The sequence below is a fragment of the Lathyrus oleraceus genome, chromosome 3, assembly GCF_024323335.1.
Source record: "Lathyrus oleraceus cultivar Zhongwan6 chromosome 3, CAAS_Psat_ZW6_1.0, whole genome shotgun sequence".
Lineage (NCBI taxonomy): Eukaryota > Viridiplantae > Streptophyta > Magnoliopsida > Fabales > Fabaceae > Lathyrus > Lathyrus oleraceus.
Window position 1 is genome coordinate 456,098,516 of NC_066581.1, and position 72,089 is coordinate 456,170,604.

Below are 72,089 nucleotides of genomic sequence, written 5' to 3' on the forward strand. Positions count from 1 at the left end.
TTTATTGTTCTTCTTTTTGTCTCTTTTTTAATTTTTTTGATAATATTTGATTTTTTCTTTGCAAAATTAGAGTGAGAGATGAGAAAGAGACAAGTGATGGGATGGAAGTAGAGAAAGGGGAGAGAAAAAAACAATAGGATAGGCAACCTAGAGTAAAAAAAAATATTTATGTATTATTTAATATAAATTGATTTTGAGAGAGAGAAATTGATATTAATGAGAAAAATTATTGCATTACAAAGTTGCAAGTGCTAAAGTGCAATATACATATCAAAGTGGCTTTTTGGCTTCTTGCAACGGTGCACTAACAATTCAATGTAATAATTAGTTAACGGAATAACAACGGTATAATATATGTATAGGTAAAAAAATTGAGACTCTAGGCAAAGACCTCACTTGCCTAGCCTATGGGTCGGCCTTGCTCTCACACTCACCTAAAAATATTTTAAATCTCTTTGAACTTTTTAAAACACCTTAAAATCAATGGAAGAACTATCAAGGTGCATGTGAAATTGGCCAAAAGTATTCTTAATCATTTTAGAACTATTTGTACATTACCTAATTGATAAAGGATTTAATCCAATAGACTAGAGCAATGTAAAAGCTTCCATAATCAATTAGAAATACTCATAATCAATTAGATCACATAGTTATAGGATTTTTCATTTCGGAATTAAGGTTATCGTTATTTTGAAGTTTCTAATCGATTAACTATAGTATTTATTCAATTAGATCATTAAAAGGCTCATGAATATTTTTCCTTTTTGAGCCAAACTTTTCTCCTATAAATAGAGAGTTTTTCTCGTTTAAAAATACTCTATAAAATATATTTCAATCATGTTTTCTCACTTTCTACTCTCTCTACTTTATTCTTTTTTATTTTCTCACAAAGATTTTTTAGTGCTTTGAGAGTGAAAAATATCTTTGAGAACTTTTGTGTGTTGGTGTTGTGCTATTATTGTATTTTACTAGAGAGGGATTTTGTCTCTTGTGTAATATCCTCATAAGAAATCGTTGTTTGGTTCTTGGGCTAAACTAGTTAAAAGGTTTGTTGGGTTCTTAAAATTAGTTAGGTAAAATCTCAGTTTAGGTTTGTAAGCTAAGCATGTTAAAGCTCTAGTTAGGTTATTGAGTTTAGCCATATGAAACTCGGTTTGGTTCCTGAGGTCATCCTGGTGTAAAAGCTCTATTTGGTTCTTGAGCTCAGCATTGTGTAAAAGTTCTATTTGGTTCTTGAGCTCAGCATTGTGTAAAAGCTCTGTTTTATTATGAGATTAGTCTGGTGTTAAATATCTTGTTTGATTTGGGGATTAGACAGTGTAAAATCTCTTGTTTGGTTGACGAATAAATGGTTGATACAGACTCAACTACTATTGCTCATACCCCTATCACTCTCGAAGATATTCCAATTGAAAATCAAGGTATGTGTTTGAATCTTGATAATATTTCAAATCCTAATGATATTGTTGATGTAGGTGTTACGTAAGACGTTCTTGAAAATGAGGTTGATCAAGAGGTTGAAAGTGTTGAACAATTGGTTGCTTCAAATGAGTGGAGGTGGTCTACTCGTGATAAAAGGCCTTCCGCTCGATATCCCTCGAACGAGTATGTTTTTCTTACCATGGTGGAGAACCTAAAAGCTTTGAAAAAGTTTTGGAGGATGAGAAAAAAAGTAGTGGATGGATGACATGGAGGATGAAATGCAATCACTTCGTGAGAATAATACCTTTAAGTTAGTGAAGTTGTCAAATGGTAAGAGAGTATTGAAGGATAGCCGGGTTTATCGGATTAAGTAAGATGAGTGTACTTCTCAAAGAAGATACAAGACTCACTTTGTGGTAAAAGGTTTTAAACAACATGAAGGTGTTGACGTTGGCACAAAAAAATCTTCGGTTGTGAAGATGCAATATATTCGACTGGTTATTAGGCTAGCCGCTAGTCTTGATTTGGAAGTAGAGAAAATGGACGTGAAGACGTCTTTCCTTCATGGTGAGCTACATAAAGAAATTTACATCGAGCAACCGAATGGATTTCGAAAGAAGGGAAAAGAAGACCATGTTTGCAAATTGGTAAAGAATCTTTATGGTTTGAAACAAGCACCTCGCTAATGGTATCAAAAATTCAACTTGGTGATGATTGAATATGGGTACAAGAAGACCAAGATCGATCATTGTGTGTTTTTCCAGAATTTCTCCGAAGGTGATTTTATTATTCTCTTGCTTTATATGGATGATATGATAATTGTTGGAAAGAATATTTCAAGAATTAAAGAGTTGAAGAACACTTTGAGTGAATCTTTTTCTATGAAGGATTTAGGAGAGGCTCGGAAAATTCTTGGCATTGAAATTGTTCGAGATCAAAATGAGAAGAAGTTGTACTTGTCATAAGAAATGTATATGGAGAAAGTCCTTTGACATTTTAGTTGGATAAAGCTAAAGCGGTGAGTATTCCACTTGCTTCTCGTTTCAAGATTAATCATAACTATGTCCATCTATGGATGAAGAAAATTTGAGTATGAAGAAAATTACGTACTCGTCGGTCGTTGGTAGTTTGATGAATGTTATGGTTTGTACAAGTCCCGATATTGCTCATGTCGTGGGAATGGTGAGTCGTTATCTCTCAAATCCGGGAAAAGGTCATTGGGAGGCCGTGAAGTGGGTGATGAGATATTTGTGTGGCTCGTCGAATTTGAAGTTAACCTTGGGATGCAAGAAGCCTATGTTAGTTGGGTATACAAATTCGGATCTAGCCAGAAGCTTAGATGATCAAAAGTCTACATCGGGGTAAACGGTGACTTTTATCGGGGGAGTCGTGGCTTGACAATCAAAGTTGCAAAAGTGTGCTGCACTCTCTACTACTGAAGCTGAGTTTATAAAATTCGTGGAAGCGTCAAAAGAGTTGTTATGGTTGAGGGAATTTGCAAGGGAAGTTGGTGTTAAACAAGAAAAGTATGTCTTGTTTTGTTATAATCAAAGTTTCATTCACTTATCGAAGAATTCCTCCTTTCACTCGATGTCAAAGCATGTTGGTGCTTATTATCGTTGGATTCGTGATGCATTAGATTCCAAGTTGATGGAGCTTGAGAAGATTCACACCGATGAAAATGGTTCAGGTATGTTGATGAATGTGTTACCTAGAGGAAGTTTGAGTTTTATCGTACGGTAGCCGGATTGGTGTTGCCCTCTAACTAGTCGGTCGGGGGAGTTTGTTGGGTTATCCCTCATATTTGGAGTGACCCAAATGAATGTGGGTTACTAGCCCATGTGTGTGTAAAATTCAACAAATAGATTTAGGTCAACAATTCATAAGGTGAAAAACAACAAAAGATAAATTGAGAGAAGAGTGAAATTCTCGCAGCTCCAATTCTGCAAAGATTAGTCCCACGAGATCAGATTTTTTGCCCAATCCAACCGTCAGATCTTCTTAATTTATAGTGACAATGTACAACACTCATAGAGGTACATTATGTATGGTGGAAATTGGATTTTGAGTTTTCTAGGCCTGTCAACCGAGTGGTTTTCTGAGGTGCAGTTTTTTGTGGTTGTTCTGGTTGATTATCTCTCTTGATTCTTGTTGTATTCCAAGATTGATCGTAGATCTTGATGATGTTGATGTATGCATTTAACTAGTGTTATAGAGGATCTTGATTATACTCATTGTTTTATTGTAGTGGAGATTTAAGTGGCCTACGGGTCCCGTGGTTTTTTACTCTTAGTTAACATAAATTTTTCCACGCTAAAATTGTGTTGTGTTGTTTGGTGTGTTTTTGTTGATTGTCGTTGGATTGTGGATTTCCTTCCAACAAGGGTTTCGTCCCCAAACATGTAACACCCCATTTTTTTATTAGATACTTTATTATATTTTAATTATTTGAATTATGGATTTTGATGATTTATTTTATGGAGGGATATGTATCCTTGAGTTAGGGGTATAGAGAGATAATAGAAGTAAGTATAATAATTTAAATTGTTTTGATAATTAAAAATGATTATTATTTATTTTTTATTTTATTAATTAGTGAAGATAGAATAATTTGGCCAAATGTGAGAAATTGAGAAAGTTAGTGGGAGGAAGGAATATGAGATAATTAAGTTTGGGTCAAGTTGGTGATTTGGAAAAGTTTACCCTAAAATTAAAAAGTTAAGAGGAACTTAGGTTTAGGGAAATTTTCATAGTAAGTGACATTTGAGAAAAAAGAGAAAAAAGACAATAGGAAAGGTGATCAAGCGAAGAGAGTGAAGGTTTCAATTCAGAATTTTTGCAGGAATTCGGGTAAGGGTGATAACTTGTTCCAATAGTAATGAGTATGGTAGAAGGGTAGAATGAAGGAACCTTTAACCTCCTTAGGTTTGATGTTTTGATTTATAATTTTGAATTTGAATGCTATGATGGTTGTTATATGGTGATTATATGATGAATTTCATGTCCCTTATGTGTGTGTATTTTTCTGTTTTGATTATTGAACTTATATTCACCATTATTACAATTTTGAAAGTTTTATGCATAATCTTAAAATAATGATTAGATGATTTAATTGTGTTAAAACTGTAAGTTAACTTTAGATAATTAGAGTATTGTATGGGCTATAATTTTCTGAGCATTTGGCTTTTTACAGAATCGAAATCGGAGGTCCGGAAGGCCTCTAACGATGAAAAACGCCGAAAATTCTGCATTTTGTCCGTCACGATCGCGCTCAGCGCATGAGCCTTTTTTTGCGTTTTTCGATCGAGATCGTTTTGACCATAACGTTTGATCCGTAAGTCCAAATCGAGTGCCATTTGAGGCGTTGGATATCTGAAATAGAGGGCTATAACTTTGTTTCATGGATAAAATAATTTTGGTGATTATTTCATTGACGTTTTTTGGGTTGAAGAAGATGAAAATTATGTTGGAAACTTTAGAAAACAACAACTTTTTAGTAACGCAGTTGTGTACGGTTTTGATCATAACTTTCAACTCGTGAATCATTTTGGGTTGGGGTTTCAAGCATTAGAAAGCTGAGTCCAAGAGATATGATGTGATGCTGATAAGTGATTTGATTGAGTATTATTCCTATGCCTACTGTGTTGGTGAAGTTTTTGTTTATACTTTCGGTTAATGAATTGTTGACACATCCCGATGATTTTGGTCATAACTTTTATTTCGTAAGTCCGATTTTGATGTCGTTTGAAGTGTTAGAAAGCTAACAATAATACCTATAACATGGTAGTTATTGTTGAGATGTTTTGATACTATTCACATGCCTACTATGTTAATAAATGTATTGATTTATACGTTCGGTTGATGAATTATTGCATTGTTGTAATATCATGGTGTGTTAATTATGTTTTTATGTTGATAATGATAAGATGTTGACGAGTTACTGCTATTTTGTTGATATTATTCATGTGGTAACATGAAGTGGTTATCGCATGATGAATGGTGTGATGCATAAATGATGAGATATGTGTGGAGATCCTTTAGGTGAACCTTGTTGTGTTAATGCATGTTATTTGAGAGTCATGCATCTTGGTGTATGGGTTTCGGTCCAATTTTTGTGAGCCTCGATTCTATGGTGATGGATAAGGTGCGATTAGCTAATTCTTATTATGATGGATTAGTGAAGTGTTACCTATGTTGATGGTAACGAGTTTTGGTGAGCCTCGATCCCATTATGATGGATCGAGTGCGAGTATCTAATTCTTATTATGAGGGATTAGTGAAGTGTTACCTATGTTGATGGTAACGAGTTTTGGTGAGCCTCGATCCCATTGTGATGGATTGAGTGCGAGTAGCTAATTCCTATTATGGAGGATTAGTGAAGCGTTACCTATGGTGATGGTAGCGATTTTGGTGTGCTCTGGTTCCAAGAGGGAATCGATCCTATGGTGGGGATCAAGGAGTGAGATAAACCTGAGTGTTCATATTTGGTACCATGTGCATGTCGAGTCGGTGTTGAGTACATTGCATAAGTGTCTTGCATTTGTATTGATTGTTGTTGATGTGTTGTTGGATGAGATGTTGTTGCATATGATGTTAATGATAATTGAGATATGGTTTTGTATGATGTTGATGATAATTGAGATGTTGTCGTGTATGATGTTAATTATGATTGGAATGTAAGAATGTGATATATTGTTGTGCATGATTGTGTATATGTACTTTATTCTTCATTCTATATCGTTATTATTGAAATGAATTCTCATCCCTTCTGTTTGAATGTTGCCTTTACATGGGCATCGTGCAGATACTCAAGAGTAGTATTGCTGAAGTAAGTGGAAGGTAGCTCTTGGATTACTTCTTTATTTTGTCGATTTTACTAGTGGTACCTTGCTATGATCATGTAACATAGGGTTGGGTTAAACGCTTATTTTATTCCTTACGTCTGATTACGTTGAAGTCGTAAGACTAATTTTGATGTTGAGAATTCTTAAGATGTTGAGTTTATTGATTACAACTCTCTTATTTTGTTATTACAATTGAAGTTGAGACTATATGTTATTACTTGCTTTATCTTCCATAAATGTGATGATAATTCTGCTGCGATGATACTTTAAAATCGAAGTGAGCGTGCGATGACAAGTTATGAATATCTTATTATGTGAATATATAATGTTGATCAGATGAGATGGATGTCGTGTAAACATCCCAGGTATGATTCGGATAAGTTGGATGTCGTGTAAACATCCTTATTACAAAAGTGTGTATTGAAATTTACTATTGAAACTCGTGTTACTGAGTAGGTCATGTGTGTTATGAATGTGTGACACCCTACATGGTTTTATTTTATATTTAATTTACACGATAAATTATGTGTAGGGATTAGGGTGTTACATTAATGGTATCAGAGCAGGTCGGTTCGTCCGGCCAGGTTGTGTAATTATGTTTGTTCCCTAGTATGCGACATGTGTGTGAGAACACTGTCAATGCTTGTTTTGTTTTCCATTTGCAGGTTGGGAATGAAATCAGTGGAGGAGAATCATCTGCTTCTCTTGGATGTTCCAGCTATATAAAGCTTGGACATCATGTTGCTACATGCAAGAGTGAAGTGTTAGCTAGTTAACCTGTTTTGAGTATGTTGTGCTTTTCCTGAACCCAAAGAGAGGTCAGATTCGAGGATGGTGTTGGTTACCAAAATGGTGTGATCCTTGAGGGAATACGGTCAGGTGTTCTCGTTGGTCGCTTCCTTGTGAGGGGGAAGGCGATGTTTTGGCCAGAGATGAGCCAATGGTGTGTTGAGTATCCCGACATGTTCCCTGAGGATGTGTATGGTTTGTATTTTGTTGGAACAAGTTAACGTGATTCTTAGAATGAATTGGTTGGAGTTAAAGCAAATGTTTACCAATTGTTTTGATAAGTTGGTGCAATGTGTCGATGATTGCAAGAACTCGGGTGATGGCAAAGTTGTGTTGTTCCTAACACTGAAGATGGTGTGGAATTGAGATTCCTGTCTGTTGGTCAAGTTGGGAAGTCTTTAGGGAAAACGACCAGGTATTGTTAATGTTGTTTCTCAGATAGTAGAGAGAAATGTGATGACTAGTGTTATGCCAGTGGTGTGTGATTTCTGATGTTTTCTTGAAGATATCCGTGAACGCCTGAGACTCCGTCGAGTAGGGGAAAATTATTTTGATTGATCACAACAAGTTTCGAACGCCTAAGACTCCGTTGAGCAGCGACCAGTCACTTCATTTGATTATATCAAGAAGCAAAATATCCAAGATCTCCGTTGAGCAGAAGGGCAAGATGTTTCATATTTCAATCAATCCGAGGCAGTTACATCGATGGATTTCAACAAGATCCAGTTAGTCTGAGACAGTTATGTCGAGATTCGGCGAATCTCTCCAAAGATCAGATAATCAAGGAAGTAAATCACCCATGTCGATCGCATCAGAAGATCAAACGCATGAGAACTTCGTCGAGTAGGGCCAAATTATTTGGATTGATCCTAACAAATGTTGAGCGCCTGAGACTCCGTTGAGCAGCGACCAGTCACTTCATGTGGTTATATCTAATAAGCAGAATGTCTAAGAACTCCATTGAGAAGAAAAGACAAGACACTTCAATTTTCAGTCAATCTGAAGCAATCACGTCGATGAATCTCTATAAATCGATTGGTCTAAGGAAGTAATATCGAGATTCGACAAATCTCTACGAGACATTAGTCAGGGGCATTCCCTCAGAGATCTGCTAGCCAGAGGAAAAGTTATTCCAAGACCTATACTGGGGCAGGCTACCTCAGGAATCTAAGAAGTCAATCTCTCCGAGATAGTGAACAGTTCCAAGATACTGGGACAGGTCAGATCGAGATGGCTATCATGACAAAGTTGCTTTATAACTGGTCACTGGGGCAACACATGCAGAGTCCCAATTGGCATGGGCATGACTGACTAAAGAAGGAAGATCCTTTATGTACTTTTGAGGCTGTTCAGAGCAAGATCCATGGTGCATAAAAGACTTCTAAGTTCAAGATGAATATCGGGGAATCACACTAAACACCCCTTATGTAACACCCTTCTAAATACCCCAAATTATTTAATTAAAATAATAACATGTTAATCAGAGTAATTATGCCCCGAAGGGTGTCACACAATCATTTCACAAACATTTATCAAAACATCCTGTCATGCTCATTTATTTATCAAATAAAACAGTTGCATAATACGCAGCGGATACAAAACATCAACATTCAAAGCATGTACTACATTACATGTAAAGTTGATCAACAACTAAATTAAAACATAGTCAAACATCCCCCCCCCCCCCCCCCCCCCGATGTTACATCTACCAGAGCATGACCCACTAAGGACGACACTAGACTCCATAGCACTAGCTTCTACTCAACTCACTGCTCGTTACCTGAAAAAAATAGTTGTAAGGGTGAGTTCTTCAATCAATATAATAAGCATTATAGAACAACATGTAATGCTAAGTAAATAACACATTAATTCACCCTAATCAAACTACGCACTCAGCAACGGCAATATCCATCCAACCATCATATTCAACAGTAAAAATCTCAATCATATTCAACATTAACAACACAACACACAACACACATATGATACTGGAATGCATCCATTCATATCATATGCCATACATTCATTGTGCAATGAGACTCTTATGCATGCGGTACCGACTATGTTGTGAACATATAGTTCAACCTCACCGTCCAAATCCAGGCACGGCTACCAAGCTCACTAGTCCCACTCATTTGAGACATAGTGACTCACTCACTAATTCCTCACCATGGGAATTAGCTACCACCCCAAATGGGCCATGATATGCACGCTAATCACCTAGCATGCAAACAACAACAACAACAATCAACATGACTTACTCACTAATTCCTCACCATGGGAATTAGCTACCACCCGAAGGCCACAATACGCATGCTAATCACCTAGCAATGCAACATCAACGATAATCAAGAATAGACACATGCTCACACTCTAAGCCATAGAATAGTTTATTCACAAATGCATACATTCACAACATCATGTATACCATTCCACATTATCAACACAATTTATCACAAAAGCATATTATATCATGCCAAACAACAACCACAATATTAGTACACTCCACTAATATCTATACTGCTCAAAACAGCGGGAATTAATCTCTATTACATCATAGGCCAACCCTCAAATCGGCACACAACATTAAAATTAACATTTTTCCACTCTGCAACAGCGTTAACCGGTTAACGCCCTGGGTTAACCGGTTAACGCAGCACAACACGCCTTCTGTCTCAAAATTTAACAGTGTTAACCGGTTAACGCCCTGGGTTAACCGGTTAACGCAGCACAAACAGCCAAATATCAGAAATTACAACAGTGTTAACCGGTTAACACCCTGGGTTAACCGGTTAACGCAGACAAAACAGCACATATTCATAATCCAACACAGTGTTAACCGGTTAACACCCTGGGTTAACCGGTTAACGCAAGACAGAAGCTGTTCCTGCGCTAACTCAAGGCAAAATGCAGAATCCTCCGCATTTTCCGCCATTGGAGGACTTCCGGACCTCCGAATCCGATTCCGTAAAAAGCCATACGATCGGGAAATTACAACAGACTCAATTACCGACTAAATTTCAACTTCTAACACGGTTCATCCAACAAAATTTCAGCATTCACAATTCCCAATTAGGGTCAATCAACAGCTTATCACTACCCATGACATATTATCCCATAATACCCGTTAATTGACGATAAACCCCCCTTACCTTAACAATCCGGCAACTCTTCGAGCTTCAAGCTTTTCCGTTCTCCAACCTTTGCTCTACAGCTCTTTGCCCTTTTCCTCTTCTCTGCAGCTTCTCAGTTTTCACGTAAAAACCTTTTCCAAAATGAAAACCTTTTCTCTTATTCCACTTATATATTTTCCAATAATAATTATTATTCCAAAATAATAATAATAATCCAATAATTCAATTTATTTAATTAAATTATTAAATATATTATTAACTTAATTAAATAATTCTTTTACTTTATTTGGGGTGTTACAACTCTCCCCCACTAAAAGAGTTTTCGTCCTCGAAAACATACCTCAAGCAAATAACTCTGGATAGGACTCCTTCATCTGACTCTCCAGTTCCCAAGTCACATTGCCACCTGCTGGTCCTCCCCAAGCTACCTTCACTAAGGCAATCTCTTTACCCCGCAACTGCTTCAACTCTCGATCCTCGATCCTCATAGGCGATGTTTCAACAGTCAGGTTATCTCTCACCTGTACATCATCCACTTGGACTACATGCGACGGATCATGAATGTACCTCCTCAACTGAGACACATGAAAAACCTCATGCAAATTCGCAAGTGACGGCGGTAAAGCGATACGATAGGCTACCTCTCTTATCCTCTCTAAAATCTGATAAGGACCAATAAATCGAGGTGTCAACTTCTTCGACTTCAAAGCCCGACCAACACCTGTTATCGGAGTAACACGAAGAAACACATGATCTCCCTCTTGAAACTCAAGTGACTTCCTCCTCTTATCATGATAACTCTTCTGACGACTCTGAGCAATTCTCATCTTATCCTGAATCACCTTAATCTTTTCCGTAGTTTGTTGAACAATCTCCGGTCCAACCACCGCACTCTCACCGGACTCATACCAACATAAAGGTGTCCGACATCTCCTACCATACAAAGCTTCAAACGGTGCCATACCAATACTCGAATGAAAACTATTGTTGTAGGTAAACTCAATCAAAGGCAAATAACAATCCCAAGCACCTCCTTTTTCCAAAACACAAGCTCTCAAAAGATCCTCTAATGACTGAATCGTCCTCTCAGTCTGACCATCAGTCTGCGGATGATATGCAGAACTCAATCTCAGCTTAGTTCCCAAAGCCTTCTGCAAACCTTCCCAGAACTTCGATGTAAATCTAGGATCTCTGTCCGAAACAATACTAGACGGAATACCATGCAAACTTACAATCTTCTCAATATACAACTCAGCTAGTCTCTCTAACGGATAATCCATTCTGATCGGAATGAAATGAGCCGACTTTGTTAATCTGTCCATAATCACCCAAATAGCCTCAAAATTTTTATTTGTCCTTGGTAAACCAGAAACAAAATCCATACTGATACTATCCCACTTCCACTCTGGAATAGCCAACGGTTGCATTAGCCCAGACGGCTTCTGATGCTCAATCTTTGACTTCTGACAAGTCAAACAAGAATAAACAAAACTCGCAATTTCTCTTTTCATTCCCGGCCACCAAAATAACTTCTTCAAATCATGATACATCTTCGTAGCTCCAGGATGAATACTCAAGCCACTACGATGTCCTTCTTCCAGAATACTCTTCTTAAGTTCAGTAACATCCGGAATACACACCCGACTACCAAATTTCAAAATACCATTCTCATCAACTCTGAATTCACCACCTTGACCTTGATTCACTAACGTCAACTTATCAACCAAAAGCATATCGGATTTCTGACCCTCTCTGATCTCGTCCAGAATACCACTTGTTAACTTCAACATTCCCAATTTAACACTATTGTGAGTACTCTCACACACCAAACTCAAGTCTCTAAACTGCTCAATTAAATCCAATTCCTTAACCATTAACATAGACATATGCAATGATTTCCGACTCAATGCGTCAGCCACAACGTTTGCTTTACCCGGATGGTAATTCAAACCAAAATCATAATCCTTCAGAAATTCTAACCATCTCCTCTGTCTCATATTTAACTCTTTCTGATCAAACAAATACTTTAAACTCTTATGGTCACTGAAAACCTTAAATCTTGACCCGTACAAATAATGCCTCCATAACTTCAGAACAAATACCACAGCTGCCAACTCCAAATCATGCGTCGGATAGTTCCTCTCATGAACCCTTAGTTGTCTCGAAGCATAAGCTATAACCTGCTTATTCTGCATCAACACACCACCTAAACCCAACAATGAAGCATCACAGTAAACCTCAAATGGTTCCGACGAACTCGGTAATATCAGAATAGGAGCAGTAGTCAACCTTCTCTTTAACTCTTGGAAACCTTCTTCACATTTTGAGTCCCAAACAAACGCTTGCCCCTTTCTGGTCAACATTGTCAACGGTAACGCCAACTTAGAGAATCCCTCAATAAACTTCCTATAGTAACCTGCAAGTCCAAGAAAACTTCTTATCTCAGAAACTGACTTCGGAGCTTCCCACTTAGACACCGCTTCTATCTTAGAAGGATCAACAGCAACACCACCTCTTGAAATCACATGACCAAGAAAACTAACCTCTTCTAACCAAAATTCACATTTTGAGAGTTTAGCAAATAACTTCTTTTCTCGTAGAACTTCCAACACCACTCTCAAATGCTCAGCATGTTCTTCTTCAGATTTCGAATACACCAAAATGTCATCAATAAACACCACAACAAACTGATCTAGATACGGATGAAAAATCCTATTCATATACTCCATGAATACTCCAGGCGCATTAGTCACCCCAAAAGGCATTACAGAATACTCATAATGTCCATACCTTGTTCTGAAAGCAGTCTTCTGAATATCTTCAGTCTTCACACGTATCTGATGATACCCAGATCTCAAATCTATCTTGCTGAACACACTAGCACCAACCAATTGATCCATCAAATCATCAATCCTCGGTAAAGGATACCGATTCTTGATCGTCACTTTATTCAGTTGTCTGTAATCCACACACAACCTCATAGTACCTTCTTTCTTCTTAACCAACAACACTGGTGCACCCCACGGTGACACACTCGGACGAATAAATTTCTTATCCAACAGATCTTCCAACTGACTCTTCAATTCAGCTAGCTCAACAGCAGACATACGATAAGGAGCCATCGATATCGGTCTAGTACCAGGTACCAAATCAATCGTGAACTCAACTTCACGCTCTGGCGGTAATTCATTCACTTCTTCCGGAAACACATCAGGAAAATCACACACCACAGCTAGATCACCAATCACCAGTTTATCTTTAGCCTCCAAAGTCGCTAACAGCATAAACAACTCTGCCCCATCTGCTACTTCCTCATTCACCTGCCTCGCTGATAGAAACAAACTCTTGCCTTCCTCAATCCCAGGAAATATCACAGTCTTATCAAAACAATTGATAGAAACCCGGTTAAACACCAACCAGTTCATACCCAAGATAACATCAATCTGCACTAATGGAAGACACACAAGGTCTATCCCAAAGTTCCTACCAAAAATACTCAAAGGGCAACTTAAACAAATTGAAGTAGTAGTCACTGAACCCTTCGCAGGAGTGTCAATCACCATACTACCAAACATCTCAGATATTTCTAACTTAAGTTTCACAGCACAATCCAAAGATATAAAGGAATGAGTAGCACCGGTGTCAATAATAGCTACAAGAGGAAAGCCATTAATATAACACGTACCTCGGATCAACCGCTCATCTGCAAAAGTCTCAGAACCTGATAAAGCAAAAACCTTGCCTCCCGACTGATTCTCTTTCTTTGGCTTAGGACACTGTGGACTGATATGACCCACCTCTCCACAGTTGAAGCAAGTCACAGTCTTCAACCGGCAATCTGCAGCCAAATGACCACCTTTTCCACATTTGAAACACTTCTTCTCATTACTGGTACACTCATGGATACGATGTCCAGCCTGACCACATCTGTAACACTTAGCAGGAGCACTAGAATCTCCTCCACTAGGCCTCCTCATTCCACTCTGCCTCTGAAAACCTTTGCCAGCTGCATACGGTTTCCCACGATCAACCTGATTCTTACCCTTCCTATCAACCCTCTGCTGATAGCTCTCTGCTCTGGCTTTGGAATCCTGTTCAAAAATCCTGCAACAGTCAACCAAATCAGAAAACACCCTGATTCGCTGATATCCAATTGCCTGCTTGATCTCGGGACGCAACCCGTTCTCAAACTTCACACACTTCGAAAATTCTCCAGCAGCCTCACTATAAGGAGTATAGTACTTTGACAGCTCTGTGAACTTCGCAGCATACTCAGTAACAGACCTGTTACCCTGCTTCAATTCCAAGAATTCTATCTCTTTCTTCCCTCTGACATCCTCTGGAAAGTACTTCCTCAGGAATCTTTCCCTGAACACAGCCCAAGTAATCTCAGCATTTCCAGCAGTTTCCAACTCAGTGCGGGTAGCAACCCACCAATCATCAGCTTCTTCTGACAGCATATGTGTACCGAACCTGACCTTCTGGTTATCAGCACACTCAGTTACTCTGAAGATCCTCTCTATCTCTTTCAACCACTTCTGAGCACCATCTGGATCGTATGCTCCTTTGAACATCGGAGGATTGTTCTTCTGGAACTCACTCAACTGACGAGCAACTCCCATCCCCACAACATTCGGATTTCCTCCAAGTACTCCAGCTAGCATACCCAGAGCCTCAGCAATCGCAGCATCATCTCTACCTCTTCCAGCCATCTCTATTCTGAAACCCAACAACTAAAACAAATAAGTACTGATAGGGTTACACAACACCTATCCCGTACAGGGGAACAGAATAACTACGACTCAACACGACCGACTATGCTCTGATACCACTAATGTAACACCCTTCTAAATACCCCAAATTATTTAATTAAAATAATAACATGTTAATCAGAGTAATTATGCCCCGAAGGGTGTCACACAATCATTTCACAAACATTTATCAAAACATCCTGTCATGCTCATTTATTTATCAAATAAAACAGTTGCACAATACGCAGCGGATACAAAACATCAACATTCAAAGCATGTACTACATTACATGTAAAGTTGATCAACAACTAAATTAAAACATAGTCAAACATCCCCCCCCGATGTTACATCTACCAGAGCATGACCCACTAAGGACGACACTAGACTCCATAGCACTAGCTTCTACTCAACTCACTGCTCGTTACCTGAAAAAAATAGTTGTAAGGGTGAGTTCTTCAATCAATATAATAAGCATTATAGAACAACATGTAATGCTAAGTAAATAACACATTAATTCACCCTAATCAAACTACGCACTCAGCAACGGCAATATCCATCCAACCATCATATTCAACAGTAAAAATCTCAATCATATTCAACATTAACAACACAACACACAACACACATATGATACTGGAATGCATCCATTCATATCATATGCCATACATTCATTGTGCAATGAGACTCTTATGCATGCGGTACCGACTATGTTGTGAACATATAGTTCAACCTCACCGTCCAAATCCAGGCACGGCTACCAAGCTCACTAGTCCCACTCATTTGAGACATAGTGACTCACTCACTAATTCCTCACCATGGGAATTAGCTACCACCCCAAATGGGCCATGATATGCACGCTAATCACCTAGCATGCAAACAACAACAACAACAATCAACATGACTTACTCACTAATTCCTCACCATGGGAATTAGCTACCACCCGAAGGCCACAATACGCATGCTAATCACCTAGCAATGCAACATCAACGATAATCAAGAATAGACACATGCTCACACTCTAAGCCATAGAATAGTCTATTCACAAATGCATACATTCACAACATCATGTATACCATTCCACATTATCAACACAATTTATCACAAAAGCATATTATATCATGCCAAACAACAACCACAATATTAGTACACTCCACTAATATCTATACTGCTCAAAACAGCGGGAATTAATCTCTATTACATCATAGGCCAACCCTCAAATCGGCACACAACATTAAAATTAACATTTTTCCACTCTGCAACAGCGTTAACCGGTTAACGCCCTGGGTTAACCGGTTAACGCAGCACAACACGCCTTCTGTCTCAAAATTTAACAGTGTTAACCGGTTAACGCCCTGGGTTAACCGGTTAACGCAGCACAAACAGCCAAATATCAGAAATTACAACAGTGTTAACCGGTTAACACCCTGGGTTAACCGGTTAACGCAGACAAAACAGCACATATTCATAATCCAACACAGTGTTAACCGGTTAACACCCTGGGTTAACCGGTTAACGCAAGACAGAAGCTGTTCCTGCGCTAACTCAAGGCAAAATGCAGAATCCTCCGCATTTTCCGCCATTGGAGGACTTCCGGACCTCCGAATCCGATTCCGTAAAAAGCCATACGATCGGGAAATTACAACAGACTCAATTACCGACTAAATTTCAACTTCTAACACGGTTCATCCAACAAAATTTCAGCATTCACAATTCCCAATTAGGGTCAATCAACAGCTTATCACTACCCATGACATATTATCCCATAATACCCGTTAATTGACGATAAACCCCCCTTACCTTAACAATCCGGCAACTCTTCGAGCTTCAAGCTTTTCCGTTCTCCAACCTTTGCTCTACAGCTCTTTGCCCTTTTCCTCTTCTCTGCAGCTTCTCAGTTTTCACGTAAAAACCTTTTCCAAAATGAAAACCTTTTCTCTTATTCCACTTATATATTTTCCAATAATAATTATTATTCCAAAATAATAATAATAATCCAATAATTCAATTTATTTAATTAAATTATTAAATATATTATTAACTTAATTAAATAATTCTTTTACTTTATTTGGGGTGTTACACCTTACACCCTTAAGCAGAAAACACTGATCTCAATTGATAAATCCAATGGTTACTGGTACCCAATGTTCTCAATCTCCAGAAATTTCCTACCATACCGTCTAACCAAAAGCCTGACCATGCAATAGCATTGCATAATCAATCATTCATTACACTGTATTACATCATAAAGCACGTAGCATATTCCATTAAGGTGAAGCATTATGCCTTGCAAAATAAACATGCATAACTTCATAAAAGTATTTCTCGAAAGCGTAAAAGAATCCTCCATTGAGACATTCTTCCTCCCCAGTTGCGAACAATCTCCTGAAACCCTTTAGTGGTATTCCCCGCATGTTTTTCAAAACTCTCCCTTAGGTTACATTTTGCAAATACCTTTGGAATCTTCAACCAGTCACTTACCTTTCGTAAGCGGTCCATGGCCTTTTGCCTAGGAGGCCCCCGTTTCTTTTTCAATACTCGTCCGTGTTGATCCCTAGGGAAGTCGCCATTCTTGACACTCGTCTATGTTGATCCTTTCTTTTTTCAATAACGTTTGTATTGATCTCCAATGCCCGTCCGTATTGAATTGAAACACTCGTTTGTGTTCATCCTTTTTCTAAAACTCGTCCATGTTGACACTCTATTTTGATACTCTGTATTGATATCCAACACTCGTCTGTGTTAACTTTCTATTTCAAGACCCGTCAGTATTGATCCTTAACACTCGTCTGTGTTGATACTTCCTTTCGATACCCGTCCATATTGATCTTCAACACTCGGCCATGTTAATCATTACTTCTTCCAATACTCGTCTGTATTGATTTTCAACACTCGTCCGTGTTAATCATTTCTTTGTCAATACTCGTCCGTATTGATCTTCAACACTCGTCCGTGTTAATCATTTCTTTGTCAATACTCGTCCGTATTGATTTTCAACACTCGCCCGTGTTAATCATCTCTTTGTCAATACTCGTCCGTATTGATTTTCAACACTCGTCCGTGTTAATCATTTCTTTGTCAATACTCGTCCGTATTGATTTTCAACACTCGTCCGTGCTAATAATTTCTTTGTCAATACTCGTCTGTATTGATTTTCAACACTCGTCCGTGTTAATCATTTCTTGTTTCAATGCTCGTCCGTATTGATCTTCGACACCCGTCTGTGTTGATCATTATCTTTCAATACTCGTCCGTATTGATCTTCAACACTTGAATGTGTTAATCATTATCTTTCAATACTCATCCGTATTGATCTTCAACACTCGTCCGTGTTAATCATTTCTTTGTCAATACTCGTCCGTATTGATCTTCAACATTTGTCTGTGTTAATTATTTCTTTGTCAATACTCGTCCGTATTGATTTTCAACACTCGTCCGCGTTAATCATTTCTTTGTCAATACTCGTCCGTATTGATTTTCAACACTCGTCCGTGTTAATCATTTCTTTGTCAATACTCGTCCGTATTGATTTTCAACACTCTTCCGTGTTAATCATTTCTTTGTCAATACTCGTCCGTATTGATTTTCAACAATCGTCTGTGTTAATCATTTCTTTGTCAATACTCATCCGTATTGATTTTGTACACTCATCCATGTTAAGCATTTCTTTGTCAATGCTCGTCCGTATTGATCTCCAACACTCATCCGTGTTGTTAACTTGTTTCACTACTCGTCTGTATTGATCTTCTACACTCGTACGTGTTAACCTGTTTCAATACTGGTCTGTATTGGTCTTCAACATCTGTCTGTGTCAATAATTTCATTTTTCTGATACTCGTCTGTATCGACTCCCAACACTCGCATGTGTTGTTACCTTTCTCGTTTCAATACTCATCTGTATTGACCCAACACTCATCCGTGTTGGTACCTTTCTTTCTCAATGTTTGTCTGTATTGATCTTCAACACTCGTTCGTGTTAATCATTATCTTTCAATACTCGTGCGTATTGATCTTCAACACTCGTCTGTGTTAATCATTATCTTTCAATACTCGTCCGTATTGATCTTCAACACTCTTCCGTGTTAATCATTATCTTTCAATACTCGTCCGTATTGATCTCCGACGTTCATCCGTGTTATCACCGTATTTCAATACCCGTCCGTGTTGGTCTTCGACACTCATCCGTGTTAATCATTTCTTTTTCAATGCTTATTGACCCCCGACCCTCGTCCGTGCTAATCATTACTTCTTCCAATACTCCTCCGTATTTATTTTTAATGCTCGTCTGTATTGATTTTTGATACTCGTACGTATGGAATTGATTCACTCGTCCGTGTTGGTCCTCTTTTTAGTACCCGTTGTATTGATCGCAACGCTCGTCCGTGTTGTTAAATCCCTTTCGATATCTACTTGTATTGGTATCCATCACTCGTCTGTGTGGACCTCACCCTCCTTCTTAACCTTCTGTTCGGGAGACCTTTTCTAGTATATAGGAGATGTTGCTACCTGTTGTGCGAGAAGATCATATATCCCCAGCAAGACACCTCATTTTCCTTCGCAGAATCCTGCGGGAACTCCTCGGTCACCTATTACATGCCAAAACTTGATGGCGGAGGCAAGAAAAGAGAAAAGGAGAAAAGAATGAAAAATATGAAAAAGAAAAAAAAGAAAAGCTAAGAGAAGGACAAAAAAGAGATCAGCATACATAGCATATTACGTATAGCATGCATGACTTCATAAAGCATCTCACTGAATAACTTCCTACAATACCGTACATCTCACTCATTTCACTCATTCCCTACGAGAAAATTTTGTGGTTATTTTAAGTCTTTAATCCTCTTCTACCGTGAAAGTTTGAAAGTAGTTGTTATTCATGCCTTCAGGTCCGAGAAGATTAAATAAGGGCAACTGTCATACCCAAAAATTTGCCCTCCTTTTCGCTTATTCGTCTGACTGTTACTTGATATCCGTCTAACCTCATTCATATTTATTCATGTGTATTCATTCATTCATTCATGATTAACATCGGCTGACAGGTATTAGGGGTTTGGGGATTGTAGTTGATAAAGCCGGAGTTGGATTGAAGTTTGTGGCATTACACATCATATCGATTGAAACCTTGATTCACGACTTTGATAGTCGAAGGTCATGTGTACGAACGGTTGCATGGTCGATGTTCGCCTGAATTGATTCATGGCATTGACATAATTCGTTTGGTTCAGGATGTTGTGGTCCATATTCATTTGGCCAGGAGAAAATACGCATTTTTGATCAACTATTGACTTTTTGGTCAACCAGTTGACCAAAGTCAACTATTAATCTCCGAATCTTTAATCATGTGATCCATAATCGTCCCGTCATTTTCGAATTAATTCTAAAAGCTGTGGATGAATTCTAAAGATTCAAATTTGATTTAATTCAACATTTTATTTCTTGAGATTCAAATCGACTTTTGAGAATTATTTTGATTTCGTAATCATTCATCATTTTCTTTAACCGATTAATCTTAGAAGTGACGTTGTTTTTAAACACAAATTAATCGTGACATTTTATTTTAATTATTAGAATTTCATTTTTTTGATTTCACTAACATCCGATTAATGATTCATCCATATCCAATTCAAAATCCATTTATTAAACCATAATACTTTTTTTATTCATTTACCATTTTTTATATCCATTTTCATTTTTAACATTAATCCAAAGTTCATTTTAAACCAAATTCCATTTTTTAACCATAATCCATTTATCCAGCACATCCATTTATAACCCAAGCCCAATATTACAAACAAAAAAATAAAAAATAAAGTCCAGGAAGGGAAATGCATAATACTGCTCCCAACAAGATATGGAGAAGAGCTTCCGAAATAGCCAATCTACAGCTCAAACAAAAGTTGTAGTACAAGCTACCAAAGTGAAGCCCAAAGCCTGCTGCAACTTAAACAACATAGCATACGAAACGCGCAGCAGTGAACGACGCACAAGCCAAACAAAAGACGCAGGCTAAATGCAAAAAGCTGCAAGCCAAACGCAGCAAAAACAACTTGAAACACAGCAGGCCAAAAGTGAAAGCTGCAGAAACTCAACTCAAAAACGGTAAGCGACGGCATCCGAAACGCCAGTTGAAGTTGCAAGCCAAGCCAAACTGTAACAAGTAACACAGAGACAAACCAACAGCAGAACGGCAGAATGAAGCTACGCAGCACAAACGCAAGCGCTTGAAATGATGAGCCAGGACGAGCGTTGTATAGCAGCTCAAGGCAAAACGCAGGAACGTAGATTGAAAAAAAACTGCAAACAAAGTGCCAAACGAGCCATAAGCTGCAACGTAAAATCCAAACAGAAATGGGAAGCCACAACTAGTACAAAACGACGGAAAAAGAAAAACAGAAGTAGCATAAGCTACAATACAACCTAAGCCTAAGCAGCTGCAACAACGCACAGTAAGACCAAAGCTACAAGCTAGCACGCACAGCCGATGCAAGCCACACTGAAAACGACAACGAAGTCAATATCCAATCCAAACTGCAGCTCACGCACAAGCTAACGCTTCCAAATAAGAGCCACTTCCAACAACTCACAAACCATAAGCTACGGAACAGCGCACAATGCAAAAGCTATGCAAATGAAAGTATGATCACAGGGGAGGCTAGACCCATTGCCAAAAGTCCAGGAGACAAGGTTATCAGTGGAACAATCAATGAGAATGGATGCTTGTTGGTTAAAGCTACACATGTTGGATCAGACACTTCCCTTTCTCAAATTTTTCAACTCGTAACAGCTGCAAAACCACCTGCTACAAACCCACAGAAACACACACGCAGCAGCTAACATTCCAACCTGCAGAATGCAAACGCATAACCGAGTTGCAAGATGGCCTTGCCATAAACCTGTGCCAACGGGAGGAACTATCGCTGCATCCAGATATACACCAGATATTCCAGATTGCAACTATTCAATTTCTCTTCCGGTTTTGGAGCATCAAGAGTTTCTACTCACTGTGACCCTTATGCATCAACCTTTAAACAACTGCAAAATTCAAGGTCATAGCATACCCGCAACAGCATTGTTGGACGACTTATAGGACGGAGACATTGACTCATCAACCATTCCTTCCAAGTTGGTATTTGGTTCTACTGCATTCAAACAACCTAATAGCCAAGACCGTAAGCAAGGTAGGCAACAAAGAAGTGGAGTAAAGGGTGCAGCGCTATATGCATCGAGCCGGAGGACAGAATTACGAACTATTTTCTGCAAGAAATACGAGATGGACGAGTCAGAATCATATTACGACTGCCAAATGAATGCATAGAACACATGGCGGTCATGGAGCTAAACCCCACACAAATGAATGCAACGGCACCGAAACCGAAACTGCATTCGTCAGGTCTGCAGCAATATCTTCTGGATAACCGAAAATCACCCTGCAAAAGCAAGATTGGGGTTAACAAGCTGAAGAACTGAACCGAAATTCATCAGACACCATATGAACTGCAGACCTGCACCTGACCGCATAACCATCATCATGAGCCCCTTCGATACAGCAGCCATTGAATATCAAGCAAGTCTCAAAAGGCCTAATGCAAGTCAGTAAGCCATTTGCAGGAAATGTTCAATAAACCACAAAGGACCATGCATGTTAATTCATTCAGTGGCACACAAAATTGGACACAAATCAGATTGAATGCAACAACTAGCTAATTGAACCATTCAAAAAGAAAGCAAACCTAAGATGAGTGTCCTACAAGCTGAACTAATGGTCATGGAGTTGGTCCAAGATGAGCCATCTATGGCATCAGCATGTGTCCTGCAGAGTCCAAGTAATGCAGCAATTATTCAAGACAAGCATTCAGTTCATGATCAAAAGGCAAACAGTTCAGATAAGGAATGAAAGCCAATCCCAATGCAATTCAGTGCAGATATCCACAGTTGGATAGAAAATCAGACAGAGGAATTTAAGAATAAAGAACACGTGTTTTATTCACCCCAATCCCGTGTGACTCATTTTTCCTACCATCTCATTTGTTATCAGATTTTTGTAAATGCATTTTAATCACAACTGCCAGCTGGACAAGTAAAAACGTGACAACTCAGATGCCATTCCCCAAACTACCCTCTTGGATCACACTATAAATAGGGCAATCATTGCCAATCATTGCGTGCGAATTTTTATGATTAAAACGAGTTTTGCACTCTTTCCCTAACCCTTAGTACACGCTCACTCCATTGTTGTGAGAGCTTCATCATTCGAAGCTCTACACAGCAGAGCTGAACCGCCAATTAACACTCCACTCTCACCATTGCTTTCACGTGTGGACTCGCAAGAAGAAGACAGTTCCGGAAGTAAGAAGAAGAAGAAGAGAAGCGCGAAGAAGGAGAAGAAGTGTACCTGTGCTCGGTGTCGTCGCTGTCGCCGTCTCTATCGTCGTATCCGGAAGGTAACACACCTAATCCTTATGCTCTGGCTTTGATCCGCCTATCACGGCATTGTATCAGGTTAGGGAGACCGAAGCCCTAACCTGTTAATGTTTGATTGTGATTGTACCGAATTTAATTGTTGATGAGGTTGCTTAGGGTTCGTGCGTGCTTGCTCGCGATTCTGCCAGCGAGTTTAGAATTAAGAAGTTTGGTTTAGACATTCGATACCGTGAGGTAGAGACAACCGTTTTGTTGGTTAATTTTCACGTTTGGAGCTCCGCCGCTGCCAGCGATGAACTCCGGCGCGGCGGAAGCTTTGCTCGCCGGCCATGATTATGGAGGGAACATTTGAAGGAGCGGTGTATGGTTTGGCACGTGAGGGAGGTTCCGAATCTCTTGTGTTGGACCAGTTTGGGCTTAGGCCCATATAATTGACATTTGCACACTGTTTCCAGTCTAGCACCCCCCTGTCCGGGCTTAACATTGAACTTCAGGCCCATTCTGATCAGTTTGATTTAATTTTTTGCTAAATGGACTTAGTTTTTGCTAATGGAATTAATTGTTGGTAATTAAAAAGTTAATTGAATTGATCTCTTGGATTAATTTTTCTAATTAGAATTAATAATTAGGATGATTTTTAGGATTTAATTAGGATAATGGTTTAATATAATTGACTTGGTATTTACTTTAGAATTTAATTTTGTTAATTGTTTTGGAATTGATTGTTGATAACTCTTTAGAATTTAAATATTTTTAAATATTCTTTTATCGTCTCCTTTGATTTTATCTTAACATTTAACAATTAATGAGGTTAGACATGAATAAATATGAATGAGGTTAGACGGATATCAAGTAACAGTCAGATGAATAAGCGAAAAGGAGGGCAAATTTTTGGGTATGACAATTGCCCCTATTTAATCTTCTCGGACATGAAGGCATGAATAACAACTACTTTCAAACTTTCACGGTAGAAGAGGATTAAAGACTTAAAATAACCACAAAATTTTCTCGTAGGGAATGAGTGAAATGAGTGAGATGTACGGTATTGTAGGAAGTTATTCAGTGAGATGCTTTATGAAGTCATGCATGCTATACGTAATATGCTATGTATGCTGATCTCTTTTTTGTCCTTCTCTTAGCTTTTCTTTTTTTTTTCTTTTTCATATTTTTCATTCTTTTCTCCTTAAAATGGTATATGGGTCTGGACAGTGCAAGCATCTGTAATTTCAATGACTTAGGCGAGGCCTTTGTCAAGAAGTATAAGTATAATGTGGATATGGCGCCAGATAGAGACCGGTTGAGGTCGATGTCTTAGAAGGATAAGGAGACGTTCAAAGAATATGCACAGAGACGAAGAGAATTAGCTGCTCAGATAAGTCTGCCTCTTGAAGAGAAGGAGATGACTAAGATCTTCTTGAAAACGCTGAGTTCGTTTTATTACGAACGTATGATTGCAAGTGCCCCTAATGATTTTACCGAAATGGTAAACATGGGGATGAGGCTAGATTATCCAAAAGCGTACGGGAAGTGACTTCGTGTTTTCAATTTCATCCTCCTCCTCTTAAAGCCAAAAATTGGATATTGACAAAATAAAGTATGAGTGGCCACGAATGGGTTTATTCAAAACATGCATATTCATTTCAATGTCATTATTATTCAAAAACAAACGAGTTTATTACCAATGAATGTTACAAATGACAATCAAGAAAATCACACATGAACATGATTGAACCAAACTAATGACTACGAGCATAATTGGCCTTATTCAAATCCTCAGACTGGAATTTTTAGGCTGGCAGCAGATAACATGACTATCTTCAAGGATACCCTTCTCAAACTCTTCTCATAGGCGCAGACTCTTCAAACCTACCCTAGCTTCCATTTGTATTGATCACGACGTTCCAGATGCACCCTCTTGCGGAGGCATGGGAGTGTGCACTATGTTCAGGCCTTGTAGCGTGAACATAATAGCCCTTGAATCAATCAAGGCTTGTATCTTGTGCTTGAAGACATTGCAATTCTCGATCAAGTGCCCTGGCGTTCCAGAGTGGTACTCACAACTGACATTCATGTCATAATCTGGAGGAAGAGGTATTGGAGGGGCCTTAGCTTCCCTCAGCTGCACCAATGAGCTATTAAGCAACAGGGGTAGAAGTCGACCATACGACATGGGCACTGGATCAAACTGCTTTGGAGGCCTTCTTGGTCCCTGTTTTCTTTGTTGAGCGAAGTTTCGTTGCTGATTTGGATACTGGTTTTCCATAGGGTTCCTCTGCCTTGGCCGGGGAACAGGAAATGACCGCTGATATGGAGCCCTTTGAGGTATAGGATGTGGATGAAATCCACGAGGCTGCTCCCGAGGTGGAAGGGGGTCAGGCATGTTCATCGGAGTGGCCACTTCTGGTACAACAGTTGGCACGGGATTGCTTTCCTTCCTTAGCATCGACTGCAGGATCTCCATGATCAGACTCATCTGAGTCTTCAGCTGGTTGATTTCAACCTTCAATGCTTCTTGACCTCTTCGTAGTTCTTCCATGGTGGTCTGTGACATGCTTCTAGTTCAAGACAGATATCAGGAAATCAACTTTGTTGGAAGTGGTTTGTCTGATAGAAGGCCAAGTGATAGTGAGATTAGTCTCATGAAATGCAAGATGCTATGTGAATTATGCATGAGTATTATATCTTCTTGTATCATTTATGATGCATGAATGCATGGATGAACGGATAGCATATAAACCCATTCGTGGCCACTCATACTTTATTTTGTCAATATCCAATTGTTGGCTTTAAGAGGAGGAGGAGGATGAAATTGAAAACACGAAGTCACTTCCCGTACACTTTTGGATAAAACCCGACTGATGATGTAAGGCATTGTTTCAAGTCCCAAACACTGGAGATATAAGGAAGATAATCCCTAGTTAACCCCTTCGAGCCAAGGAGTGGGAGTTTCTTTCTATGCATTAAAACCCTCAATCTTAAACCAGGACAGGGTAGTCGTCAGTCAGTTTGACCAAGCGTTCAAACTTCAAAAGAGGAGCGTCTCAGTTGAGGATCAACCATACCATATCCCTCACAAGAGGTCGGAAACCATCAAATTCCAAACGGTTGTCCCTCACCCACAGAGGCACGAGCCGGTCACAACTTTCAAATCAAACGGATAGATACATAATTCGTTTCAAAATAAGAAACAAGAAGAAACAAAAACAAAGAAAAAGAAAGCCCGCTAAGTCGAAAGCTCAAAAACGAGTGACTTAGGCAAAAAATTAGGGCATCCCTGTGGATTGTAAATATGAACCAATCCAGCAAAAATAGGGAAATGAAAAAACAAATTTGCAAAAGAGGAATCAAAAGAAAACCCCCAGCAAGAACAAATTCGTGTGGTTACAAACCAAACAAGAGAAGGGTGACTGCCACACCAAAAACCTTGTGGGTTCATTAACCATCACTCCCAAATCCCTTTTGGAAGACGAGCGCTTGTGTCGAATTAGCTGAACGTAGAACTGGAGAACATCACGAAGAGCGGGTGGGTTAGGATAGGTTCGAGCCTTATATCCTTTCTTTCTGAAACCGTGAACCAGACCACGTTACAACCCTCAAAAGACCTAATTGAAGCAGGGTTTATTTCGAAAGCGTACTATGGTCAGAACAATCGTGTTAAAACTGACTCCTCAACAATTCGCTCATAATTTGTGTTGATATTGATATGACATTCTCAACCAGTGATGCATTAATTATATGTCATAATTCCGGTGAGCATGCTTGGATTTCAAAACTGCATAAACATGACATTGCTATTATCATTTCCAAATATGAACATGTGTTACCCGTGAGTAAGCATTTGACGTCAAAAGAGTTTTCATAATGAACGTGACTTGGAAAGCTTGGTGACCCCAGAAGAGAATGATGCCTAAAGACTTTGTTAAGCAGAGGCAAATTACTTCAACTGATTGGATCATAAGACAGAACACCTGAGAACTCCATTGAGCAGAGACAGGTCGCCTTGATTTGATCGTACTCATAGAGACAAACGCCTGAGACTCCGTCGAGCAGGGGAAAATTATTTTGATTGATAACAACAAGTTTTGAACTCCTAAGACTTTGTTGAGTAGCGACCAGTCACTTCATTTGATTATATCAAGAAGCAAAATGTCCAAGAACTTCGTTAAGCAGAAGGACAAGATGTTTCATATTTCAATCAATCCGAGACAGTTACATCGAGGGATTTCAACAAGATCCAGTTAGTTTGAGACAGTTATGTCGAGATTCGGCGAATCTCTCCAAAGATCAGATAATCAAGGAAGTAAATCACCCCTGTTGATCGCATCAGAAGACCAAACGCATGAGAACTCCGTCGAGCAGGGGAAAATTATTTGGATTGATCCTAACAAGTGTTGAACGCCTGAGACTCCGTTGAGAAGCGACCAGTCACTTCATGTGGTTATATCTAAGAAGCAGAATGTCTAAGAACTCCGTTAAGCAGAAAAGATAAGACACTTCAATTTTCAGTCAATCTGAAGCAATCACGTAAATGAATCTCTACAAATTGATTGGTCTAAGGAAGTTATGTCGAGATTCGATAAATCGCTACGAGACATTAGTCAGGGGCATTCCCTCGGAGATTTTCTAGCCAGAGGAAAATTTATTCCAAGACCTATATTGGGGCAGGCTACCTCAGGAATCCAAGAAGTCAATCTCTCAGAGATAGTGAATTAGAGGTGTACAGTTCCAAGATACTGAGGCAGGTCAGATCGAGATGGCTATCATGACAAAGTTGCTTCATAACTGGTGACTGGGGCAACACATGCAGAGTTCCAATTGACAGGGGCATGACTGACTAGAGAAGGAAGATCCTTTATGTACTTTTGAGGTTGTTCAGAGCAAGATCCATGGTGCATAAAAGACTTCTAAGTTCAAGATGAATATCGGGGAATCACGCTAAACACCCCCCCCCTAAACCCTTAAGCAGAAACCACTGATCTTAATTGATAAATCTAATGGTTACTGGTACCCAATGTTCTCAATCTCCTGGTATTTCCTACCATACCGTCTAACCAAAAGCTTGACCACGCATCATCATTGCATAATCAATCATTCATTACATTGTATTACATCATAAAGCGCATAACATATTCCATTAAGGTGGAGCATTATGCCTTGCAAAATAAACATGCATAACTTCATAAAAGTATTTCTCGAAAGCGTAAAAGAATCCTCCGTTAAGACATTCTTCCTCCCCGGTTGCGAACAATCTCCTAAAACCCTCGAGTGGTATTCCCCGCATGTTTTTCAAAACTTTCCCTTGGGTTGCCTTTAGCAAATACCTTGGGAATCTTCAACCAGTCACTTACCTTTCGTAAGCGGTCCACGGCCTTTTGCCTAGTGTAGCGGTGTATTCGTTACCATTGGAGATATTGACTAAATCCAAGGTAAATCATACAAAGTCGAGTCGCCACCGCACTTCTATTTATCCAAAGGAATGGTTAGAAAGCGAACAAAAACCTAAAAGTTTTACAAACAAAACTAGTAAAAGAAACAGAGATCTGGTTAAGGGGGTTGGTTATGCAATGGGAAGGTGTTAGGCACCCAAAACATCCTAGGTACTCCTAGGGAGCCCTTTTTACACTTGTTGCAAGGTTATTGTTTTTGTGAAAATTTTATTTGTGCAAACATGATTGAAGAGATGAGAAAAGAATGTACAAGTTATTTACATTTTGTGTTTGGATGGATAAACCCATTGCCTACGTACCCTGTTATAAAAAGATTAGGATCAAAACCTCGTAGTTCGGGGTAAAAATCTCAAAACAAATGGGTGGATTGATTGGTCCAAAAGCCTTAAAGTCTTTTGTTATCAAAGGGAGAAAACTCAACCTAAAACCACAAATCCACCATGTGAGGATAGCTTCAACATGCTGGTGAGGGGTTAACCCTATAATAAGCATGGAAGACTCATTGTCCATCACTAAGGATAAAGGTGAGTATTACATCTACCACAAAGATAACTCAAACCTAATAGCTAAAGGTTATGAAAAATCTTGATTAAGAAAGTGGACATTGAAACCACAAAAGAAATTTGAATGGGTTATATTTACCAATTAGAAGTATATACAAAAAATGGTCAAAGTTGACTTAAAGATTCAATTCAAAATGAGTGTTATGAAAAGAAAGTTTGAAAATCAAAAGCATAAGGCTTAGGTTTCTAATGTTGAAAACAATAGTCAAATGTTTGCACAAAAATGGTTTTGGCTTGAGTTAGGGTGGAGAGATGAAGAAAAAGGTTAAGTCCTAAAGAGAACAAAAAGTGAGGGATAAGAAATGAAACCATACTAGGAGTTCCTCTCTTGAGATCATATAGATGATCCAAGTGGTTCCCATCCTTTGGAATAAGCAAGCACAAAGCATAAGCAATCAAACAGGTCTCACAAGAGATCCTCAATGTATTTTGTAACTTCCACTGGGATGAACATGGTAATGATCTTCAAATTAAGCTCAAAGGGAAAAATCCTAGTTCAAGAGTATACACATCAAACATCACACACTATATCCATACAAAAAGGCTCAAACAAATGGGTGGGCTTTACTCAAGAGGGGTCATGTCAACCTCGCCAAACAAGCCAAACTGTACAAGGGTAATTTGTAGCTCTTAACGACTAACATTGAGAGTTAGGGTGAAGCTGATCAAACAGGTAATGAGGATGAGACCTCATGCTCTTAACCCTGGCCAGGGTGAGCTCGTGATAAAGAAAGCGTGGGGATCCAGAAAGTGAAATCCTATTCCACTTGACAGACACTGGACAAAGATCTTGGGCACATGTTCAAAAGCATCAGCACGTAGTGCGAGCATAAAGAACGACACACTGAATAACGGGGGATTGGCTACTAATCCCCTTTATCCGTCAATTGCCTCTACTCTTGGAGGTCTTAACAAAGAACACATGCCTCTCTTGGAGGTCTTTGGCACAATTGTAAACAAACACAAACAGAGCCTCTGAAGGAGGACTTGCCAGCAAAATGCCTGTAAAAAAGGTGACAGGACTTCCAGACTACATGAAGTAAGAAGATAACTACCTAAGTGGTGTGTCAACCATAATCCAAAGCTCAAGCAAGAGCTAAAAGCAAGCAACTAAGGTACCTGTACAAAGGCTAAACAGTTAATACTTCAGTTATAAAACCAACAGACAAACAGTGAATCCTTCCAACAATTACACAATCCAATGAACAATGCCCAAGCATTCAAATGAACTCATGAGCTCAAGCACATCACTTAAAATCCTACAAAACAAACAAAAGTTAGAACTCAAATCATTTGCATCTCACAAATTGAGAACAAATCAACCATCAATGCTAAATGTCCAAACCTGAAACACAAAGCACAGTTAGTTTATGCACAAAACACTAGTACAAAGACTAAGTTCAAAACCAAACCAAATGATCAAAACAGAACTCAATCTTCCATATAATGCACATTCAAACATTCCATTTAATGTCCTCAAAAGGACCATCATCAGTTCAATAAGCAAATATCTCAAATGGCCTATGCTATGCAATGATCACAAAATGTGCACAAAGTGAACTTCCAACTTAGAAAATCCAAATCAAAACAGAAATGAATGCAATGACCTTGATATTTTTTGTACAAGTTTCTCATGTCATGAACAAGCAATATGCAAAAGATCAGATCCAGAAAGATTCAAATGCTATGTGAACAAAAATGTGACAATTCAATGTCAAAAATGTGACACAAATTGTCACACTTTTCTCTATGTGTCAAAAACAATGATAGCATATGAGAAAAATTCCAAACCAGTGATCAAAAATTCACATCATGTATGAATATGAAGCATACAAAAAATTGGATCAAGAAGCTCAACATATAGAATTTCACAAAGCATTGAACACAATAGGTCAAAATGGCATCACATGGATTCAAAAATTCACACATCACAAACCAGACATCAACAATTCATGAAATTAATACCATAAAAAACTAGACATCAAAACAAAACTATGAAAAAAAATTGGAGTTCATTTGGATCATTTTTCTATTTTTTATGAATTTTACAAAATGAACAAAATAAATGGAATAACATGGAAATATGGAGGGAAATTCAAATATTTGAATAAAACCAGAATAAACATGAGCCATCAGATATGGCGCGCATGGCAAATCAACGTTCCAGGTTTAAACAAGCAAAACGCACCGTTTCATTTAAACGGTCAGCATGCACAATCATCAATTCAACGCTAGCGTGGCAAGGTCAAAGCAATCATGTCCAAACAAACGCACACACAAGCAGCCATATGGAACACACATCAGCACAAAACCCTAGCACGCAGACGCCGGAGCTACAGTCTTCGGTCGTCTTCTCCAGCCAACCACGCGGTGGCGCCGCCGTGAAAATTACCAGAAATGCAAAAGGCTTACATCATTCGAACCAGTTTTCCATGGAGATTCCAAATATGCAATCCAAATCTCCTAATTCCTCATGGATTTTCCAGATCGAAGCAAAACATTATCCAGATCTAAACTTAAAGTTCATCATACATGCTCAATTCTTAACCATTTTCAAATCTAAACATATCTACAAGCTCTACTAATCAAGATCTACACATCTATATCAAGAAAACAGCAAAAGGAGAGGATCGAATTTGCATCACCTGGAATTGAAGGTTGCTGAAATCGTGTTCTCAAGAGCTCCAATGCTCCAGATCTTCTTCTTTAATCTTCCTATGAAGCTTTAAGCAAAAAGAATCAGTTTAAACCACCTGGATCTACTTCAATTTTCAGATTCCATTGCCATGAGATTACACATGAACTGCTCGAAACCTAGCCGAATTGCTCAAAACAATGGTTGATTCTTGCTCAATGAATCATGATGATCAAGAATCTGCAAGAATTTTTGGTGTTTGTGTGGAGGAAAATGAAATTCGAAATGAGAGAAAATTGGAGGGAGTTTTGAATATTCAGATCTGAAATGGTTCTCTCCCTTAGTTAGGATTAGGGCTTGAGCTTTTATATCCCATGCTAATGATGCTGCTAATCACTTAAGCCAATGGTTAATCAAGATTAAGGAGATATGAAGCTGTAGCACCTCAAATTTGCACCCCCCATTCATGCATTCATTTCATTTTTTAGGTCATTTATCATTCCATATTGCATTGCATCTTGGCAGTCAGCATTGGCATCAAGAGATTCATCAGTACAAAAGAGCAAGTTTTTCCTTGAGATGAAGGCCACATGATTATTCTAAAAGAGCTTATATGAGCCAAGGTTCATTTTGAAGCAACTTTACCAAGTGGTAGAGGCCCAAATTCATCAGTGCATCTCCAGGTCATCTGAGGCCCATAAAAGTCAACTGTGCAGTCAACTGAGGGCTTTGAGGTGGAGAAATGGTTTGAGACACTTCATTCATGTCCAAAAGAGGCTTATTCATCATGTCAAACATCTACCTTGAAGATTTTGAAGTCAAATCAAAAGTTTCCAAAAATGGAAAGTGACCTGTAATTCAAGTTTCCAAAAATGGCAAGTTTTTGGACCACATTCAACTTGACTTTCCAACATCAAAGAAGCTTCAAATGAAATTTTTGTCAACATGAAAGTTGAAGATCTTTCTCTTCCATTTCCAAAAAGTTCAAGATCATGAGCATCTGATGAATGGTTGAGGAGTTATGAGCAAATGATTGCAAAGTATGCTTGGAACTTCAGAATGCCATAACTTTTGCTACAAAACTCCAAATTGAGCCACTCTTTTTGCAAAATGCTTGTCATGACCAATATTTTTCAAATCAAACATTGCATTGCATGAAATTAACTCACATGATCATTTGTCCATGCATGTATATTTTGGAGGGAAAATGGAGAATTCAAATTCTATTGATCATACATGAAAAATACCAATGCCATTGTGATCTTTGGATGATTTTAAGTGACTCTGAACCATGCATGTGCACTGTTCACGTGTGAAATCTCCATGCACCACACACTTGCCAAATTGGTCATACACCTCATTTCTCATTAAGTTTCCATTAGCCAAGCTTAATTTGGATTAGCATGGTAATTAACACAGGGTATAAATAGATAATCCTAACTGTTTTGCTCAGAATACACATTCTAGATCTAGAAATTTCACTTCCCTCCAAAAATTCTCTCAATTGAAACTTGAATTTTCTTCACATAACTCATTGATTTTACTGCATAATCGTGTTCATTGAGTGTCATTGAGTAGGAATCAAGCATTGATTTGAAGATTTGGATCAAGAATCGAGCTACACAAGCATATGAACATGAAGATGGAACTTGAAGTTTGAGCTAGATCTAAGAGGTTTTCATTGCCAATTCGTGCACAAAGCTTCATAACAAGGTTGGAGGAGAAGATCTGGACATTTTTGGAGCTTGAATCCACGATTTCAACTCACTGCTCTTCAAAGAGGTTGGAATTCGAATTTCTTGTTTCTTCATTTTCTTGCCATGATCTTGTAGAGTTTTTAATGCTGATGATTCTGATATCAATAGATTTTAAAATGATCGAGAATTGAGTGAGATATGCTGAGTTGAACTTTTGATGTGCATTATGTTTTCCTTCGATTCACTTTACTCAGTGAGAATTAGGCTTAATGATTGTCAGATCCGTGTTCTACGTGACGAGACGGTTCCAATGATGTATAATATGCTGATTTCTGGAAAAAAAATTGTGTCTTCTCCGCCCGGCTGGCCGGAGAAGACGGTGGAAAACACCTCCCTCCACCGTCTGCAATTAATGGCTTAGGGTTTACTGTACCGTGCATATAACCTTTGCCTCTCCAGTTCGAATCCGTGCCACGACCTTTTTATTTCCACTTATTTCCTTTCCCTGGCCAAACGCTGCGTTTTGTAGTGAAAACGCTTGCAACCTAACGTTCCTCAGTTCGATCCCAGCGTATGTTTGTTTGGATTTTCCATGTTATTTTGTGAAGCACTTCTTTTACCTTTGTGACTAGGGTTCGAACCTTGCGTTTGCCTTTTCCATTTTTATTTCTAAGCGCCTTTGACTGCATGAACCTGAGTTCAACTCCTGGCCTTTGCACTTTTAATTCCAATTCACATTTCATTTTTTTATATGATTCACATTATTTCATTTTGTTCATTAATTTCAAAAAATCACTAAAAATAGAAAACTAATCCAAATTAATTCAATTTTTTTTCACTTTCTTGTTTCAATGTCTATTATTTTGTGATGTTAATTTCATGATTTTTGCCTTGCTGGAATTTTAAATGTGCTTGATTGTTTGAACATGATACCAATATGACGTGTTGTGCTAATTGTTTTATGAAATGCTCATTGTTTGTCCAATTGCCTTGAAATTTGACATGCTCATTCATAACATGTAACATGATCTTTTGGCTTTTGTTTGGAATTTTTACCATTTAATCTCACTGTTTTAGACACATGGACATATGTTACAACATTTGGTGTCACATTCTTGACCTAGCTCTTATGCATTTTCATTCATATGCCATTTGTTGTCTTCTGGACTTAATTTTTGGTATGATGCTTGTTCATAACATGTCAAGTGCACATAAAAAATTTCATGATCATTGGATTCATTTCTGTTTTAATGTGGATTTCTATGTTTGATGTCCAATTGTGATCACTTTGTTTGCCTTTGCCTTATCTTGTTTAATAGATGGCTTTGCTTAATGATTTGGCTTTGGTCCTTTTGAGGCTTTCTTATTGTTTGATTGGACATGCTTCACATGAAATATTGGTTGTTTTCCTTGCCTTTGACCCTAGTCTTTGTACTAGTGGTTTGTACTCACCAATTGTGTTTGTGTTTCAGGTATTTAGTACTAATGATTGGTGTGGCCTCATCATTTGAGATGCCATTTGCTTTGTCTATTAACCTTTGTTGTGTTGCAGGTCCCTTGATGTGATGAACTCACTTGAGTGATTGCATTTGAGACTTACCTTGTGTATAACTGTTGGATGATTCCTCTATTGTCTGTCTTGGTTTTCTGAATGTGAATATTGACTGTTTGGCTTTTGTACAGGTACATTAGTCGTTTTTAGCTCTTTCTTGAGCTTTGCTTTGGTTTGTGGTTGGTTTACCACTTAGGTAACCTCTCTTTCTCCATGTAGTCTGGAAGTCCTGTCGCCTTTTTGGCAGGCGTTTGGCTGAAGTCCTCCTTAAGAGGCAATGATTGTGATTGTTTATATTTGTGCTAAAGACCTCCTTGTCGAGGCATGTTACTTGTTAAGTCCTCCTAAGTGAAGAGGCAATTGACAGATAGAAGGGATTTGCAATCAATCCCCTGTTAATCAGTTGAGTCTTTCATTATGCTCGCACTACGTGCTGATGCTTTTGAATAAACACCCAAGATCTTGTATAGAGTCAGTCATGTGGAATAGGGTCCCTCATTCTGGATCCCCACACCTTCTTTGATTCAAGCTCACCCAGGCCAGGGTTAAGAGCATGAGGTCTTATCCTCATTTCCTTTCATCAGCTTCACCCTAACTCTCAATGTTAGTGGTTAAAAGCTCAAAGACACCCCTACAGTTTTGGCTTGTTTGTCGAGGTTGATATGACCCCTTGACTAAAGCCCAACCAACTTGTCTGAGCCTCTTGTTTGTGTATAGAGTGTGATGATTGCATTTTGTGTGTTTGCATTTATTGCTTGTTCATTGTTGAGGAGTTAGATGTAAGACCATTGATTGGCTATATGTTTCCTGTTCTGTTTTGTGGAGTTAAATGTAAGACCATTGATTGGAATTCTGTTTCCAGTTCTTGTTGTTCTCTTTTGAGACTTGCTTATAGTCTCCCCATAGGATTGCTAGACTTCGTATAGTCTCTCGTTTGCATGTCGATTAAGGTAGCACGGTTCCTTCGTCTAGGATTTCCTTTCTTGCGTGAGCATTCCTAAAACACAAACAAACTCTACCTTCTCTTAACGACACGTTGACTCCTTCTACTACAGGTGAGTAAGTCTCCAAAGGTCGAGCATCCGGTAGATTGCGTAGTAACGTCGTTCACCTAAAAAACACAGAACAAACAGAAATAGCTTAGCCGAACTACGGCAACTCTGATTCTCATGTTCAGATGAGATACGTAGGCACGAGATGCGATGTCTTGTCGAGTTTGACTGACGACTAACATTTAATCCTTGCTGGTTTTCGCCCTCGTTGCGATTCTTTTCTCTCGCCCTCGTTGCGATCGAGACCTTTCTTTTCTCTCGCCCTCGTTGCGATCGAGACCTTCCTTTTCTCTTGCCCTCGTTGCAATCGATACCCTTTTTTCCCTGTTTGGGTTTGTTTGTTCGGAGTCGGATATAAGTCCATTTATTGGCATTCTGTTTCCTATTGGTGTTTGTTCGTTCGGAGTCGGATGTAAGTCCATTCATTGGCATTCTGTTTCCTGTTTGCGTTTGTTTGTTCGGAGTCGGATGTAAGTCCATCTATTGGCATTCTGTTTCCTTGGTGTGTTTGTTTCGACGTCTCAGCGTCTCTGTTCAGTGTTTTGTTTCGGCGTGCGTTAGCCGAGCTACGAGTGCTCTGATTCTTTCTCTAGTTAGAGAAGATACGTATGCATAGGATGCGATGTCCTAGCGAGCACGTTCCCCATTTCCCCGAACTACGTCGACTCTAATGTTTGTTTCTGACAAACTACGTAGGCCTAGGATGTGATATCCTTCCGAGTCCCCTTCCTCCATCTTCTTTCACCTGTTTCTTATTCTAGTGTGTGTGCATTCTTTGAGTAGTTTATTTAGCAACCTTATTCTATTCTTTTGAGCGTGGATCCCGTCGAGTACGACGGACGTGAGGGGTGCTAATACCTTCCCCTTGCGTAACCGACTCCCGTACCTTGCAATCTCTGGTCGTAAGACCATTCCTTTCCCTTTTTCAGGTTTACTTCGAGCGTTTCCTTTCCCTCCTTTGGGATAAATAACGCACGGTGGCGGCTCTGTGTCTTTTCCCGCCGGTTGTTTTTCACATTGCGACAGAAGCAAAATGCAAAAATGCAAATGAAGCTCATGTAGCCATACTCCACGTGTACAGTCCCATGCAAGGCTTGGAATTCACTCAAAATCATCCGATGGTCATGATTTGATGATTAATTTGCTTGCACCTTAAGCCAAAAATGAATTGTGAATATTTTCTTCCAAATGAACATGTGTGAAATAGTGAGAATACAAGCCATGATTCCTTTGCATAATTGAGCCAAATGAGGTCATTTTGAGATGTCTTGCACATAAGGAGCATTTTGAAAAACGAATGAGTCAATTTGAAGCATTGTATCAAAAGTTATGTCATTTTGAATTTCCATGTACACCTTGTGATCAAATGACCATAACTTCTCAACCATTCATCATATGGACATGAATTAGGACTTTTTGGAAAGGGGAGACAAAGATTTACAACTTTCATGTTCACCAAAAATCCATTTGAAACTTCTTTGACATTGACAAGTCAAGTTGAATGTGGACCAAAAACTTGCCAAATTTAGAAACTTTGAATTATAGGTCATTTTCCATTTTTAGTAACTTTTGCCCTGACCTTTGAATCTTCAAGATGGATGTTTAGAATGAAGAATAGACCCCATTTGAACATGATTGAGGTGTTTCAACTCATTTCCCCACCTCATAGCCCTCAGTTGACTGCACAGTTGACTTTTTGGTCCTCAGATGACCTTGAAATGGCTTGATTAAATTGAGCCTTTACCACTTGGTGAAATTGCTTCAAAATGAAACCCTAGCTCATGTAAACTCCTTGTAATGATCATGTGGTCCTCATCCCAAGAAAACTCCTCATCTCTTACACAAAGGATCTTCTTGAAGCTCTTGACCTGGTGATTGCTTAAGCTACAACAAAAAATGTTAGTGACATATTTTTGTGCTTTTGGTTAGTAAACAAAAAATGAGAAAAGCAATGATATACAATTCAAGCATGCTTGGTGATCTCAAACCACTCATAAGAGATCCCTACCCAAAGGGAAAGGGAGCCAAGATGCTCAATGATCCTTGAGGCTATGCAATGCAATGCTATGATGTCATAAGGGATCTTAGGGACAAAATTGGGGTCTTACACCTAGGAGGTCCCCGTTTATTTTTCAATACTCGTCCGTGTTGATCCCCAGCGAAGTCGCCATTCTTGACACTCGTCTGTGTTGATCCTTTCTTTTTTCAATAACGTCTGTATTGATCTCCAATGCTCGTCCGTATTGAATTGCAACACTCGTCTATGTTAACCCCTTTTTCTGCAATCTTTCTCCAACACTCGTTTGTGTTAATCCTTTTTCCAATAATTGTTCGTGTTGACACTCTATTTTGATACTCTGTATTGATATCCAACACTCGTCTGTGTTAACCTTTTGTTTCAATACCCGTCAGTATTGATCCTCAACACTCGTCTGTGTTGATACTTCCTTTCGATACTCGTCCATATTGATCTTCAACACTCGTCCATGTTAATCATTACTTCTTCCAATACTCACCCGTATTGATTTTCAACACTCGTCCGTGTTAATCATTTCTTTGTCAATACTCATACGTATTGATCTTCAACACTCGTCAGTGTTAATCATTTCTTTGTCAATACTCGTCTGTTTTGATTTTCAACACTCGTCCGTCTTAATCATTTCTTTGTCAATACTCGTCCGTATTGATTTTCAACACTCGTCCATGTTAATCATTTCTTTGTCAATACTCGTCCGTATTGATTTTCAACACTCGTCTGTGTTAATCATTTCTTTGTCAATACTCGTCCGTATTGATTTTGAGCACTCGTCGTGTTAATCATTTCTTTGTCAATACTCGTCCGTATTGATTTTCAACACTCGTCTGTGTTAATCATTTCTTTGTCAATACTCGTCCGTATTGATTTTCAACACTCGTTCGTGTTAATAATGTATTTGTCAATACTCGTCCGTATTGATTTTCAACACTCATCCGTGTTAATCATTTCTTGTTTCAATGCTCGTCAGTATTGATCTTCGACACCCGTCTATGTTGATCATTATCTTTCAATACTCGTCCGTATTGATCTTCGACACTCGTCCATGTTAATCATTATCTTTCAATACTCGTCCGTATTAATCTTCAACACTCGTCCGTGTTAATCATTTTTTTATCAATACTCGTCCGTATTGATTTTCAACACTCGTCCGTGTTAATCATTTCTTTGTCAATACTCGTCCGTATTGATTTTCAATACTCGTCCGTGTTAATCATTTCTTTGTCAATACTCGTCCGTATTGATTTTCAACGCTCGTCCGTGTTAATCATTTCTTTGTCAATACTCGTCCGTATTGATTTTCAACACTCGTCCATGTTAATCATTTCTTTGTCAATACTCATCCGTATGGATTTTCAACACTCGTCCATGTTAAGCATTTCTTTGTCAATGCTCGCCCGTATTGATCTCCAACACTCGTTCGTGTTGTTAACTTGTTTCACTACTCGTACGTATTGATCTCCAACACTCGTCCATGTTGTTAACTTGTTTCACTACTCGTCCATATTGATCTTCTACACTCGTCCGTGTTAACCTGTTTCAATACTCGTCTGTATTGGTCTTCAACATCCGTCTGTGTCAATAATTTCATTTTTTTGATACTCGTCTGTATTGACTCCCAACACTTGTCTGTGTTATTACCTTTCTCATTTCGATACTCGTCTGTATTGACCCAACACTCGTCCATGTTGGTACCTTTCTTTCTCAATGTTCGTCTGTATTGATCTTTAACACTCGTCTGTGTTAATCATTATCTTTCAATACTCGTCCGTATTGATCTTCAACGCTTGTCCGTGTTAATCATTATATTTTAATACTCGTCCATATTGATCTTTAACACTTGTCCGTGTTAATCATTATCTTTCAATACTCGTTCGTATTGATCTCCGACATTCATCCGTGTTGTCACCATATTCCAATACTCGTCCGTGTCGGTCTTCGACACTCGTCCGTGTTAATCATTTCTTTTTCAATGCTTATTGACCCCTGACACTTGTCCGTGTTAATCATTACTTCTTCCAATACTTGTCCGTATTGATTTTTAATGCTCGTCTGTATTGATTTTTGATACTCGTTCGTATGGAATTGATTCACTCGTCCGTATTGGTCCTCTTTTCAGTACCCATTGTATTGATCGCAACGCTCGTCCGTGTTGTTAAATCCCTTTCGATATCTACTTGTATTGGTATCCATCACTCGTCTGTGTGGACCTCACCCTCCTTCTTAAACTTATGTTCGGGAGACCTTTTCTAGTACATAGGATACGTTGCTACCTGTTGTGCGAGAAGATCATATATCCCTAGCAAGACACCTCATTTGCCTTCGCAGAATCTTGCGGGAACACCTCGATCACCTATTACATGGCAAAACTTGATGGCTGAGGCAAGAAAAGAGAAAAGGAGAAAAGAATGAAAAATATGAAAAAGAAAAAAAAAGCTAAGAGAAGGACAAAAAAGAGATCAACATACATAACATATTACGTATAGCATGCATGACTTCATAAAGCATCTCATTGAATAACTTCCTACAATACCTTACATCACACTCATTTCACTCATTCCCTGCGGGAAAATTTCGTGGTTATTTTAAGTATTTAATCCTCTCCTACCGTGAAAGTTTGAAAGCAGTTGTTATTCTTGCCTTCAGGTCCGAGAAGATTAAATAGGGGCAGCTGTCATATCCCAACATTTGCCCTCCTTTTCGCTTGTTCGTCTGGCTATAACTTGAGATTCGTCTAACCTCATTCATATTCATTCATGTGCATTCATTCATTCATGATTAACACCGACTGACAGGTATCAGGGGTTCGGGGATTGTAGTTGATAAAGTCGGAGTTGGATTGAAGGTTGTGGCATTACACATCATATCGATTGAAACCTTGATTCACGACTTTGATAGTCGAAGGTCTTGTGTACGAACAATTGCGTGGTCGATGTTCGCCTGAATTGATTCATGGCATTGACATAATTCGTTTGGTTCAGGATGTTGTGGTCCATATTCATTTGGCCAGGAGAAAATATGCATTTTTGATCAACTGTTGACTTTTTGGTCAACCAGTTGACCAAAGTTAACCATCAATCTCCGAAACTTTAATCATGTGATCCGTAATCGTCCCGTCATTTTCAGATTAATTCTAAAAGTTATGGATGAATTCTAAAGATTCAAATTTGATTTAATTCAACATTTGATTTCTTGAGATTTAAATCGACTTTTGAGAATTATTTCGATTTCGTAATCATTCATCGTTTTCTTTAACCGATTAATCTTAGAAGTGACGTTGTTTTTAAGCACAAATTAATCGTGACATTTTATTTTAGTTATTAGAATTTCATTTTTTGATTTCACTAACATCCAATTAATGATTCATCCATATCCAATTCAAAATCCATTTAATAAACCATAATACTTTTTTTATCCATTTACCATTTTTGATATCCAATTTCATTTTTAACAATAATCCAAAGTTCATTTTAAACCAAAATCCATTTTTTAACCATAATCCATTTATCCAACACATCCATTTATAACTCAAGCTCAATATTTACAAACAAAAAAGTAAAAAATAAAGTGCAGGAAGGGAAATGCATAATACTGCTGCCAACAAGCTACAGAAAAGAGCTTCCGAATGAACCAATCTACAACTCAAACAAAAGATGTAGTACAAGCTACCAAAGTGAAGCCCGAAGCCTGTTGCAACTTAAACAACACAGCATACGAAACGCACAGCAGTGAACGACGCACAAGACAAACAAAAGATGCAGGCTAAATGCAAAAAGATGCAAGCCAAACGCTGCAAAAATAACTTGAAACGCAGCAGGCCAAAAGTGAAAGCTGTAGAAACTCAACTCGAAAACGGTAAGTGACGCATCCGAAATGCCGGTTGAAGTTGCAAGCCAAGCCAAACTGCAACAAGTAACACAGAGACAAACCAATAACAGAACGGCAAAATGAAGCTACGCAGCACAAACGCAGGCGCCTGAAATGATGAGCCAGGTCGAGCACTATACAGCAGCTCAAGGCGAAACGCAAGAACGCAGATTGAAAAAAAACTGCAAACAAAGCGCCAAACGAGCCATAAGCTGCAATGAAAAATCCAAACAGAAATGGGAAGCCACAACTAGTACAAAACGACAGGGAAAAAAAAGAGAAGCTGCATAAGCTGCAGTACAACCAAAGCCTAAGCAACTGCAACAACGCACTGTGAGACCAAAGCTACAAGCTAGCACGCACAGCTGATGCAAGCCACACTGAAAACGGCAACGAAGTTAATATCCAATCCAAACTGCAGCTCACGCACAAGCTAACGCTTCTAAATAAGAGCAACTTCCAACAACTCACAAACCATAAGCTATGGAACAACACACAATACAAAAGCTATACAAATGAAAGTATGATCACAAGGGAGGCTAGACCAATTGCCAAAAGTCCAGGAGACAAGGTTATCAATGGAACAATCAATGAGAATGGTTGCTTGTTGGTTAAAGCTCCACATGTTGGATCAGGCACTTTCCTTTCTCAAATTGTTCAACTCGTAACAGCTGCAAAACAATCGGCTACAAACCAACAAAAACGCACACGTAGCAACTAACACTCCAACCTGCAGAATGCAAACGCATAACCGAGTTGCAAGATGGCCTTGCCATAAACCTGTGCCAACGGGAGGAACTTCCGCTGCATCCAGATATACACCATATATTCCTAATAGCAACCATTCAATTTCTCTTCCGATTTTGGAGCATCAAGAGTTTCTGCTCACTGTGACCCTTATGCATCAACCTTTAAACAACTGCAAAATTCAAGGTCACAGCATAACCGCAACAACATTGATGGATGACTTATAGGACGAAGACATTGATTCAACAACCATTCCTTCCAAGTTGGTATTCGGTTCTACTGCATTCAAACAACCTAACAGCCAAGACCGTAAGCAAGGTCAGAAGGAAAGAAGTGGAGTAAAGGGTGCAGCGCTATATGCATTGAGTTGGAGGAAAGAATTATGAACCGTTTGCTGCAAGACAGGCGAGATGGACGAGTCAGAATCATATTACGGTTGCCGAATGAATGCATAGAACAAGTTGCGGTCATGGAGCTAAACCCCACGCAAATGAATGCAACGGCACCGAAACCGAACCTGCATCCGTCAGGCCTGCAGCAATATCTTATGGATAACCGAAAATCACCCTGCAAAAGCAAGATTGGGGTTAACCAGCTGAAGAACTGAACCGAAATTCATCAGACACCATATGAACTGCAGACCAGTACCTGACCGCATAACCATCATCATGATCCCCTTCGATACAGTAGCCATTGAATATCAAGCAAGTCTCAAAAGGCCTAATGCAAGTCAGTAAGCCATTTGCAGGAAATGTTCAATAAACCACAAAGGACCGTGCATGTTAATTCATTCAGTGGCACACAAAATTGGACACAAATCAGATTGAATGCAACAGCTTACTAATTGAACCATTCAAAAAGAAAGCAAACCTAAGATGAGTGTCCTACAAGCTGAACTAATGGTCATGGAGTTGGGTCCAAGATGAGCCATCCATTGCATCAGCATGTGTCTTGCAGAGTCTAAGTAATGCAACAGTTATTCAAGACAAGCATTCAGTTCATGATCAAAAGGCAAACAGTTCAGATAAGGAATCAAAGCCAATCCCAATGCAATTCGGTGCAGATATCCACAGTTGGATAGAAAATCAGACAAAGGAATTAAAGAATAAAGAGCACGTGTTTTATTCACCCCAGTCCCGCGTGACTCATTTTTCCTACCATCTCATTTGTTATCAGATTTTTGTAAATGCATTTTAATCACAACTGCCAGCTAGACAAGTAAAAACGTGACAACTCAGATGCCATTCCCCAAACTACCCTCTTGGATCACACTATAAATAGGGCAATCATTGCCAATCATTGGATGCGAATTATTCTGATCAAAACGAGTTTTGCACTCTTTCCCTAACTCTCAGTACACGCTCACTCCATTATTGTGAGAGCTTCATCATTCGAAACTCTACACGGCAGAGCTGGACCGCCAATTAACACTCCACTCTCACCATTGCTTTCACGTGTGGACTCGCAAGAAGAAGACAGTTTCGGAAGTAAGAAGAAGAAGAAGAGAAGCGCGAAGAAGGAGAAGAAGTGCACCTGTGCTCGGTGTCGTCGCTGTCGCGTCTCCGTCGTCGTCTCCGGCAGGTAACACACCTAATCCTTATGCTCTGGCTTTGATCCGCCTATCACGGCATTGTATCGGGTTAGGGAGATCGAAGCCCTAACCTGTTAGTGTTTGATTGTGATTGTACCGAATTTAATTGTTGATGAGGTAGCTTAGGGTTCGTGCGTGTTTGCTCGCGAACTACGGGCTACGGAAGCTCTGATTTCTCACTTCAACAAGTGGCCATACGTAGGCACAAGGATCCATTCCTTGGCGAGCAAACTAATTTAAAATCTATCTCCACTCCGTATATCTTTTGCAAGCAAACATTCGATAAATAACATACACGTAAGCGCAAGCATCCTAGATGGTTCACATGGAGTACCATGGATGTGAGGGGTGCTAATACATTCCCCTTGCATAACCGACTTCCGAACCTGTTCGTGGTTGCGACGACCACTCTTTGGGATTTTCTCGATATTTTCCCTTTCCCTTGGAATAAATAAAAACCGATGGCGACTCTGTATTTTTCGCGTAACGACAACACCCTACGTGGTTTTATTTTATATTTAATTTACACGATAAATTATGTGTGGGGATTAGGGTGTTACAAAACCCACCGTTTAAAAAAATCTTCGTATCTGAGTCCATACCCGCGTGGGCACCACCTAAGTACCCATATTCATACTCATTTACTTGCATTTCTAATAGAAAAATGATTGGTCAATTATAATTTATCATTCATTTTAATTTTTTTAACATTTATAAAAATTTGAGAATGTTATTGATGAGTTAAAAAATAAACAAATATTTATATTAAAATGCGTAAAAATTTAATAGTGATATATTTAATAAATTTGTTAGATTAATATATATACATAATAATGAAAATAAATATATATAAATATATATAGTGCGGGTATGGAACGGACTGAGTACTAAAATACCTATACTAACACTCATACCCACTTATTTTAGTGGATAATTATCCGTGCTCATATCCATTTTATGGGATTTTACCCTATCCATTATAGGTAAATTTTACGGATACCGACGGCCAATTATAATTAAATTGACTGGATCTCAATTTTCATTAGAAGTGTTCTCTTTCTACTCTTTCGCATCATTCTTTTATCTCTTTGACAAATCAGTTACACATGATGGGATGATGATAACTGCTGATATCCTTGAAATATTATTTAGAGAACATTTCTTCACCCTCAACATTATCTCAGATGTATACATTTATTTAAAAGAAGAAAAAAAAAACATGTTAAAGTGAACTTTCAGATAAAATATGTCGTAAAAGTATATACTTCTAAAACATTTGTAATTTTTTTTAAGAGTTAGAATCATTCACATGAACTTGTATCCGATGCCATGAAGTGTTTAATATCCCTCTCAAGTTCCAAACGTCTTCAACTTTTTCGGGTTGAACATTTCCTGCTGAATCTACCTGCAAAACCAGTCCAAGGAATTCAATAGACATTATAGGAGATTGTTTCTTACTCTTATATGGTGTTTCTTACACTGATATTCAATGAAAATCTACTAACGGTTTTTTCAGCCATGATTTGAACCAAAGACAAAAAGTTAGAAACATGAAACTTAGCAGAAGAAACATCATATACCGCTTTTGCGATAATCTCCGTGCTTTGTTGAATTTCAGCTGTGACCTCAAATAGCACCCAAGCCCATTTGTCACAGTTTCCATCATCATCTGCTGTGTAAGGAATGTCACTTTTTTGAAACCTCGACGCTTCCATCCAAGTTTTCCCTCCATCAACGGACACATCCACTCTTTCAATGCCTCTGCCACCACCTGATGCTGCATATCCACTAATACTCACCTGAAGTTCAGGAATCATGTTAGAATTAGGATTTAAGTTCGTTTCTAATGGACTAAACATTAAGGCATAAACTAACCTTTCCCGGTGTTATCGTGGTCGTGTCTTCTAGAGAACATATAACACACTGCCAAAGTGAAATCAAAAGCATTAGTTACAAAAATATTTAGGTTAAAGACCTCATGAGGGAAATACCTGAACAGGGAAATCCATTTGAGGTCGCCTCGATGACCAATTGATATTTTCCCAATTTACAGACGGAGGAAACATTTTGTAGTCTTTTTGCACGAAAAAGCCCTGACACATGATAATGTTACGGTTGGTTCCGGTACATAGTGAAAATAAATTGTAAAAGATATTTCAGAACTATTTTACTTCATTACACATCATACCTGGCATTCTTCTGCTATGATATTGATAGCTTCCAGCCATTTAACAGACCGGGCTCCAATGACACCCGGAACAACCACGCGTAATGGAAAACCATGATCCCTGTTAAGAGGCTAAGGGAAAGGAACAAGATGTTAAACTGAAATTAGAAACTTTTTCTTATAATCAAGTCCAGACGGAGTATTCACTTACTTCTCCATTCATCTCATAAGCAAGTAAAACATCTGCTTCAGGATTTGTAGCCTGGCTGAGTGTAATTGATGCCTTGTATGGTCCTCCATTTTCCTCCTTACACTGATCAATGCTTACAAATTCAACATATTTTCCTCCATATTTAGTTGTATTCGTCAACTTCGGTATTCCAACAAGTTCAAGAACATCAGTCAATTTGGCACCACCCCAAACCGCTGGAGAAAAATTTAATCAAACACCAATTAAAGGTAAACGTGTTAGAAGTTAAATTTTCAGCTCTCAATTTTTTTCACATATTTGAACAGAAAAATACAAACAAGTAAACAATATAATTGTAATATATTGTATAAAACACAATAGAAATACTAATGCTGACAAAATTCAGATAGAAAAACTTCAAGAGTAATAGAGTTCTAAACTACAGTCCACAGTGCATCACAACGGCAATCGTGGCCATTTGACCGCAACATGTAGGTCTGCAGTTTAACTTTAACTGCAGCTGCAATTTTAAACCATGCCAAGAATAATGAAAATTTATGCAATCATTCACAATTTCACATGCTGTTGAAAGAATCAAACCCCAAAATGTATAAATACTAACCATTCCCAATAGCAGAAACACCCCATCCAACACCCTTAACTGTTTTAGTTTTGCTCATAGCAGTCCTTCTATTTCCTGCACACTGAAAACACCACAGAGAAAGAAAAATCAAATTCAATTTCTGGATGCAACACATATAAAACCAAAACCATGTGGTTCTTCCATGCAACCCTATATCATATCTGATAAATAATTAGTATATGGACTTATATTTAACCAACCTGTAGTGTGGAAGTGACATTGTACTTGGGAAGTTTCCTGTTATAATCAAATAACAATGTATAAACACTAGTTATTGGAGAACACATATAGGAATCAAATTGAAATATTAGTCTGGAGAACCAATGGTTGCCGATATTTATATTATTTTTAATAATCTGAGATTCCTAAACAAGCACCAACCTGATATCTTCCATAAAAAGCTGTTTGGGATTTTCTATCAAGCCAGATATGGATACACTATATCTGCTCTGCCAAACATGTCATGAAAAAAAAGAGGTTACAATTCATTCACAGTAAACAACTTTGACCAAAGAAGTATTATAATTTCACAAGATTAATATATCACTTTTCTATGTCATCGACTATCGGTATCGGGCCATGATTTCTCTTGTAGAACAAATCTGCAGGAGTCAAATAGGATGAAATCAAGGCAGAACGTTGTGGCTCAGCATTGAAAGGTTCCTGAGAAGCAACATAAATTAGAATGTATATATTCTATGGTAGAACAAATTTGGCAACAAAATAAAAAGGAAATAATGAAAAGGGAATTTGAGGTTACCTTGGAGTTAATTTGAAGAGAGTTGTGGCGAATAGGTTCTTTGGAATAATCTGAAGGGCCTGTGATTCCTGGCATTGTTGTCAGAAAGAAATCAATTCAAGGTTTGGTTTGAAGATGGTGGTAATAATAACAACCACAGCTTCCAATTTCTACATGAAATTTATAACACGCACCATTAGTGCAGGATGATAATGGTGGGTCCCATTTAGACATATATGATGGACACGTGGAACACTTGCATTATGCTGACATGTTATTTGGCATTTTTCGTTAACCACTTTCATTCCTTACCATTGGTTTGTGATTGTTTTGTCTGTTTCTTCACTTACCCTGCTATCTTTTTCCTTTTCTTATTAGTCTTTAATTTGGTACTACTAGTATTGATTTATTAATTGATTAACTTGTATCCCTCAGAAAAAGCAAACAACCTTGTATCTCACCGGTTTTGTTGTGTTTGTTCACTTAGTTGTTTTAAGAATCTCGTACCTGACTGCTTTTTTGTCTATGTTCGTTTTCTTTCCCTTTTGAAAAAGAATGAGTTTATTAGGATTGCACTTTTAGTGTAAGCCAACTTTACACAAGTGTCCAATGAAAATTCATCATTTTAATGACATCCAATGACTAAATTTCATAATTTGAAACTTTTATTAAAAAATATTAATTATAATATTAAATTTATTTTTCAATTCACTTGAATTAATTGATGTTCAACTCACTTTTAAATCAAATCATTTTTATAAAATTGATTAATTCATAATCAATTTCACCAGACGTAAATCCAAACACCCTTGATAACTTAACATGGAAAGCCCTTTTGTTAAGTTTATATCAAATTCTAATAGATCATATCAATTACTTATTCATACAATGTTTATACAGGGTACAGCACTTAAATCTTTTAATCATGGAATTTACATAAGAGTTTCTAACTTGTCTGATAATATACAAGTAATTATTTGTTTTCAAAGGGCAGTGTTTCTAGTAAAAACACAATCCCTCTTATAATCAAAATTCTACTTACAGCTTGACCAATATAGTAACAATCAAAATGAATATACATGTATCGATTTACTGATCTGAGGTATTAGTATGAGGTGATAGTTTTGCAGCAGCTGTAGATCCAAAATAAGTTAAACTTTATTGTTTTGCAGAACCTTTCACCATTGCTACATTAAAGGCAAATAAAAAACAGTGAGAAATGAAATTGCTATCCAGTACAAGTACTCCCAATGATAATGGTATCAAACAAATAAACATCGAATTTATTACAAGTACAAGGCAGAGTTTTTCTAAGACAAACATTACTTACATGCATGACTTCTTAAGTACTTCCTGAACCAAGCACAGAGGCAAGTAGGAAACTGTAATATAACTGCTACTGATATCAATGGGATGTTATTAACTTTGTTTTTGTTGGAGCTTAAGTGTATGTGATTGGTCCCGCATTAACTGTAAAAGACGTAAATATTATATATAACTGATGAGACTCATATACTTTGATGTCTTAAGGTTTTGGGTGGAAATATGGTTTCAAGGTCTTTTGGACGTCCTGATCTTTAGTCCATTGTTGTTTTCGGTACTACCCCAACTCCCTAACAAGTGGTATCAGAACCCTGATTCAACTTCATAGGGGAGTGGAATGGATCTAGATGTAATGGATTCTTATATCAAAAGTCTTAGGGAGAGACTTGGGTCCTAATCATTATTCAGATGTTGCTCGTGTGCCCTCAGACTCCCCAATAATTTTTTTATACTCAATATAATCAACCACATTTTATTTGCACTACCTTCAAGTTCAAACATGTATTATACTTAACAATGACTAAACAAACAAATGAATGATTATTGTCGGATATATCAGCAATATTGTCTTTAGATAAAGCAGACACATGAATCAAAAATTGTAGAGCTTTAACAAAACTAACCATGAACAGCCTTGAGCTATAGTGCATTTTGAACAATGTGTGCACAGCTACAATTTTTGTTGTTGTGATCTGATAGGTATTCCACGTTTCAAAAGAGATCTGTAAGCTGAACTTCTTGACCACTCATCAATTTCATTAGCCCGTAGAACAGGCAGAGGATGTGAAAGTTGCCTTGTTTGAGCATTCCTAATCAACAGAAAAAGTTCAGCTTCTAAACAAAAAATGTCAAAATTCAACTTTATTGTGGTGCCAGCAATATTACTACAAACCTTATGTACCATCCAACAGGGCTGGAAGCAGCTTTTTCATAAGATCGAGCTTGCTCCAGGAACGCATCAACATTTAGTTGATCAGCCAAAGATGGGCATCCACCGGCTAATTTCATGAGCACAGAGATGACAACCTTTTGTACAGTTAAGAAATGAATATTTATAATTAAAACAACAAATTTTACATAAGTTCTGATTAAACATATGTATAGATAAATTATAAATTTTGACATGAGCATACTTTAGGGTCTTGAGCAACGAGAAGAGCTGCACGGTCACAAGTTAACTCAGCTGCTCGAAGCCAGCGGAATATCTGCTCTTCCAGTGTCTGAGCTATAATACCTCCAATGCCTAAAACAAATTGAATTAATCGCAAAATAATCATTCAGCATAACAGACTAAAAAAAATTGTATTTTCTCATCAGCAGTAAGTAATAAACAAGCTCGAACAGGTGGAGCCAGATATAAATCCATTTTCAAAATAAGCAATGTTTTCAACAGCTAAAGTAACAATTGGAAATAAGGTTTATAACATTATAGATAAGTCTTATGGTTACTATGGGGTAAGAGACTAAGAGTAACATTGATTTCATTCCCAGTTCAGACAATAAGAGTCAGACAGAGAGTATTTCTCCAACTTTAAAAATCCAACATAGTTAAATACTTCACCATTGTTTATAACATATAACCATGTGCCTTATACACGCATTATTAAAACATGAAAAATGCACCTACCAGGTACAGTATAGGCTCCAAGGGTTAGAATATTTGCATATGTAAGCCACACGCCATGATCACATTTCAGGTGACCCAACTCGTGAGCCAAAACAGCCTGTAAAAGGTAAATTGATGGCAAGTCAATAGTAATTTGGAACCAGAACAATGAATGTATTTGGCATGAAATGATATATATATATATATATATATATATATATATATATATATATGTATATATGTATATATGTATATATATATATATATATATATATATATATATATATATATATATATATATATATATATATATATATATATATATATATATATATATATATAACAACATTCACGTATAAGTCTAACTCTTGGAAACATATTGCTTGTTTACCATTAAGAATGGGGAGAATGCATATATATAACAACATTCACGTATAAGTCTAACTCTTGGAAACATATTGCTTGTTTACCATTAAGAATGGGGAGAATGCTTCTTGGATGCTATACTTGTTAAGAAATCGGTTTAAAAATCTAAAAATAGAACTACAAAAAAAATAAGAACCTGCAACTCCGCTCTTGTCAGAAGCTCCACTAGACTAGTGTGAATAACAACGAACGGTTGTTTACCACTTATAGCTAATGTATATGCATTTGGCACAGGACTTTGACGAACATATAGATCAGGGGCACTGACATTTAATATTTCAGCAGCTTCCGCCATTAAGTTGTGAAGATCAGAAAGCTGACACCACAATAATACAGCATTAGTTAATTCAATTAGTTCACATTAGGTGGCACAAACAGTAGTATTTGAATTAATTGTTGGCATAATTTACAGGTGACATTATGGCATACAGCTGAACTGAGTTGAAAATATGAAATGAAGATACTTAATAACTTTGTTGATATATGTAAATATATAGTGTTAAAAATATTTGTATATAGAATAGTCTCACATCGACTATATCATGTAATTAGTTATAATCTCTCTATATATAATAAAGTCTTCGTAGTGCTTTTCAAAATACACGGTTTATTCAAATGTCTCTTAGTCTTCTGTATTTCAACATAGTATCCAGAGCCTACCGAGAGACAACCCTTTACGGTGCTTTACCAGGTTGATCCACCGTCTTCCAGTGAGAAATTTTTGACAAACCGTGTCATAACTCTGATTTTCCTTCCATACATTGTCGTGATTCATTCCAGCATCAGTTTTCCAAATTCTCCGGTCACCACCATACTGTCGCCGCCGTCGCTATTATTCCCAGCGACCTTCCAGCTAAACTAACCCCACAGGCAGAAGCGACTCCTCCGACCCAGCCGTTTTCCACTTTTCACCACCACCTCCGTCTCCCGCCCCACTCTCCATAGTGCAACTGTTTTAGATCCGTCCTCAAATTTTATTTTCCACTTCCGAAAAATTGTGATCCAGTTCAAACCGAACCTTTTTCACCCGGTTCGCGTGATATTTTCTCTCTTCAGATACTCATGGCTACTCCTCATAACTTTACGCCAAAATACGATGATTTTCTCAGGTGGTATCGAAATTATCAGAACTAAGATTCTACTGCTTCGGTAGCACACACTGGTAATTCGGTAGTACACACTGGTAATTCATCTGTTTGTCTCTCTCAATCATCTTCTCTTGGACCTTGGGTCCTTGATTCTGGTGCATATGATCATGTTACCGGTAATAAAAATCTTTTCTCTTCCCTCTCTACATCTGATTTCTTACCTACTATAACTTTTGCTAATGATTCTCAAACCCGATCCGAAGGGATCGGTACTGTTCAAATTTTATCCTCTCTCTGTTACTTCTGTCCTCTATGTACCTAATTGTCCATTTAATTTACTTTCAGTCAGTCGTTTCACTCGTTCTCTTGATTGTAGTGTCACCCTCACTAACAATAATGTTACCCTGCAAGATCGAAGTTCGGGACGGAAGATTGGCGTCGGATGTGAGTCTCAAGGTCTTTAGTACCTCTCAGTGTCATCTCAGACATGCTCAGCCAAAAATTCTCCACTCATTATCCATGCTCAGTTAGGTCATCCCAGTCTTTCCAAACTACATAAGTTGGTGTCAAATTTATCGAAGGTATCTAATTTACATTGTGAGTCGTGTCAGTTAGGAAAACACACTCGTGGTCAGTTTCCCAATCGAGTCAATAAACGAGCTTCGTCCCCTTTTGCTTTAGTTCACACCGATGTTTGGGGTCCCTCGCATACTATCACTACTCTTGAGTCTAGGTATTTTGTTACCTTTATTGATGATTTTTCACGTTACACGTGGTTATTTTTAATGAAGAATAGATATGAATTATTTTCTATTTTTGAACAATTCTATCAAGAAATAAGAACTCAATTCGTTGTGTCTATCTGTACCTTAAGAAGTGACAATGCCCGTTAATATTTATCCCAACAATTTCAAAATTTTATGCCACGCAATGGTATTCTCCGTCAAACATCTTGTTCTCGCACACCTCAACTAAACGGGATAGCCGGACGTAAAATCGACACCTCGTAGAAACCACTCGAACCCTACTTCTCCATGGTAATGTTCCACTTCGGTTTTGGGGGATACTGTGCTAACGGTATGTTACCTTATAGATCGCATTGTTGGTGTAAGCCCTAGAGGCCAATACCTTTTGGTACTTGTATCGAATTATTTATTAATTATAAAAGACATTTTCTTTATTATGGTTGATTAATAAAGTCCCTGGAATAGATAGTCCGTTTAATGTATTAAGTGTGACTTAATCATGAGAACACATTAAACATAAAGGACATTATTCTTAAAGTATCCGTAGTCGAGCTTTAGTGTGAAGTGGGATAACATTAAAGCATTAAGACTATTATGTTTGTAGACTGATGATCACATCTCATGGATCATGGATAAAGAGTTATCAAGTCTTAAACATAGGTATGAATATTAGGAGTAATATTTATACCGGATTGACCCGCTATGAGAATACTATATAGAAAGTTATGCAAAGTGTCATAAGTTATTCTCATGGTGATAATGGTGTATACCACTCTTCGACCTGAAACCACTATGGATCCTAGATGTGGAGTCGAGTGCTTTATTGTTGATCCAACGTTGTCCGTAACTGGATAACCATAAAGACAGTTGATGGGTACTCCACGAAGCATGCTGAGGGACATGAGTGACCTAGATGGAATTTGCCCATCCTGCATAACAGGATAAATGTCTATGGGCCCAATATTGAACTGAACAAGGATGACACGGTCTATGCCTTGTGTTCAATATAGACATAAGGGCAAAAGGGTAATTATACACATAAGTATTATCACAGAAGGAATTGTCAGATCACATGACATTTTCGTGTCTTGGGTAGCAGTGATGTGTTGCTAGATACCGCTCACTGTTTATTATGTTAAATGCGTGATTTAATATAATTGTCAACGTCACGAAAACCTACAGGGTCACACACAAAGGACGGATTGATGAGAGATAGAGTAACTAAGGAATACCGTAAGGTACGGTGCCCTTAAGTGAGTTATGGAACATCATAAGGTACGGTGTACTTAAGTAGAATACGAAATATGGTAAGGTACCATGTGCTTAAGTGATTTTGGGCATATTATAAGATATGGGCCAAAATACACTTAAGTGGGCCTTTTAGCTTGAAGCCCACACAAGTGGTTCTATAAATAGAACCCTTGTGCAGAAGCATTCATGGCGGTTGCATTATTTTCGTTTTTTCTCTCTCTCACACTCAAAGCCTTCATTCGTACCAGCTAGCACTGAGATTGATGGAATTCGTTCATGTGGACTGAGTAGAGACGTTGTCATCGTTCAACGTTCGTGGTCGCTCCGCGGATCTGCATCAAAGGTTTTGATCGTCACAAGAGATCTGCACCAAAGGTTTCAATCGTCACAAGAGGTAAATATTCTATCACTGATCATGACCATTCGTAAGGATCTCTAAAGGAGAAAATTTTATTTCCGCTGCGTTTTGGACCACAATTTTCCTTCACGCATGCCCTCATCTTTCCTTAACAATAAAATCCCTCATTCAATCTTTTTTCCCAATTCCCCACTTCACCCAATTCCTCCCCGAGTCTTCGGGTCCACATGTTTTGTACACAATCTCTCTCCTGGTCTTGATAAACTATCAACTCGATAACTAAAGTGTGTCTTTCTTGGTTATCATCGATCCCAAAAAGGTTATTGTTGTTATTCACATACTCTACAACGATACCTCATATCGGCCGATGTTACCTTCTTCGAGTTTGTTCCATATTTCGAGTCCAGACACGTAATTCCAGAACCCATTCAAGAAAGTACTCCCACTACCATTATCACCCATCAGTTTATGGCTCTGACCCCCCACTTCTCGACCACTTCAAACATATCAACGTCTATCGTCCCTATCCCTGAGGTCATTGCAGACTCTCCTCTGACGCCTCTGCCATCACCGGATCTGATCCTGCAACCTGAGTCCAATCTTCCGATTGCCCTTCGAAAAGGTATACGTCAAACACGAAATCCTTCTCCACATTATATTGATTTATGTTATCATCGTCTTTCCCCTTTGTAGTATACTTGTTTGTCTTCTTTGTCTTCTATTTCTATTCCTAAAATTCCAGGTGAAACATTATCTCACTCTGAGTGGAGGCAAGCAATGATTGATGAAATGTGTGCTCTTCAAAACAGTAGTACCTGAGAACTGGTTCCTCTACCCCCTGGGAAATCTTTAGTAGGTTGTCGTTGGCTTTATATAGTGAAGGTTGGTTCAGATGGTAAGATTGATCGATTTAAAGCTCGCTTGGTAGCCAAATGATACACTCAGATTTTTGGATTGGATTATAGTGATACCTTATCGCCTATAGCCAAGATGGCATCTGTTAGACTTCTTCTAGCCATTTCAGCCATTTGACACTGGCTTCTTCACCAACTTGACATCAAAAATGTTTTTTTACACGGTGATCTTGAAGAGGAAGTATATTGGAGCAACCACCTGAATTTGTTGCTCAGGGGTAGTCATTGAATATGGTATATAGGTTACACAGGTCTCTTTATGGTCTTAAGCAATCTCCGAGATCTTAGTTCGGCAGATTCAGCGTTGTAGTACAACAGTTTGGTATGGTCCGTAGTGAAGCTGATCATTCTGTTTTTTATCGTCACTCAGTCCAAGGGTGTATTTACCTTATTGTGTACGTAGATGATATTGTCATAACTGGTAGTGATCAGCAGGGTATACTCCAGCTAAAACAATATCTCTCGAATCAATTTCAGACAAAAGATTTTGGTGAACTACTTATTTCTTGGGTATTGAGGTAGCCCAATCTAAAGATGTTTTGGTGATTTCTTAGCGGAAATATGCTATAGATATTTTGGAAGAAACGGGTTTGTTGAATGCTAAGCTAGCTATACTCCTATGGATCCAAGTGTCAAACTACTATTCAATCAGAGGGAGCCTCTATCTGACTCAGGAAGGTATAGGAGATTGGTTGGAAAGTTGAATTATCTCACAGTCACTCGTCTAGACATTTCTTTTGCAGTTAGTGTGATAAGTCAGTTCTTAAATTCCCCTTGTCAGGAACACATGGATGTTGTTATCCGGATTCTGAGATACATCAAATGTGCTCCAAGAAAATGTCTCCTTTATGAAGATAAAGGACATACTCAGATAATTGGATACTCTGATGTTGATTGGACAGGGTCACCCATTGATAGACGATCCACCTCTGGGTATTGTGTACTTGTTGGAGGAAACCTTATATCCTGGAAAAGTAAGAAATAAAACATAGTTGTAAGATCAAACGTCGAGGCAGAGTATAGGGTCATGGCAATGACAACATGTGAACTTATTTGGTTAAAACAGTTGCTCAAGGAACTTCAAATTGAATAAGCAAGACCAATGACATTTATTTGTGATAATCAAGCTGCATTGCACATTGCTTCAAATCCAGTCTTCCATGAGAGGACCAAACATATTGTCACTTTGTTAGAGAGAAGATCGAGTCAGGTGACATCGTCACAAGCTTTGTCAACTCTAATGATCAATTGGCAGACGTGTTTACAAAATCTTTGCGAAGTCCCAGAACTAATCATATATGTAACAAGCTTGGTGCATTTGACTTATATGCTCAAACTTGAGGGGGAGTGTTGATATTTGTAAACATATATATATATAAAATAGTCTCATATCGACTATATCATATAATTAGTTATAATCTCTCTATATATAATAAAGTGTCCGTAGTGCTTTTCAAAATATACGGTTTATTCAAATATCTCTTAGTCTTTTGTATTTCAACAACTTTCATATGTTTAATCAGAGCCATGCCACCGTTACTAAGTTGGTAACAAGTATAGAGGAGCAAGTTAATTTACGCAAACATATTTGTTGTATATAGAAGTACTTCTGGAATCAGTGGAATGGGATGAACACTAATTCTTTATTTGTGAGGAAATAACATACAAGAATATGGAGTTCACACGGATTATTTTAGATCTAATGCCAACATGCCTGCAATTTTTATATCACAGACAGTTATACATGGAGATATCTGAACTTGTTTATAAATGTAAATGCTTGCACATTTTATCATGAACATATTGTTATCCCTTTTCATAAGTGTGGATTTTAACACTGAACTTGTTTATAAATGTAAATGCTTGCAGATTTTATCATGAACATATTGTTATTCCTTTTCATATTGTAAGTGTGGATTTTAACAAAAAATAAAACAGCATTTCGACTAAGAGGTGAGTACTATTCAATGCAGGTGCATTTTTATTTATTATATTACATGTATGTTAATTCTTTACTGACATCACGCCTAGAAGAGAATTTTATTTTAGTGACTGTTAAGAATACCTGATTTTTGGAGACAAGGACAGATGTCCCTATATTCTCAAGGAACATAACCTGCTCAGTTACAGTTCCTGCAACTCGTAAAGGTAACCATGTCAGATAGCAGTTTTCCAACTATGTATCTGAATGTGTGCATTTACAACAACAACGATAGAAAATCAATTTTGGAATTAGGATCTGAAAGCATGCACTTAAGATGAACATGGCTTTTTAAGATGAACACGGCTTTTTATAAATGGAAAAGAATCATCAGAGTATAACTTGTGCCTCCAAAACAACATGAAAGGGTGGCAGGTCATTGCTAGTAAAATTACAACAAAAACAATAGTGTGCCTCCACCTAACTATTGTACATACAACTTGTATGATCCATAAAGAAGTATGACATAGATATCATGCTATATAGGGCCTGCATTTGATTTTTAATATGCAAATCATAAACTCTATACAGTAATTGCAAGTTTTATTTTAAAAATATTGAATAGAAGTAGTACTTCCATGAATAACTAACAATTTCATTAAATACCCTTTCACTTGTATCAGTTAAGTAATTTTGGGATGGGATAACAGCATCCTGATAAAAACGCCTAAATAAGAATTTGTCTCACCACATCGACTTCTAGACAGAAACCCCATTTTATCTAGAGGATGGAAAAATCTATTTAACAATGGTACTTCTACAATGTTTTCCTCGTGGAAACATCTTTATTACTCATAAAACACAGTTAGCTAATCCATGTTGTAGCACGTATCAACTTCAGATTAAATTTGTTTCGAGTTAGTTGGGCTGAGCAGAGGTTGTCTCATTTAGTTATTGTTTAATATCACTCGTGTTTCCGAAATTGGTGGACTAAGTCAATAGAGGATACACGTCATTAACTCCTATTAATTCAATGCTATTTTCTTTTATGTCGTACACTCTGCGCGCCGATAACTTATTGGTCCAGCGCACTTAAATTGGCTACATTCGCGTGCAAGAATGCTTCAATTTCTCTTTCGGCATGGAAATCATAAATCCCCCATCACGTAAACTTTAATTTTCAAATACTGAATACAAGTAGCCCTTCCAATGTCCAACTTACAATATTTTAGTAAATATATTTCCATGAATGTGATAGTGGCTGTGGCATCAAGATTTTGGATGTCTCCATTCGACCATAACATCAGCCATATTTAACAGCAATTTTTTGTAATAAAATCATGCTTACAGTAATCATGAAATAACTATTTGGAAGATTTTATAACAATCAGCAAAACTCAAATTGAAGAAGTAACAGGTCCACTATCAGCCAGAACAAGAGAAACAGCTTAAAACTCAAGTTATCAACTATTTGCAACAGCTCAATAGTAAACAACATATGTTCAATACCTAGAAGAGCTTTTCCCAGTTGATTCAATCCCGGAATCGCTCTCAGCATCTGCGTATTCTGTAGATGAAAATCAAAATCAAATTCAATCCACATATAAGGTATTCTATCAATCCTAAGAAACTTGAAATGGGAGCAAAACCTGTTTATCAAGAGGATGACGAAAATCATCAGCATCGAGGTGACGAAAGGCTAAAGAAGAACCAGCTCTACAGACAGGGAAACGGGGTTTTTTATTCTTCTGAAGCCTAACGAACTGGAACTCCGAACCGGTGCCGAACCGGAGTCTGTTAGAAGCGACGAAGGCGAGTGGGTGAGGAGTGAAAGACAAGGAAGCCATGAAAATGGAACGGATGAAGCGGTGGGAGAAGAGTTTTGAGAGAGAGGTGATATTTGTGGGTTGAATTGAAAGTTAGTTTGGGATTTTGATTGTGATTGTAATAGTTGTTAACGTGAAGGAAGTGAGAACCACAACAGTTGCTATGGTATTTGCTTCGCGCCACTTCGTTGTCTCTTTTGACTTGTTAACTTCCGCTACTTTATTAGCCAAAGGTTAACTTGGTTGGTGTGTGGATAGTCTTTCCACCACCTAAGAATGTATGGTTATCCTATATGTAATTTTCACATATGGGAAGTTAAATAGATTAACCTAAAATTATAAAAAGGTAACAATGGCAATGAGTCTTGTGGGGGCGAATTTTCTGGAGTTTGGTTGGATGTTGGTGCCCCATGAACATATGAGGTATGAGGTGTTGATTGTTGGAGAAGGAATGACTGAAAGAGGAATATCTTATAAAGAAGGGAAAAGTTGAATGATGTTATGAAATTGTGAGATGTAGATAAAAAAAAATGACATATAAATGAAATTTAAAGTATCATGTATGTCTTGAAATTAGGGCTTGAGTCTTCGCACTCTGAACTCTCATTAGGAGGGGGTTGCTTTGGACGTTTGGTTTTCTTCCTGGTTAGCTTGATATTTTCTTCTTCTTCTTTAATATCTATAACAAATTTCTTTCTTGTGTTCTTTGGTAGACTGACCTTGGGGTTTGAACCTTTGTCCTTTTGACTTGTTGAAGTGTTGAGGTTTCAACAACGACCTTTTTCTTTTGTGATGAGACCTCAACATCATCTTGCCACTTACTTCGATATTTTGGGGGTAGAGATCTATAGGAAACTTCACTACTTTCTTCAGAACTTTCACTCTCATCACTCTCATCATTTGCATTGTCCTTGTCTTTAATTCTCAAATCAGACTGAGATGTTTATGATATAACTTGTTTAAAGAAATAAATACAAAAATAAAGGTTGGAGTTTAATCAAAACTTGTATCACTTCACTTTCAAGAGTGACAATTACTTTCTTTTTCCTTGCTTTCTTCTGACTTGGAGCAGTAGTTGTGGAACTACTTCCTCGTTCTCGATTCTGAAATTAGGAACAAGGATAAATAAGAAATGTAAAGAAAGCTATTGTCATAAAAGAGAACAAAGGTTTAGAATGTGTACTTGTTTTGTTTCTTTTGGTTGGTCAGACTTCTCGCCATCGTTGATTGCTTCGACTTTCTTTTTCTTCAACCCTTTTAAGACAAGAGGCGGAGCTTCAAGATTTCGACACAAGTAAATAAAGGAAAACATAAAGGAAGAGTTAGTGAGTTTCACAAGTCCCTTTGTCTCACCTTTTTGGATGATGGATAGAATTTGGACATGTTCAAGATCAACTCTTAAAGGTTATGGGAAATTGTCTATTTTATACTTAGTCAAAACTACTTTTGGGTAAGTTTTTTAAAATCATTTTCTAGGGCTGACAAAGACCCACAAAAACATTAGTATGGAATTGGTGGCTGAAAAAGGTTAGCCAAACTCACAAGTTAGTAATGCTGGAAATTTGGGAAGATAAAAATCTAAAGCAATAAGATATGCGTCCTTTATAGAAGGAGGAAAATGAAGATTATGAATTTTGTTAATGATTTTCTATTTCAAAGTAGAATCCGCATCATAAATAGTTCGACTAAGATTATGGAGATTCTACACAGTTTCGAAGTAACATTGAAAAGTTCGAATCTCTTTGACGTGCATACCTTAACTTTTCTTCTTTTTATTCTACAGACAGAAAAAAGCATATTTTAGATGTTGAAGTAGAGTCCAAGTGTCCACGACCACACGATTGTAGTAGGGCGACCACCAATCTTCAAATTCCTTGGTACAATTAAAACAAGTTTCGAATTCGAAAGGATTCAAATTAATGACTTTTTTAGCGTGAAATTCCAAACACTCCTTATAATATGCCTTAATTGGCGTATCAGTAGCCAGAAAAATTCCGTCCTCTATGGTGAAAACAGATTTTGGCAGGAATTGACTTAAGCCAAATTGTTTAGCTACCAAATTTGGTTGGTATGAGACAAGTCCAAAGCCAACTTTTGTAGTTGAAATTCTGCAAACTTTTGGTTGGTAAAAGAATTTGTGAAAAATGTATGAATTTGCGTCTCACTTTTACTCTAAGCATTTTTACTTGACTTCTGTTATGATCTTCTTCGTTTAATTTATCTTTTCAAGCAATTATGCATTTTGCTTCTTGGATTTTTATCCAATTGTTCTATATTAAAATGTTAAGTTATCAAGTACAAATACATTTTCTCAAACGCTTTTGCACAATATGTTCTTACGATTTTTTCAAGTTTAATCATTTAAGTGAACTAAAACTTGTGATTTAATTTACTAAAAACAACATTAAAGAGGTTTTAAATGAAAAAGAGATTACCAAGTTAAATTAAGTGGCTATTAATAAAAGAAATTTATCAAGTATAATAAGTTTAAAGGATATTTAAGTAGTTTTTCTAATTATTAATGGATACAGATACTCACGGGTACAGGTATCATCAAATTTGTCTTGGTGCCCATAAAAAAACGGATAATTATATATCCGTTTATTTTACCCGTGGATACCCATTAAGTTAACCAACTCGTGCCATGACACGTTTTACCTGTGGGTACCCACAGGTATAGATTTTTTTTGGCATCCTTATTAACAACTTCTCTAAGATCATAAAAAAAATTAGATTTTGTATTTTTAACCGGTCACTCACTTAATAGTATTTAATTTTATCATATTTAATTATTTATTAGATAATATATATATTTGATTGCTTTTAAAGCATTTTAAACTAGGGTATTTCTACTTAACTATTTATGATGAATAAATAAGAATTCATCTTATAAATATTTTTTTTATTTGAAAATTGTTCAACCCAACCTTAAATTTATTAAGAATCTAAATCTCTACACATTTGACAAGACTGTTACCGATGATTAAGGATGTACATGTATATAAGTCGATTTGATCTTTTTTAATAAGGGTTCACATTTTTCATTGTTGTTCTCTATATAATTCTAATATCCAAGTTACAGAAACAAAAGAATTTGTGAAAAATGTATGAATCTAAGTACAAATATATTTTCTCAAACGCTTTTGCACAATATGTTCTTACGGTTTTTTCGAGTTTAATCATTTAAGAAAACTAAAACTTGTGATTTGATTTACTAAAAACAACATTAAAGAGGTTTTAAATGAAAAAGAGATTACCAAGTTAAATTAAGTGGCTATTGTTGGTGCAAAGGTAGAATGAATTATGAACGAAATATTCTATTAAGAGAATGACGGCTACAAAACATGATAAAAGTTACAATGATCCCCACCCTATTTATAAGCTAAAACTAGGGTTACTAGAATAGAATAAAATACTAAAATACCCTCTAACAAACTTAGGGGCTAAGAAAATAGTACAACTAATAAATATGAATTACTTCTAATACCATCCCTTAATTCATATTCCATCAAAACTTGTAACACCAATTCCATCCCTTAATCTGAGAAATTGATCAGTCTTGATAGCTTTCGTCAGAACATCTGCCAGCTGTTTCTGAGTGCTGCAGTGTACAACTTCTAACACTCCCCTCTGAACTTGATGTCTCAAAAAACGATACTTGGTCTCAATGTGCTTGCTTCTCCCATGCAACACTGGGTTTCTGGCAAGATTGATTGCAGACTTGTTGTCAATCATCAGCTTCAGAGGTTTGTTTACTTTAATCTTCAGATCCTGCAATAGATTCAGAATCCACACAGGTTGGCATGCAGTAACAGCACCTGCAATGTATTCAGCTTCACAAGTTGACAACGCCGCAACAGGTTGCTTCTTGGAACACCAAGAAATGGGACCTCCCAGAAATTTGAATAAGTACCCAGATGTACTTCTTCTGTCAACTCTGTCTCCACACCAATCAGAATCTGAATAACTCAGAAGTTCTGACTAATCCTTTCTTCCAGAAGGAAATAATACTCCATACTTCAGAGTTCCCTTGATATACCTCAGAATCCTGACAGCAGCTTGGTAATGGGACCACTTAGGTTTACTCATGAACCTACTAACCATCCCAACTGAATAGCAAATATCAGGTCTGGTATTGCACAAATACCTCAGAGAACCAACCAACTGTTTGAAGGTTGTAGCGTCCACATCCTTTCCATCAGAGTCAGAATCCAGTTTCTGATTTGTATCAGAAGGTGTGACAGCAATCTTACAATTCTTCAGATTAAATCTCTTCAGAAGTTCTAATTCATACTTGAGCTGATGCAAAATAATACCTTTCTCAGAGTATCTGAACTCCATCCCTAGAAAGTATGTCATTTTGCCTAGATCAGTCATTTCGAATTCATTCATCAGAACTTTCTTGAACTTGGCTATCTCCTGTTCAGAACTTCCAGTCAGCAGTATATCATCAACATATAAACATACCAGAGTCATATTTCCTTCAGAAGTATGCTGAACATAGACACCGTACTCCATCTCACATTTCTGAAAGCCTTGTTTCTTGAAAAATGAATCAATCTTCTGATTCCAAGCTCTGGGCGCTTGTTTCAATCCATATAGAGCTTTGTATAATTTGTACATCATCCCTTCCTGATTCTTTTTCACAAATCCAGGAGGTTGTGACACGTAAACTTCTTCTTCTAATGGACCGTTCAGAAATGCAGATTTTACATCTAAATGCATCAGAGGCCAATTCCTGTTAGCAGCTATAACAATCACCATTCTGATTGTTTCATGTCTTGCTACAGGTGCAAACACTTCAGAGTAATCCAGCCCAGGTTTCTGTAGAAATCCTCTGGCTACCAACCTTGCTTTATGTTTGCCAATTGAACCATCTGGCTTTAACTTCTGCTTGAAAACCCATCTGACGCTGATGACTTTCTTGTCTTTTGGAAGTTCTGTCAGCTTCCAAGTCTTGTTTCTCTCTATAGCATCAAGTTCTTCTTTCATGGCCTTCAACCAGAGCTTCTACTTAAGAGCCTCTTCTGTACTTATGGGTTCAGAGTCTACTAACATGGCACACTGAATAACTTCTCCTTCAGAGTCTACTTTAGTGTCTTGCAGCATGTCAAATTCTGCATATCTTCTGGGGATGTTTCTGATTCTTTGTGGTCTCTGAACTTGTTCAGAGTCTTGAGCTTCAGAGTTTCTAGCTTCAGATGGTTGACTTCCTCCAGAGCTTTGACCATCTTCAGGGGCTGGCATATTTCCAGAGTCTGAATTGCCACCAGAATCTGGATTACCATCAGAGTCTGGGTCATCAGAGTCTGGATCATCAGAGTCACCTTCATCTTCTGAGTCTTCTACAGAGTCAGAATCACTATCAGAATCAGAATCAACGTCAGAGTTTACTCCAACTTCAGAAATTCTTAACTCTGACCTTTCTTCAGAAGTTCTAACATCAGAATCAGATTGAGACTTATCCCAATTCCAAAATTCTGATTCCTTCACAATCACATCTCTGCTGAATTCAATTTTGTTGGTTTCTGGACAATAGAGCTTGTATGCACCTGTACTGTGGTACCCTATCAGAATCATCACTTTGCTTCTATCATTCAGCTTCTGTCTTCTGGCTTCTGGAACATGTTTATAGCAAACAGAACCAAACACCTTCAGATGACTAACACTTTGCTTATCTCCAGTCCACTTCTGTATTGGAACTATTTCCTTCAACTTCTTCGTAGGACATCGGTTGAGTACATACGTTGCAGTGGCAACAGCTTCTCCCCAGAGCTTCTGAGGAAGTTTCTTCTCCTTTAGCATGCTTCTCACCATATCAAGCAAAATGCGGTTTCTTCTTTCAGCAAGACCATTGTGTTGAGGAGTATAAGGAGCAGTGACCTCATGCTCAATTCCATTCTCCTCACAGAACTTCTGGAACTCTTTGGAGTTATACTCACCTCCACCGTCAGTTCTAAGAATCTTCAACTTCTGACCACTCTGATTTTCAGCCTTCATTCTGAACTTCTTGAATTCATAAAACACCTCGTGTTTAAACTTAATAAGGGATACCCATGTCATTCTTGTGAATTCATCAACAAATAACACAAAGTATTTATTCCCTCCAATCGATGCTACTGGAAATGGACCACACACATCAGAATGTACAACTCCCAAGGCATGTTTTGCTCTTGGAGCAGTTTCTGACGCAAATGGCAATCGTGGTTGTTTTCCTTCCATGCAAACTTTGCATGACTTTTCAGGCTTCTTAATTGCAGGAATTCCATGTACCAACTTCTTTGAATTCAGATGTTTTAAGCTTCTGAAATTCAAATGACCAAATCTTATGTGCCACAACTCACTCTCCTTCTCAGCACTTGTTGCACTAAGACATTCTGAGTCTGCAGTTCTGACATTCACCTTGAATGTTCTATTCCTTCCCTGTTCTGACTCCATAATCAATTTCTGATTGCAGTCATACAGATTCAGAAGATTGTCCTTCATGGTAACTGAAAAACCTTTCTCAATTAATTGTCCCACACTCATCAGATTGCTTCTGATGCCAGGTACATACCACACGTTCTGAATCAATGTTGTTTTCCCATTGTTCAGAATCACTCTGACATTTCCCATACCTTCTGCATTAAGATATTTATCATCAGCACATCTGATCTTTGTCCTTTTTTCAGAGTCAAAGTCAACCAGCCATTTCTTGTTTCCAGTAAGATGATTTGAACAGCCAGTGTCCATATACCACCAGTCTATCATATCCATATCATCAGATTCAGAGGCCATCAATAGCACAGATTCGTCATCAGAACTTCTGGCTATATTTGCTTCTTCTGATTTTCTCTCCTTGTTTGACCAACAATCTCTAGCAAAGTGACCAAACTTCTTACAACAGTAACATTGGATCTTCTTCTTGTCATACTTCTCTTTTCCCTTCTTAGCATTCTTTTGTCTATCAGAGGTTGAGCTTTCTGACTTCTGACCACCATCAGATCTTCTCCTGGCTTCTGACTGCTTCTGATACCTCCTATCAGAAGTTGCTTTCAGAGCATGCTGCTCTACTTCCCTTTCAGAAGTTCTCTCAGTCAAACGCAACTCTTGCGCTTCTAGACTGCTCTGCAGCTCTTCAATTCTCATGGTGCTAAGATCTTTGGAATGTTATATTGCTACCACAATGTAATCAAATTGAGAGGTAAGGGATCTCAATACCTTCTCCATGATTGTTTCTTCAGAAAGAGTTTCTCCACACGCTTTCATCTCATTAGTGATCAGAATCACTCTGGAGATGTATTCAGAAACTTTCTCATTATTCTTCATGTTGAGATTCTCATATTGCTTTCTCAAGGACTGAAGCTTCACCTTCTTCACTGATGCGTCACCACCATAACATCTAACCAGTGTGTCCCACGCAACCTTTGCTGTCGTTGAATCTGCAATCTTCTCAAACACATTTACATCAACACATTGATGAATGAAGAACAATGCTTTCTGATCCTTCTTCCATACATCCTTCTGCGCGTTTTTCTGTTCATCCGTCGCATCTGCTGCTACCGGAACATAACCATCAGTGACAAGATCTAGAACATCTTAAGCACCGAACAATACACGCATTTGGATCATCCAACGATTCCAATTTTTACCGTCAAATACTGGAAGTTTGGTGTTCATGTTGCCGTTTCCGTTCATCTTTCTACCTTGCACAATACACTCAGATTTCTCACAGTGTTTCCCAACCCACAGAATTAAAATTCTAATCAGATTTTGTTCAAGATTCAACACGAATCTAAGAATCAAAATCAAACACACAAGACCTCACGTTCACTCGTGTTTCCCGTGTTTCCCAATGAATCCGAACCAGGCTTTGATACCAATTGTTGGTGCAAAGGTAGAATGAATGATGAACGAAATATTCTATTAAGAGAATGACGGCTACAAAACATGATAAAAGTTACAATGATTCCCACCCTATTTATAAGCTAAAACTAGGGTTACTAGAATAGGATAAAATACTAAAATACCCTCTAACAAACTTAGGGGCTAAGAAAATAGTACAACTAATAAATATGAATTACTTCTAATAGCTATTAATGAAAGAAATTTATCAGGTATAATAAGTTTAAAGGATATTTAAGTAATTTTTCTAATTATTAACGGATACAGATACTCACGGGTACGGGTATCATCAAATCTGTATTCGTGCCCATAAAGAAATGGGTAATTATATATCCGTTTATTTTACCCGTGGATACCCATTAAGTTAACCAACTCGTGCCATGACCTGTGGGTACCCACGGGTACGGATTTTTTTTGCCATCCCCAGTAACAACATCTCTAAGATCATAAAAAAATTATATTTTGTATTTTTAACCGGTCACTCACTTAGTAGTATTTAATTTTACCATATTTAATTATTTATTAGATAATATATATATTTGGTTGTTTGTAAAGCATTTTAAACTAGGGTATTTGTACTCAACTATTTATGATGGATAAATTAGAATTCACCTTATAAATATCTTTTTTATTTGAAAATTGTTCAGCCCAACCTTAAATTTATTATGAATCTAAATCTCTACAGATTTGACAAGACTGTTCCCGATGATAAAGGATGTACATGTATATAAGTCGATTTGATCTTTTTTAACAAGGGTTCACATTTTTTCATTGTTGTTCTCTATATAATTCAAATATCGAAGTTACAGAAATAAAAGAATTTGTGAAAAATGTAAGATTTTGCGTCTCACTTTACTCTAAGCATTTTTACTTGACTTCTGTTATGATCTTCTTCATTTAATTTATCTTTTCGAGCAATTATGCATTTTGCATCTTGGATTTTTATAGAATTGTTCTATATTAAAACGTTAAGTTATCAAGTACAAATACAGGTTCTCAAACGCTTTTGCACAATATGTTCTTACAATTTTTTCGATTTTAATCATTTAACTGAACTAAAACTTGTCATTTCATTTACTAAAAACAACATTAAAGAGTTTTTAACCGGTCACTCACTTAGTAGTATTTAATTTTATCATATGTAATTATTTATTAGATAATATATATATTTGGTTGTTTTTAAAGCATTTTAAACTAGGGTATTTGTACTCAACTATTTATGATGGATAAATAAGAATTCACCTTATAAATATTATTTTTATTTGAAAATTGTTCAACCCAACCTTAAATTTATTATGAATCTAAATCTCTACACATTTAACAAGACTCTTACCTATGATTAAGGATATACATGTATATAAGTCGATTTGATCAATAAAAAAATTTGTGAAAAATGTATGAATTTGCGTCTTATTTTTACTCTAAGCATTTTTACTTAACTTTTGTTATGATCTTCTTCGTTTAATTTATCTTTTCGAGAAATTAGTCATATTGCTTCTTGGATTTTTATCCAATTGTTCTATATTAAAACGTTAAGTTATCAAGTACAAATACATTTTCTCAAACGCTTTTGCACAATATGTTCTTACGATTTTTTCGAGTTTAATCATTTAAGTGAACTAAAACTTGTGATTTCATTTACTAAAAACAACATTAAAGAGGTTTTAAATTAAAAAGAGATTACTAAGTTAAATTAAGTGGCTATTAATGAAAGAAATTTAACAGGTGTAATAAGTTTAAAGGATATTTAAGTAATTTTTCTAATTATTAACGGATACAGATACTCATGGGTACAGTATCATCAAATCTGTATTCGTGCCCATCAAGAAACGGGTAATTATATATCCGTTGATTTTACCCGTGGATACCCATTAAGTTAACCAACTCGTGCCATGACATGTGGGTACCCACGGGTACGGATTTTTTTTGTCATCCCTGGTAACAACTTTCTAAGATCATAAAAAAAATAGATTTTGTATTCTTAACCGGTCACTCACTTAGTAGTATTTAATTTTATCATATTTAATTATTTATTAGATTATATATATATATATATATATATATATATATATATATATATATATATATATATATATTATATATATATATATATATATATATATATATATATATATATATATATATATATATATATATATATAATCATAAACTTTAGTTCACTTAATTGATTAAACTCGAAAAAATCGTAAGAACATATTGTGCAAAAGCGTTTGAGAAAATGTATTTGTACTTGATAACTTAACGTTTTAATATAGAACAATTGGATAAAAATCCAAGAAGCAAAATGCATAATTGCTCGAAAAGATAAATTAAACGAAAAAGATCATAGTGGAAGTCAAGTAAAAAATGCATAAATCATAACATGTAGAATCACCCCCGAGACCATTGATAAAAACTATGTTATGGTCTCTTATGACTTTGATTTTCCAATTAACCAAGAAAAAGAAGAAGGCAAGGAATATTATGAACTCACTGAAGAATTAGTCAGACTACTCAAGCAGGAAAAAAGATCATCCAGCCGCACTAGAAATATGTTGAGATTATCAACCTCGGGACTAATGAAGAAAATAAGGAAGTCATATAAGTGCCACTCTACAAGATGTTGAGAAGAAAAAGCTGATAGAACTCCTCCATTAGTACGTGGACGTATTCACTTGGTCATATCAGGATATGCTCGGGTTGGATACATACATTGTAGTGCACAAGCTGTCACTCAGAAAAGAATGCTCGCCTATCAAGAAGAAGCTAAGAAGAACTCGACCGAACATGACCCTCAAAATAAGGGAAGAGGTCAGAAAATAGTTCAATGTTGGTTTCTTAACTATAGCCAAGTATCCACAATAGGCTGCCAACATTGTACCAATACCGAAGAAGGACGGAAAGGTCTAAATGTGTATATATTACTGAGACTTAAACAAAGCAAGTCCAAAAGATGATTTCCCATTAACTCGCATTGATGTATTGGCGGATAACCCAACTCAGTTCTCGATATTTTTCTTCATGGATGGTTTCTCTGGGTACCACCAAATCAAAATGGCCCCGAAAGACATGGAGAATACCACATTCATCACCCCTTGGGGGTCATTCTGTTACAAGGTGATGCCTTTTGGATTGAAGAATGTTGAGGCAACATATCAACATGTGATGGTAACTATCTTTCATGATATGATTCATAAAGAAATTAAGGTATACATCGACGATATGATTTCAAAATACCAAACGGATGAGGATCACATTATCCATCTTCAAAAGTTGTTTGCTTGATTAAGAAAATTCAGGATGAGGCTTAATCCCAATAAATGCACATTTGGGGCTCGATCTGGTAAATTGCTGGGATTCATTGTGAGACAACGAGGGATCGAGGTTCACCCTGACAAAGTCAGAGCCATCCAGAATATGCTTATGCCCAAAATAGAGAAAGAGGTTCATGGTTTCTTAGGGAGATTGAACTACATTACTAGATTCATTTCGCATCTCATAACCACATGCGAGCCAATATTCATATTATTTCTAAAAGATCAAGCTACCGAGTGGAACGACAAATGCCAAACAGCCTTCGAAAAAGTAAAAGAATATCTGCAAAAACCATCGATCTTGATACCCCATGTTCAGGGAAGACTTACATCATATACCTGACAATACTCAATGAATCTATGGGCTATGTGTTGGGCACAACAAGATGAAATGAGCAGGAAAGAACATGACATCTACTAACTAAGAAAGAAGTTTAACGACTGTGATACCGGATACTCATTGCTAAAAAAAACTGTTGTGTACTTACATGGCATGCTCGATGCCTCCGACAATACATGCTAACCTACACAACATGGTTGATATCCAAGATGGATCCAATAAAGTATATATTTGAGAAACTAGCCCTTACTGACAAAATCACCCATTGCCAAATGTTGTTATCTGAATATGACATTCAGTATGTCACACAAAAATCCATCCAGGGTAGTGTGTTGGCGTATCATCTAGCCCACCAACTAGTGGAAGATTACCAACCTTTAAATTTTGATTTCTTAGACGAGGATATCATGTCCATGAACTATGAAAAGATCATTGGTGACGATGAAGGACCCGAACTAGAGGAGCGGTGAACTCTTATGTTCGAAGGTGCTTCTAATGAAATGGGCCATTGTATTGGGGCAGTGTTGATGTCTCCCAAGAACTATCATTTTCCTTTCACTATAAAACTATGTGTTATATCCCAATTTTGCCCCTCATTCAATAAATTGATACATAAATCATAGCTTTTGCATCTCCGCATATCATAACATGCATCTCATACCGCATAATTCCTAGAATATGAGTCAAAATAAATTTTTGAATCTACAGGAAAACCGGTTGGATCAATTTTCAAATGTGCGTCAAATCAGCGGGCGAAAAATTTCAAAATCAATCTTGCAAACATCAATTTTATTAATCTACGGTTCGCGTAG

At 37.5% G+C, this 72,089-nt stretch overlaps 2 protein-coding genes and 3 long non-coding RNA genes across 11 annotated transcripts; 2 read left to right on the top strand and 3 right to left on the bottom strand.

The window, feature by feature from the left end:
• Positions 1-20,643: 20,643 nt before the first annotated feature.
• Positions 20,644-23,897, bottom strand: LOC127128151 (uncharacterized). 5 transcript variants are annotated; one of them, XR_007805710.1, is made up of 4 exons: positions 23,327-23,897; positions 22,665-22,744; positions 22,443-22,514; positions 20,644-22,361 (listed from the first exon to the last, which is right to left on the bottom strand). It is a non-coding gene; the product is annotated as an uncharacterized LOC127128151 (long non-coding RNA). The 5 variants fall into 5 exon arrangements; XR_007805708.1 differs by having other exon boundaries at positions 22,437-22,514; XR_007805707.1 differs by having other exon boundaries at positions 20,644-21,228; positions 21,352-22,361; positions 22,437-22,744.
• On the top strand, positions 23,035-36,487 carry LOC127128152 (uncharacterized). The gene is made up of 2 exons (XR_007805711.1): positions 23,035-23,375; positions 24,565-36,487. It is a non-coding gene; the product is annotated as an uncharacterized LOC127128152 (long non-coding RNA).
• A 2,665-nt stretch (positions 36,488-39,152) lies between these two features.
• On the top strand, positions 39,153-49,719 carry LOC127128155 (uncharacterized). The gene is made up of 2 exons (XR_007805713.1): positions 39,153-44,531; positions 49,453-49,719. It is a non-coding gene; the product is annotated as an uncharacterized LOC127128155 (long non-coding RNA).
• Positions 45,657-48,963, bottom strand: LOC127128153 (sulfite oxidase). 2 transcript variants are annotated; one of them, XM_051057400.1, is made up of 11 exons: positions 48,302-48,963; positions 48,089-48,204; positions 47,923-47,985; positions 47,742-47,778; positions 47,521-47,602; positions 46,920-47,134; positions 46,730-46,840; positions 46,533-46,634; positions 46,417-46,464; positions 46,122-46,340; positions 45,657-45,946 (listed from the first exon to the last, which is right to left on the bottom strand). In XM_051057400.1, the coding sequence occupies exons 1-11, from the start codon at positions 48,374-48,376 to the stop codon at positions 45,830-45,832; spliced, it is 1,185 nt and encodes a 394-aa protein (XP_050913357.1). In that variant the 5' UTR covers positions 48,377-48,963; the 3' UTR covers positions 45,657-45,829. The 2 variants fall into 2 exon arrangements, with proteins under 2 accessions (XP_050913357.1, XP_050913358.1); XM_051057401.1 differs by lacking the exon at positions 48,302-48,963 and having other exon boundaries at positions 47,923-47,990.
• On the bottom strand, positions 49,114-60,209 carry LOC127128154 (plastoglobule-localized metallopeptidase 48, chloroplastic). 2 transcript variants are annotated; one of them, XR_007805712.1, is made up of 10 exons: positions 59,563-60,209; positions 59,423-59,480; positions 58,058-58,125; positions 51,772-51,951; positions 51,231-51,327; positions 50,737-50,846; positions 50,496-50,629; positions 50,227-50,412; positions 49,611-49,750; positions 49,114-49,467 (listed from the first exon to the last, which is right to left on the bottom strand). XR_007805712.1 is itself a non-coding variant. In XM_051057402.1 (9 exons), the coding sequence occupies exons 1-8, from the start codon at positions 59,758-59,760 to the stop codon at positions 50,274-50,276; spliced, it is 984 nt and encodes a 327-aa protein (XP_050913359.1). In that variant the 5' UTR covers positions 59,761-60,209; the 3' UTR covers positions 49,114-49,467; positions 50,227-50,273. The 2 variants fall into 2 exon arrangements, 1 of the variants encoding a protein (XP_050913359.1); XM_051057402.1 differs by lacking the exon at positions 49,611-49,750.
• Between the last annotated feature and the right edge of the window lie 11,880 nt (positions 60,210-72,089).

Bases quoted from the DNA above. Each gene is read 5' to 3' on its own strand.
- LOC127128153 (XM_051057400.1), bottom strand. From the start codon at position 48,376: ATGCCAGGAATCACAGGCCCTTCAGATTATTCCAAAGAACCTATTCGC. The intron at 47,135-47,520 runs GTTAGTATTTAT...ATTTTTCTCCAG, and splicing joins TGTTTCTGCTATTGGGAATG to CGGTTTGGGGTGGTGCCAAA. The intron at 45,947-46,121 runs GTATATGATGTT...CTGGTTTTGCAG, and splicing joins CGGAGATTATCGCAAAAGCG to GTAGATTCAGCAGGAAATGT.
- LOC127128154 (XM_051057402.1), bottom strand. From the start codon at position 59,760: ATGGCTTCCTTGTCTTTCACTCCTCACCCACTCGCCTTCGTCGCTTCT. The intron at 51,952-58,057 runs GTATTCTTAACA...TTGTGGTGTCAG, and splicing joins TCCTTGTCTCCAAAAATCAG to CTTTCTGATCTTCACAACTT. The intron at 50,630-50,736 runs GTATGCTCATGT...ACTGTACAAAAG, and splicing joins TCGTTGCTCAAGACCCTAAA to GTTGTCATCTCTGTGCTCAT.